The sequence below is a fragment of the Hesperophylax consimilis genome, chromosome 1, assembly GCF_061612785.1.
Source record: "Hesperophylax consimilis isolate HC1 chromosome 1, BYU_Hcon_1.0, whole genome shotgun sequence".
Classification (NCBI taxonomy): domain Eukaryota; kingdom Metazoa; phylum Arthropoda; class Insecta; order Trichoptera; family Limnephilidae; genus Hesperophylax; species Hesperophylax consimilis.
In genome coordinates, this window is record NC_142836.1 from 44,293,276 (window position 1) to 44,365,364 (window position 72,089).

Here is a 72,089-nt window from a genome sequence, read left to right on the forward strand (position 1 = left end):
ATTTTTCAGTTATTATAAATTAATATTTCAAAGCTCATGATGTAAAAATAACCTTGCGAACTGAAAACAGTTTCAGTGTCTTAAAAATTTGAGAAAAATAGACGAACGGAGAAAACTTACTGATATAAAATATTGCTAATTTATTAGGAATGATTACGAATAATTTTAATGTAAAAAAAATTTTGCTAGCATATGTTTGTGCTCACAAAACTCGAAAAGTAGTATACCGATATAGCTGAAAATTTCAAAGTTTGTTCTTATTAGCGCTGGTATTGTTTAGGTAGTGGTTTGATGGTAGAAGTCGGGGACACCCGTGGAATACTTAACACTACGTCTCTGCAGCGAAATGAGATACGGAGTGGAATTATGTCTATGTAATGTTGTTTTTTAACATGAAATAAAAAAAATACTTATCAACGACGAAGAAGTCGACTTCCACAAAAATCCTACACTTATCCTTAATTACATAAACAGACATTACACAAATATCGGAGCAAGCCTAGCCGAAAATATAAAACAAAAGTCGTCTAGTAACGATAATCAAGAACCTCAAAAAATTCCGACTCAGTGCAAACACAAAAATAGTGTCAGTCTTTTCAAATTACATAGAGTAACTCTGGAAGACACCAAAAAATTAATACATTCCCTAAAGAATAACACAACATCAGGTCCTGACGGAATAGACTCTAAAACAATAATAACACTAAGCGAACAACTACTTACTCCACTAACATACGTTATTAATCTTAGCCTGAAAGAAGGAATTTTTCCGAGCATCCTAAAAAAGGGTCTGGTTATTCCTATTCATAAATCAGGACCTAAAAATAATGTAAACAACTTCAGACCCATTACACTATTAAACACGTTGTCAAAAATTCTTGAAAAAGCAATAAAAGAACAGCTGCAACATTATCTGGAAAACATGCAAATACTCTCAGTTAACCAACACGGCTTTAGAAAAAATAGGAATACAGAAAACGCAATTGCCACTGTAACCGAGTTTATTACACATAATTTAGATGCCAAAAAAAAAGTAATTTCAATCTATTTGGACTTATCTAAAGCCTTCGATACAATTTCGCACAAACAACTTTTCAAGAAGCTAAAAAACATTGGCATTAACGGAGTAGAATTGGAATTAATGAAAAGTTTCATGTCTGACAGAACACAACAAGTCAAAATTGACAACAAGACAAGTGAACCACTTTTAATCACGTACGGAGTCCCACAGGGGAGTGTACTTGGCCCACTAATATTCCTCATATACATTAACGAATTATGTGACATTGAAATTGATGGTAAAATCGTGACCTTCGCTGACGATACAGTTCTTCTGTGTCAAGCAGCCACATGGAAAGATTTATTCACAACAGCTGAAAAAAGTTTGTCAATTGTCATAAAATGGCTAAACAGAAATACTCTTACCGTTAACACAGTCAAAACAAAATACATCACACATAGTATAACACAAAGAGGTCAACCTCCTTCTAACTTGAACTTGTTTTTGCATGACTGTAAACAAACATCATCCTATTGCCTATGCGAACACATCGAAAGGGTAAAACAAATAAAATACCTAGGAGTTATTATTGATACACACTTACAATGGACTGAACACATTAATTTTATCACTAATAAACTAAAACGAGTCTTGCACCTAATAAAATCCATCAAAAACATTTTTCCACTAACAATACTCAGATCAATATATTTTGCACTGTGTCAATCCATTGCCACTTATGGAATATTAGCTTGGGGAAGCGCTACAAACATAACAATTGACCCAATTCAAAAAGTTCAGAAGGCAATAATAAAACTCATACTGCAAGTACCATTCTACACAGACTCAAACAAAATTTTCAAAACTCTAGACGTCATGTCAATAAGACAACTTTACGCCAAAACTGCTCTCCTACATCTCATCCATAATAATCTTCATATTACAAATCAACCAAAAGCCATAATAAAAACCAGGTCATCAACAAATAAAACACTGAACATTCCGATAACACACACCACACACGGACAAAGACACTTTCAATACTACGCAACCAAACTTTTTAACAGTATGCCCATTACTTTGAAACAACTAATGACTACAAATAGATCTACAAACTTTCTCAAAAAACATATCGTAGCCTGGATAAAAAATCAAGATATTCACTTTATTCAAAAGATTATAATTCCAAACCAAACATAACCAAAATATGATAAATAAAATTAAATATTATACACGTTCTTTAAGAATTATCCAAAAATTACATACACGCACATATATATGTGTGTTTTCATGTTTCAATATGTCTGTGAAAAAAAAATATAATAATAACTTTCTACCACAACACATAAATACCTGTCACACTTAATCACAAACACGTAAACACCTCAGCACAGGTTCTCCTAGTGAGGTGTTCACGTAACATACAATATCAACCACACACAGTTTTACCTACATCAACCTATGTTCTTTATTTTTTATACCTATTTTTCTGTACTACAATATAAACCACTGTAAAAAATTGTAAAATGTGTATTCAAGAATAGACATAAATAAATAAATAAATAAATAAACAGTAACGTTGTAGTATACAGTAGTGAATGGTGGAAGAATTGCAGGGTCCACCAGTTCTTAATAAAATAACAATACTCATTTTTCTTCGTGCGGAACTCGTTAGTTTCTACCGAGACCTTTTACAGATTACGTTCTTAAATTTAAACCAATTTTTCATGCAACATAATATATATTATTGCAGGTGCCTACAGTAATCAACAATACGGTGGCAATAAAACGTCAGCATTATCACGTATTGCTCTATTCGAGTAATCAATCATAAGTTGTCAGATGTTTTGGTGTAGGGCCAGGCAACACAAGGGCCCTTGGCCCCATTACAAGTTGATAGCTTTGAGAATTACCGGAAAGCGTAACGGGTCCTGTATTGACTTCATGGCCGATGGCCACCTCGACCCGTCAGCATTGTGAAGCCAGAGTCCTCGCATGAAATGCCAACCTCTGGAATCACGAATCACAATGCTATTGGGTTTTCGTGACCAGCAGATTTCTTTTTGCTCATAAAATAAATGGGTAGTAGCACAGGCATCAAAGTAGAGTCCCCATCGCCCCTGCCTCTGGTATGTCTATACGTACAGGACTGCTTATTTTCGCGTGCGCAGCGCCAAACAGAAGGTGACCCTTACAAGCCCCTAACCCCAAACCCTTACAAGTCCTAACCCCTAACGAGTTATTATTCGGGGTCTATGCGTGCACTGAAACTAAAAACTACACAAATCAAATGTATATACCATCAATGAATTCTGTGACGTTTGTATTCAACTGCCCTCCTAATTAAATATTAACTAGCAAGTAAATTCGGGTAAAAGTATTACGCGATCAATTCAATCAAATATCGTAAGATATCGAATATGCATATTTCTATCGATTAGCATATTTTAGTTTCTAATTTACTTTAAAATTAGACATAGGATTACTTAAGAATGGCAAAATATACATGCAAATATGGACCCAAATTTTTCAACATCACTGTTAATGCCAAAATGAATATGTACATTTTTTTCATGCAATTATTTTCTTACATGTAATACTTTTTTTTGTATTATTTCACCCGCAATGCTGAGGACGTCCTTTATCTATGCCAAAATTATACGATAATACAGTTTTATGTCTTTTGGAACCGTTTCTTTGGGATGGATTTCTCTAAGATTATTTTTCCCCTCTTTTTTTGATAATATAAGTTTTCTTGTTCCTAAGAAATAACAAGAATATCGACCATATGCACAACCAATGCAAATATGCACTAACAACCAAAAGCCGCAAATATTAATTATACAAATATGCATCAATACTAAATAGATACATACCTACTCCAAAGATCAAGAATCACTGGTTAAAGTTTGTCGGGTGTACGTGCTGATAAACCCTTTTTATACAGGGTGCCCGGGGGGTAAATTGCGCTAACTTCGAGGGGTGATTCTACATGACAAGTAAAAAAGAAGAATAACGTTTTAAGGTAGTTTTTAGGCAAAATAATTGAATTGTTTGAGTGGGAAAATAAATATTCTTCTATGGAAAATATTTTTGTATGGGAAAAAAAGGAATTTCGAAAAAAGTTATTTACTTCCCGAAGTTAGCGCACTTTACCCCGGATACCCTGTTTATTTAACTCTCGAATTATGAGACTCCTACAAATTCAGCTAATTTTAAATTGATATTTTTAATACATCATTGCAAATGTACATATTACATTGTACGTAGGTATTATTACAGTAAACTTTTCTGTCAATTTATTTTTTTATTTAACTCCAATTATATTATTGTTACAATAAAAAAAATAATACATATTAACATTTCTTGATTTTGCATGATTTTTGCATGAACATTGCATGATTTTTTCCTTTTTAATTGTCACATTCACCTATTATAACTTTTGTTATATTGAGTTTATACTTAATCATATTTTTTAGCATTTAAATCAAAAAACGGAAACAAACACATTTTTTAATTTTTGTTTAATTTAGTAGATAGCTTTTAACCCTTGAAGTTTTATCAAAGGCGTTTTTATGAAGAACTTAAAAATATAATTTAAAACTACATCTATTCATAATGTTTATATTTTTACCCAATTCTAAATTAATGGTCGGTTATCAGTTGTGTAGGGTTTGAAACGCGTTTATTAGTAAGTCCCAAAATCTTACATCATATTGTTAAAACTTTTTATAAAATAACTATAACTATTTTTGTTTCTTAATTTATTAAAAATCTCATCAAATTATTAGTTTTCACCAAAGATATTAGAAGAACGAGATATGCTATGTTGACCGCCGGACCGTAGGCGGAGTACTACCTAATTAGGGTACTTTGAATACTATCGGGACGTGTACGCACAGAAATCTGTTCTATGTATTAGTGCGGATACCTTAGCGTAAGCGGAAGGTGTGCAGTAGTATTGGTGAACAAAACCGGCGACACTGAGCAAAACAATTCCACACAGTATGAACTGCTCATAGCACATCTCGTTGTTCTAATATCTTTGGTTTTCACGGTAAAAACGGGATTGTAAGCCGCAGGAAGACTAATAATTTGAATATATTTTCAATAAATCAGCATTAGTCATTTTACATCAATACTTTTTAAATGTCAATAAAATACCATGTATTTAATAAATAAAATTAAGATATGGCTAAGATATATATACTATTCGACCATGTTATATTTAGTTTATACTTTAATCATATTTTTTAGCATTTAAATCAAAAAGGGAAACAAAAACATTTTTTAAATTTTTATTTAATATAGACAGCATTTTATCTGTCAAAACAGTCAAAGGCGTTTTTATGAAGAACTTAAAAAGATAATTCAAAACTACATTTTCATAATGTTTATAATAATAATGATATCAATAATGATAATTCATATTGTTTATATTTTACCCAACAACCATTAGATTTACATTAATGGTCGGTTATCAGTTGTGTAGGGGTAGGGTTTGAAACGGGTTTATTAGTAAGGCCCAATAATTTGAAGATATTTATATTTATATTATGTTTCATGATTTACTTCCTTATTGCAAAACGTCTACATTTAGCACGTTGTCAGTTATCAGATATCACTTATCAGGTGTCACGTGTTATTTATGATTTCGGTACTTATCTATTCCCGGAGGTGGAGTGATGATTATTTGCTCGCCGATTATAAGTTAATCGGTTAATGTCAATCTCAAGATAATGTTATTTTCCGTCATGACAGTGTTGACCCTATTTCAGTTATTTCATCATGATGACTTTGGTACTTTGTTGATTGATGCAGTTGTTTTGTTGACTCCACTTGTTGGTGTAAACATAAACAATCAACGGTGGACCTAAAATCAAACAAAACATCAAAGTGTTAACATAATATTTATATTGTATTATTTGTCAATATTTTAAAACATTTAATACGTGTCTTCTGAGATAATGAAACAAATTCGAATTAAGAAAACTGTTCAAAATATTAGTAGCATATAGAATTTTATTAATGAACATTTTATTTAGGCATTTTTAACACCATGGGACTACAAACGGTTTTTTTGTGTTAACCACACAAGAGTCCCGAGTGATCCCAAACGTCTTGAACCAGTAAGATTATGGCGTACCCAATTGGGGTATCTTGTGGGGCTGAATTGGGGAGGGGAATGAGATGGGGAAAAAGAAGGTGGGGAAGTGCCTGGCTATTCAGATCTGGTCACCAAACACGGCCAAAGTCATTTTAGGCAACGTCTCAATTCTGGATGGTACTGACCGGAAAGATACTGAGAGTATCTTACACTCTGGTACGTGACGAAAATATACTATATATTATTTTAAACGAGTAAATTGTGAAATAACACTAATTACTACTATAATAATAATAACTAACGATACTTATTTCTGTCGTCTCTCTAATATGTCAATAAAAATACAATTATATTGTAAAGAAAAAAATAAAAATATATATTTGTTTCGAAACTCAATGATCCTGGGGCAAATATTTAATAAATACTTTCAGCTTCACAAATCCCATAATATAATATCCCGTGATTTTTCACGAGTCTGCGCTAGATGCATGTCATCATGTCAAAAATTTCTAGGTGACTTGGTGTTTCGCAATAATAGATTGTTGATCCCACTCGGAGAAAACTTACTGATATTATTAAAAATCTCTTCAAATTATTGGTATTCCGGTTAAAAACGGGACTGTAGGCCTTTACGAATGAATCGACAGGTTTTCTAATAAACTATCAGTAAAATCAGAAGTGTGTCCTTGAGGTGATTTTGCACAAAAACAGCGCTATACAAGTCATCCAAATATTATTATTATTATGTCGGAACAGGTGTTAAAAAATTTTATATTTTCGCATTTCGTCATTGTGTACTCTCAGGACAAACGCAGGTGCATGAACATGTGTTGCGATATATTATGTATGTACTCAAAGTTTATTAGGAAACGGCATGCTATCCCAATTCTAACATGATTTTAATAAATCAGCATTACTCATTTTTCTCCGTGCGATAACCAGAGTTCGCTCTTTTCTGCTTGTATAATATCCAAAAGCAATTATTATCCTTACTATAATGGCATTATTTACCTCATATTAAGGTAGTTAATACGTAAACACGTGAGATTCCAATGCTGTTAGTAATGCCACGACGCCGTGTTCCTCCCCGGTAGGTACCGGTGCCGAGCATGTGCCGACTGCCGCCAAGATAATCATAATAAAACGCTTCCGGAATGGCGATCAACTGGTCACGTGATCGACTGGGAAAACCTTGAACTTGAGCCATCTTCGGCTGACTTCGGTTTGTTTTGAAATCATTCGGCAATCTCCGTAATTAATTTACTGTGCGCGGTTCAACAGCGGGTAAAACAACAACTCGCAGGGATCGACAACAGTTTTATACAAAGTCACGTATGTACGACAAAGGAACAACAATTTCAATATAATTAAGAACTAAAGGAAAGACCTAAAATAAATAGGACCTATATCAGAAAATAAAGAGTTCTGATTAGGAAGAGTGGCTATAAATGTCTTCACTAAACAACGAATAAACTATTTAGTAACGGAGACCAAACAAATAAAGACAAAAATAAGCAGGTGTAAGAATAAAGGTTATTGTTGCTTGGCATTAAAACCTTGACATTTGAAACTAAAGATAAGATCGTAGATATTTAATATCGTAATGCGGGTGCCAAGGGGTGCATACACAAACATGCCACATGGTGCACATGCAACGATGCAACACGGTACAATTAATTTCCAAAAAAGGAAACTTTGCAAAGATCGTATACAATATACATTTCAAAAATGTATGCGTAATTAGTATAATTGACCTATAATTCTCTAGAAAAAAATAACATGGGCAAAGCATTCAGGACGCAGACTAGATTAGACCTTATTATCAAACCGTGAATTTTCCGAAATATGTGTAGTGCACGGGGAAAAATGAGTATTATTACTAATTTATCAAGAATCTCTTCAAAATATTGGTAATCCAGTTAAAAACGGGATTGCTGGCCCTTAACGAAAGAATTTATAGGTTTCCTGAAAATAGAAATATATTATCACCATATCGGAACACGTGTTCGTCAAGGCAAATGCAGGTGCACAAACACGTGATCCGATATTTCAGGAATTTACTAAAAGTTCATTTAATTTCAATTGGGTACCTACATCATTACTCAATCCCCTTCATTATCTCCGTTTTACTGTTGGTACCTACTTTCGCGCCACCCCAAAATAAAAATTTATGTTTTCATTAAACTGGTAGCTACGCACCACATATACCTACCGCACACAGTGCAATGCTTATGCTATGTATACATACGCGAGCCGAACTGCCGAACTGAACCTCAACTTATGGGAAAGGAACGAAGCAACCGCAAATGGCGCAGAACGCCGCTTGCAGTTGCTTCGTTCTTTTCCCATAATTCGTGTCTCGGTTTGCGTTTCGGTTTGCAAATGTATACGTACCATTACATTCCTACACGTACATTCGATTCTACTAAAGCCGGTAACTATGAAAGCTCGTATGCAACGGAAACAGTAAATTTATGCGTAATTAGGTGCCCATTCTCAAAACAATATAGGCGCTTCACGCTCGTAATCATGGGACGGATATGCCCACAGTACTATGTCCAACAGTCAACGTTATATATCCATAAACTACTGAATTACATACCATTCTACATAATAATATTGGTACCAGTACCTACCACTTCTAGCCAACGCAGGGGCGTGCCGTGGCAATATTAATTGGCAATCCGCTGTCCTCTTCAATGTAATTTCATTTATGGAGACATCGTTCGTCGTCCAAGCGGGAAGTCGTGCGGGTTTGTTTGCTTTGTTAGACCTCCGTCACCATACCCATAGTCTTATTAACCAAGCTTACAGATACTTTTTAGTATAAACCACCTCCCAAAGCTGAGCCTGGTACGAGGTGGCAGTTTGTGCTATTAGATTTATTTATTTATACTTTGTTTTTACAGACGATCTCACTTAAGGTTAAACGCAACGCTCGTTGTATTCTACGTGTTCACAGATGGCGTTAATTAATTAATTTTGTTTAAATACGCTTTTGCAAGGTATTGCTTTACAATATTAAGACAAATCGTTTTTTGCGCCCGTATATACGCAATATGAATATGAATCAATAGTTTTGTTCGTTTAAAGACTTAATTCTTTCGAGAAAGGCATACGAATACAATATTGGATTGAATCATCGGTAAAATATTGTATTTATGTGCCTTTCTCGAAAGAATTAAGTCTTTAAACGAACAAAACTATTGATTCATATTAATATTGCGTATATACGGGCGCAAACAAATGATTTGTCTTAATATTGTAAAGCAATACCTTGCAAAAGCGTATTTAAACAAAATTAATTAATTAACGCCATCTGTGAACACGTAGAATACAACGAGCGTTGCGTTTAACCTTAAGTGAGAACAATCCTTTTATAAAGGCTCAGTTAATACACATGGGCACAACAATTACAAAAATCTACTCAGACATCGGATACATTAATGTTCATTTATCTAAATAAAGATTAAAATATAAAACAAATAAAAATAAAAATACAAAATTATATGAAAAACATCTATTGTACAAAAAAGTAAGAGAAACAAATAGAGACGCAAGTAATACCTACATAATATAATCAATGTAACATATTTTTTAGAAACAGCATTATCGACGAAAATGTCTACTTCAGCACACTCTATTATATATATATGTGAATATAGGAGTGTGTTTATTATATAGTCGACATATTTGAGTAAGAGGGCTAAAAAAGATCATATTATTTTTTAATCTATTCAGGTGAAACATGCTATGGAGTCTTAAACAATGGGAATTGGGTACATTTATTTCAATATAGCGATATATGCAGTATCAAGATGGTCTTGAATTATTTTGTGTAAACATATTATATTAATCACACATTGAGTTTATTAACGCTGTAAAACTAATTCATATCAAAATACTTGCCTTATACTCGACCGATTTTTAGGCATATTCGCAAAAACTTTTGAGCGATCGCTTGTCAGGATGTACCAAATTTATAGAAAATGATTGATCTACTTAGGAGCCATATTTTCAGCATTTTTCTGAATACATAACGTATTAGTATAGTGAGGAAATCTATTATTTTTTTCTCAGATAAGTAAATTACGCATTTATAAACCAACCACCTTGCAAACTGTTGTTTTCACTAATATAAAATAAATAAATTATTTATTTTAATCTGTTCAAAATTGCTAAAATATTCTCTCGTAAGCCTCTTCGGGATCCGGGGCATCTAACATAAAAATATACTAATAATGGTCGATCGGAATAGATAATCTTTTTCTCATAATTGGGTCAATGAGATTTATTTTATTATACATCGTTTTTTGTTTGTTTTATCACATAATACTATAAAGTTCACATTATTTACAAGATAAAAATTATCTTTTTAAATTGTTTAATCCCAACTGCTCAAAACCGTCTGAAGCTTTTATGTTCCAAAAAAAGTTATTTTTGAAAATAATAGATATACATTTTGTAACGGACGTACTGCTCCAATATCAGCCGACGTCGCCCCATATTAAAATCTGCCATTTGCCTTAACTTTGCCTGTCTTTAAATTGAATAAACTGCCTGTAAATGTATGTAAAATTAACCTGTAAAACCCTAAATAATGTAGAAATTTGTAAAATTGCTATGTAAAATGTAAAATTGTTATGTAAATGTAAAATTGTTACAATAAACGAAACGTCGGAGCTTGGCTAGAGGTATACGGGCAGAGAAGTATTATTAGAGCTGGTAAAATCATATTTTAATTCGGGCACGATTGTTAGAACCATGCCAAAACGTAGTGGGAAGCCGTGCCGTGCGCCATGCGCCGTCATAGCGTCACAAATGACCGGTGGTACGCCGTCATTACGTCCCACGGGCACGGTTCTGAGGATCGTGCCCAAACAAAGAAAACCGAAACTACCGGCCGAGCGGCGGTAGACGGCCCGGGGTGGCGCCGCGATAGCGTCGCTACACGGCTCACGGATTCCAGGAATCAAAGAGAAAGTGGGTCCGTGTGAGCGTCCGCGCGCCCGCCGGTGGCCTATAAAACGTGCAACATGCCCTCAAAACGTGAGATAACCAGAAACCACCACCAGCTCAACACCTCTCTCTCTGCTCTGCCTTCTACCTCGCTCCGACTTCTGCTTCTACTCGCCTTCTTTCACTCTGACCCCCGCTTCACCCTGGACCACGGACTTGCCTACCCCTTCGGACCAGACCCGGAATCAGCATCAAGGACGCGAAAACAGCATTCGGACCAGCTACAACGGCATCAGAGACGGCCCCGTTCTACCCCTCCACGCCACTGAAGGAAGACATCTTACGCCTCCACAGATTGGGATCACCGGCCCTATCTACAGTCTTGTGTGTCACGATTACGTCTGATACACATTTGCTATGCCGAAACGTTAATTATATGAAATTCTCTTGATAGAAAAAATCGCTAAGTAAGCTCCGAAAATTATTTAAACACGTTTTGTTCTGTTATTTAAGCATTAAAAAAATCACAGTGTATCTTTAAATGCACCTAATGTATTTGTCTGGAGATTTTTGCTATATTTCAAACGAGTCGTGTTTTAATAAATATTTTCACTATATTCACTTAATTGTTATCGTTTTTTATACTAGCGCGCTCTTTCTAACATTCGTATTTACATATCTCCCTTTCAAACCATCTTTGAACGCTTACTACGGGGCCAGGAATATACCATCCAATAATGTGTTTATTCTGCGTTTGCCTTATCACCGGGAATATTAGTTATAAAGAAATAAAAGTCGCTTGGCAAACGAAGTCTAGACAGTCGATTTTAGCGCAAAAATTTTGTGAATAATTTTATAAAAAAGAGAAAAGTTAATCAAGGGGAACAGTCACAGATAATCTTAGCAATAAAATTATTATATTTTTTACTAGTTTACGCTTATATTTTTAAGTAATTAATAGTTTTATTTTCATTGTACTCAAGCTAAACTATAAGAGAAGTTTAATTTATCTGAAGCATATTTTTTAGTTTTCAATATTGTAAACCGATTCTTTGTAAAGATTAATCGAAAAAACAAGAACAAAATTCGGTGACTTGCTTCTAAAAGGGCCAATGTCAGTTATTCCGTGAAAATTTTTCTAAAACTTCTAAATTCTAAAATAACCTTTAGATTTCGAGAAAGGATTTTTTCGATTATCGGTGGCCAATATTACACTTGAAAATCGCTTTTTCTCACAGACATAGGAATTAATAGACGAGAAGATAATGGCGAGGGGTAAAATCAACTGTTGAAGAACGAAGGGAGTGAAGCTGACTGTGATTCGTCAATAAATCAATCTGACAGTAAATAGGCATCTCGCATTATAATATCACCATTTACTTCTTAAAAGTAAAATCTGCTTTTGAATTAATAGACATTTTTACATGGGAGCGCAAATTACTCGCCACGTTATGAACAAATTTGCGAAGTCCAAATTCGGCAAAAAAATTCGGTTCTATTTTCAGAGTCGAATATTTCGTTTAAGTATTTAGTTAAGACACTTTTATAAATGTTCATAATTTACTTCCCAGCAACCAACCAGCTTTGTGTTTCGCGTCCAGACGTTTCTCGATGTGATAGTAACAACTGATTCATAATATTATACGATGTGAATATGCTTAAAATAATGCTTATATATGGAATGTAATACGACAATTGGGTTTATTCTCTTTTTCACATCTATTTTTACAAGTTTTCATAGTACAAGTCAACATTTTGCCGTGTTATTTCGTAAAATGAACCGATGATGCCTCGACCATAGTTCGCACAAGAATGATGACGTCACGTTTTCAAATTTCACTTGAGGCCATACGCGAGCACAGCCAGCTCCAATGGAACCGGTATGGGGAGTGGGGATAATACGCTTTTAATCACTTAGGGCAGGTCTACTAATACTCATATGTCTATGCTTTGTCTTAAAATTAAAACAGTAAAATTTTAAAAATTAAAAACTGACATTATACCTTTTAGAAGCAAGCCACAAAATTGTAAATAGTCGAGTAACAAAAAGACCCCAATAGCAAAATAATTAATTGAATTGAAATATGAAAGGTTTTATTCATTAATCAGCACCTGTCACAGTAATTGTGGTGCGTATCTTCCTTTATCGGACAAGTCATCTTTACTATGCTTTTAACCGAATTTCTACAACGTTATAATACTTGCCTGTATCATCTGCCATCGCCACAAACGGGTTATATAATACTTACCTGTATCATCTGCCATCGCCACAAACGGGTTATATAATACTTACCTGTATCATCTGCCATCGCCACAAACGGGTTATATAATACTTACCTGTATCATCTGCCATCGCTACACACCGATTTCCAAACTCATCAATGCGAATGGTGAAATGAAAAAAATACATTTAGAGAAAAAGAACCTAATACGAGATAACTTATGGATGGGGATTTTTTGGCAATTAAAAGATTTTGCACAAGAAAAAAATATTAGATTCTTTACGTTATTATGATTTATTGTATTTATAACCATCTGAATATTGTACATTAAGCGACCCGTATTTTGAATTTGGGAGACGGGTTTGGGTACCGCCTCCTCGGGAACCATTAATTCGATAACCAACACCTCCGCCATAAGTCACCCCAAGTGGTTAGCTCCGTTTGGTAATTTAGCAGGGTTGCCCGGGTTCATCGGGTGAGGTGTGTTCAGGATGCCCTTTGACCTCTCCAACTGATTTCTCGACCCATCGCCTTGCGCCAAATTGGGAGGGATTCATATGTCCGTCACTCCTGGACACACTTTAGTTTTATTATTTAATATATATAAGTGGGTACAGTGGTGTTATATAAATTACATATAGGTACAAAATATATTTATAATCGCAATCTCACCAAAGAAGAAACTGGTTCTTGTGCTCTTACACTAATTAAAGGATTCTGTTACATACTAAATATTATTAGAAACGTCTAAATAAATTAGAGATGAATATAGACTGATAATAAATATCAAAGAGTAATAATAAATACCTAGATAAATATAAATAAAGGGAAAAACAGGCAATTATTTAGTTAATTATTCCTGACAAGTATAACTTCAGTTTTAGTTTCAGTTTGTTGATATCTTTTAATTTCTTTATTTCAATCGGAAGATTGCTGAAATACTTTATTCCTAAATAGGTATAGTTGTTTTGCATTAGTTTGGTATTTTGATGTTGTATTGATATCAAAGGGTTTCAAAGTTTTTGATGATATTATTTTTAAAACCTTTCCTTAAAAAATATCCTCCACACAGCATCCCAAAGGATGACGTAGGCCCTGAGGGAAATTATTTTCCTCAGGGCCTGCTGTGCGGGGTTAATGTAAAAAATAAATAAAAAAATTTAAATCCCAAATTTTGTTCCCTAATACGAGATATCTCATGTTAGGGTGTGAAAACTAATTTTAGAAATAGGAATGATTAGTCACCGGTGTTGAATAAGTGATGTTAATTAGTTCACGATTATAAATGCAATGTCATTATTTATTAACCGCTCAGTTTGTGAATACAATCCTTTAGAAGTAGGCAAAGGTTGATTTACGGGGGTGCATGGGGCACGGGCATGGGGGCACAAGGAGTACCCCAGACACAAGGAGTTTAATACGATCCCACTTCAGCAGGAAACATAAAAGAAAACTGTCGTTATTAAACGAGATTTTTTTTGCTATATTCATATTAATAAATAATAACCTTTATAATAAAATTACAAGTATATTTCTTACAGTTAATGTTGTATGTTTTTGTCAATTCGAAATATAAGAACGATTTTTGCCCGTCTAACCCTTTTTATGTGAATACCGCACAAGAGTCCTAACTGCCACCAATCGTCTGCAGCCAGTGGGACTATGGCATTCCCAATTAGGGTATGTTGTAATGCTGAAGGTAGTGCAGGGAGGAATTTCAAGCAACGTTTCAACTTGATACTATGAGTAACTTCGTGCCGCAAGGATACTATATATTATTTTATATGAATAAATTGTGAAAAAAACGAATTACTCGAATGTTATCTTGGGCACGCCGGGATTTGAACCCGCAACATTCGGCTTACTAGTCGAGAGCCTTACCACTCTACCACGGAGGCCGACCCTTGGGCCCCCCTAGAAAAAAAACATGGTTCAGCCCTTGGAAGTATGTACCTATAGACAATATCATAGAATTACTATAATAATACCCACCAAGAACCGTATTATATGCGTTTCCATATTTCTGCTTACTACGATGTTTATGACCATTATAATATTGCCAATTTTATTATTGGATAATTAAATTTATAGTTCATAAATAAATAAATATTTACTAAGGATACAAGCGTCGTTTCGTCATGCTAAAATTTAAAAAATCTCAAACTCGAATATGCGATTTATGAGCATTTGAAGCATTATATAAACAAATCAACAAACATTTGGAAGCTAATTATTATACTAGTGCAGACTAGTAGTGAATAATCACGGGATGGTCTGAATTCTTGAATCTCGAAAAATCAGTTACAATTTTTGAAATAATATAATATTGTATAATGGGTAGGTATTTAATCGCTTATCTGAATTCTCCACATAACTGATTGCAATTTTAAGAGCAAATTTATGAACCAGATTTCACGCCGGACTAACTAACTAACAGCACAAACAACCGAAATTATTGAGTATTTTATATACAAGCATAGTTCTTAGATCAAAATTTAAAAAAAATGGTTTCTTCTACTTACATGTTTATGTCTTACTTGATACTGTAAAAAATGTCCGTCGACTGTGCCGTCAAATGTATCAATTGATCTTTACGTCACCGTGTTAACAGGGAGGAACATTGTTTCCATTTTCCTTATATTTCTAAGAATTCCTGCTGGAATTTCTTAAACTAAAAATTATAATCATACATGACCGATACAAAAAATTGAGAACATTTTGGAGTATTCCTAATATAAGATGCTTAAAGGATACTTAACCCCTCAGGCAAATTCGTTCGCTTTTGGGAACAGCTCTCGAATAGAAATCGTTGTATCTTCCGTACTGTCATACTAGTATTAACGGTGTTAAAAAGATAATTCACCACGCTTTATATTCAAATCTAGATCACAGAATAATTAAAATTTATACCTCTATGAAACCAAAGATTCCGACGGCAATTTTAGAAAAGTTTATGAAACTTCATGATTTTTTTATTAATTGCTTTTATATGAAAGGAAAAAAGAGATGACAAAATGTTTTTATTACATTTGTCTAATAAAACATGTGTTTTTTTTCGTTATCAGTATATTAAGTTCTGTGTTTGGACGAAAAAACGTAAAGCGAGTCATTTATAACAAAATTATGATACATATTATTTCTTAATTGATGTGTTCATTTCTCATCGAAATTTAATACTGCACTATGTACCTATATGTAAAAAAATAAAATAAAAACTTTGTATGTAAATGGCACTTGTGCCGTAAATTATAAATAAATAATACAGTTTGAAAGCTTATTCCATCGCATTTCAAAAACAGTTAAAGTTTTCGGATAATTTCAGAATTCTTCCATTTATTTGATTTTATTGCAAAACGGAAATACTAAACCTTCTGAAGGAATTTTCCAGAGACCTGAGGGGTTAATAGTATAATGTAGCTCATGTTATAATAAATTAATAATGGCCACGCGTTGCTGGGGCTGCGTCTGTCTGTGCAGATAGAGAAACAATAGCGCGCGTTGCTTTTACGTCCAACAAATGGCGCTGTTTTTCAATAAATCATATTTTACCTGTCGTAGGTGACATCTATATAATATAGGTATATAAAAACATACGCGTATACAAATGCAACTGTTTCTGCTATCGTGGTACGAGAACACGCCGTCAGATGGAATGCAGGAAAACACTTCTTCTTCTTGACATATAAATTTATTAATTCACAATATAATTGCAGAGGATCTTATTTTCCTCTGCTAAAACTTAAACTGAAAGAAATAAAGGTCTAGTTTCCTCTATTCTTCAGTTTTCCCTAGGTTTACATAAACCTAGTAATTATCTCACGACTGACTGCCTAGGTACGCATGTACCTACCAGTTATAGCAACACTGCAATACTGTGTCCTGCGTAGGTACGTCTGTACCTACCAGTTATGTGAATACTCTAATACTGTCCTTTTTCTGGGAGGTATCTGTATTTAAACTAAATTCTGAAGGACATTTTACCAAAATAAAGATGTTCCACCCGCTCGTTGGCAAACAACATTCTTAACATAAAATAAAATGCACTTAACTATTCTTAATGATACAAACGTGACTTAAACAATAGAAATATTTTAAAGGAATTATTTTGAGGGAGATGAAACTTTATTTGGGGTTTTTATTACTATGGGACAGGGGTGGGAAAGGTATTGGCAAATATTTTTAGGCATAATGGTTTAACTAGGGTCATCATAAAATCGAAGGCGAACAGCTCTATTTGAAAGCTGCCGCCGCTTGCAGTAAAATGTCACCAATTCTTAAATCATAAATGATACAAACAAGGCAATATGTTTATAAAAATACCAGGCCAATGAATTGTTTTATTGTAGGGTCGAATGTGCAAATGTGGGAAACTGCACTTACTTTGAAAATACGAACTGTGGGAATGCGCCTGAAGGCTAAATTTTATTGAGCAATATGTAAACGTCGCATTCTGGAAGATACAGCAACGTTATGTCAATATTTCAAAGCAATCGGCGAAGAACTTTCGGAGATTTAAGATTTTGAACAAACGAACATTTATTTAAATAGATAGATTTTAAAAGATGAACAACAAAGGTACCCAAAATGGTTAAAAAACAAAAGTAGATTGGATCTTGCCTTTTTTCCAAAAACTCAACTCAAAGAATTGTTAAGCAAAAATCGGTTAACTGTTGAGCAAAAATATATCCACACAAATATAAATCTTTGCACAGCAAACTATTAGATTCCAATTTTGCTATGGGTCAGAAGGAGGAAGTGCTGCCAATCAAAAAATATCAATCTCATTAATATAATATTAGGAACCTGTCTCACATTAGGCGACTTTCCCCTAAATATTATACAAGTAATCAATACTCCGAGTGTGTTGTTTGGTTCAACGTTTTATCTCAAAACTATCTATCTATTTTATGATACGCTTTTCGAGTTTCGTCTATTTTCCTAATAATAGTAGCAGGTAATAATCTTATCAGGCTTTTATCATTATCATAAACAATTAACGTTTAAGTCTGAAAATAACAATACTATCATATACATAATTTCATAAAACAGTGGAGATAATAATACACTAAAGCAAGCCACAAAAATAGTAAATATATTTTATATGTTTAGCTGCAAGTGCCCCATTACTTTTATCTCAGTTATAATAACAAATATATATTATAGCATACGGATATGTTTTGGCAGATAAGAGAAGAAAACATACAACGAAATATTTGGGGCACATTCAAATAAATTGCCTCTGAGCGCTGATTCGCAATAATTTAAACTTACGCTATAATCTATAATTAAATGATATTTACATCCAAACGAACTTAAACTTGAATTAATATTTAAGCACACGAAGAGTTCATTTTTTTATATTGTACAGTCCTGTAGATCCAGGTGCTAATAATATGAATGCTTGTTTTTGAAAATTATAATAGATGTTTACTCTACGAGTTTCTACGGAGCCATTTATTTAAAATTCACATCATGGTCGCTTCACATTGAATCAAAGTGACATAATAGTTTATTCAACTTTAAAAGATATATGCGCTTCGTTCAGACTTCGAAGTCTGGTTGAATAAATATAAATCTTCTATGTGGTTACAAAAATGTTGTAAAATATCAAGGTCCAAATGGCGGAATTGTTCGAGGTGTTGTCCCAGAAAGAGAGAGAACATTGGGCTTTATTCGCAATTAGTTAATTAATTTACTGGACTATTTGCATTGCGCCGATTTTGCGATATATCACCTCAGGGGCGCTTTGCAGTTGATGCATGTATTACAAAAAATATAAATATTACAAAAATAAAGTGAAGTTAAGTTAAGTAAAATGAAGAGCAGGAACAGGTGACACGAAGATAGAAGATGGAGACTCTGCAGCAAGAACCCTAGGTGGTGAAGAAACTGGACTAGCTGCTGCAGCAAGAGAGTCTACCGCGTCCTCCAACAGTGCCAGCAGAAGTTCATCATCCGTCCAGGTATGTGTCTGCTGCTAATTAAGGGGCGCGACCGTTATCTTTTTATTTTTCTGTGTCTTGTTTTGTTTCATGCTTTGCTTAGATTTATTAGGATGGGTTGTTTCAGAGAATTCGAACAATTCATCAAATTTCAAAGTTAATTTTTTAAGTTAGTTCTGTGAAGGTTCTATTCGAGTTCTATAATTATTTCAGTTTTTTAAACAACTGGCCAATAATGATATAATAACAGAATCTTCTTCTTCAATGATATATAACATTGACGGGTCCAAATTGTCCAATTTTATTTTCATGTAAATACCTAAGGAACTATAAGAAATAATATTTTTTAAACAGTGGTTTAAACAAAGTTTATAATTTTCATTCAATCAAAATAATGCCACAAATTAAATTTAACATTTATGAAGTCTTCTAAGTTTTAAATTGGAATTTCGTCAGAAGTTGATTTCCTTTTGTATTTGGTGAATTACATAGATAAGAGAAAGTTATCGGAACTCTCTTGTTTATACATCTAAAATTTATCAAAGTTTTTTAGATAACCGTGAAATCCTGACGATGATTCGCTTTCATGCTTTTCAGTAGACAGGTACGATCTAGAAAACCTACACTTTTTATTGACAATAGTTCGACGTATATTAAACACTATTGGTAACAAATGCAAGTGTTACGGGTGTTTACAATGTCTCTTTACAATGCAATATTTCTAACGCCAGTTCAAGAGCGAACAATGAAATACACACATACTTTAGTAATAATAAAAGGTTTTATTATTTGCTAATTGTTGTCCTACAATCCCCACTTTAAAATTTTGATGTACAAGTTATTGAAAGAATACAAAATAATTCTTTCGTTTTCAAATGGGTACCTATTCCAGCATTTTTTTTGAAAATTCTACACTATTTTATGAAATGAATATGCTTAAATTGTCGTACAGAAGGATTTTCACTGACTTTGGTATTTCTATATAAAATTCTAAATGATGCATTTGATTGTCCATAATTGCGTGTATTGAAAAGCTTTCGGATTCCACAACGGAATTCCAGAAGTCGGGATTTATTTCAGCGCAGAAATTCTGGAACAATATGTATTCCTCAATGTACAGAATACTTATGAAGGGATATAATTATATCGACTCAGTGAACATCTTCAATTTATCACTTAACAAATACAAAAGATTGCTACTGAAGCAGTTTAGTTATGTATGATAAAAACTTTAAATATTTACTATTCATGTGTAAAAGGTAAATAAATAAATAAATTAACTCTAATATCCAATAATGTTCCATTTTAAAATAGAAGTACCAGAGTTTAAAAAAAATTGTTTTTGCGGGCTGGTTAAAAAAAATAATACACCAACCAGCTTCATCACAACCGCTTCTTCACCGGTAATATAATTTCCCTAGATAATCAGATACCGTTCGCATTACACCGCTAATCTTGTTTATACAAAATATCGCTCAATGTGACCGAGGGGAATAAAATTAGTCACTGAAAGGAATCATTTGATTATTCTGTGTTTACATTTTCGATTCACTTGTTATGAACAGACCGAGCAGATTAGTAATAAGTCGATAATTATTTTATTAATGGGTACATAATTTAATTATTGACATTAGATTATCTGTTATTCACTCCTATAAGCACATTGACTCTATTTTGGCTGGTATAAATTTAATCGATAACAATAAATAATTCCCTTTGGAATGAATTACTTAATTGGAAGTACACTTGTACTTTAGAATTTTGATGGAATGGAATTTTTTATTGGCATAAACCTGTTGTGAAGTATTTGTCACACACTTTCATCAAATGTTGTTTATTTTATGATTTTTTATTAGGTTTATGTAATTTTTTTCAGCATTCAGAAGCCAGAGAGGTTTTTTAAAATAATATGTTATCATTTAAGTACATGATTATAGCTCTTTATTTTTGATGCAACGATATTTTTACTATTTTTTTTATTATTGAAAAAGGCAACTGAGGTAACTTCGTCGTTTATTGTTTGTGTAGACAGCTTATTATTCACACTGTCTTCCTGCATTGATGATTTTTTCCCCAGGACCTCCTTTCTGGATCTAATGGAAAAAAAATGAAACCAGAAAAGTTTGTGAATAATTAAAAAAAACTCAACAATTTAATTAAATATCCTGTTTTCTACTGAACCCCAATTATCCCATATGTCATCATAAAGAAGAAAAGAAACAACACTCAATCAATTCATTTATTCCTGCTCATCATAAATTGCAATATGGGTTTATTGGGTTGCCATGTACACCGTTCGATTAAACTCCAACCTACTTCCCATCCTCAGAGCACTTCATCCAAGTCCTAATAAATCAGTACCCCATGGTGTTCCGGTCACACCGGGACAGGAATTCTCCTGCCAGGAGAATGCAAGAGTTAGAAATATGATTTTAAAATACAAAATCTTTACGGTTCTTACAAAAATCTCTGAACTCGGTAAAAGTCAATGAACGCTACTGCAATATTTAGAGCCACGGATAGGTTTTATGAGTTCGTTATGCCACTTTTTGTGCGTTATGCGTAAACAAGCCTTATCGTGAAAAAGTTTCTCATGTAATTAAAAGACGTAAATATTATTCCATTTTCACTTAAAACCAATAGTTTAGAAATCAGATAACATTCTTATGTTTCATTGCGGATTCGTTTACTCATTACGTCATGGCTTTATTACAATCATTGTTCATTACTGGATAAAGGAAAACTGCACATTATCAATGAATATGATTAATTTATTTGTTTTTCTTATACAACAGAGAAGTAAAATTTAATGGAAATAATATTTTATTCAGTGTTCAGCGCTTAATTAATAGTTATTAGTAGACAACGATCGGATTATATGAATTTACATTTGAGAACTTATTATACAATACACAATTTCTACCGATGTAAAGCAAGTTTTTCGTCGTTAAATCGTTAAGTTTTTAAGTTCCAAAAAAAGAAGTTATTTTTTAAGATAATATCTATACATTTTTTTATGTCGAAACGTCAATTATGTGAAATTCCCTCGACAGAAAAAATATCGCAAAGTGATCTCCGAAAATTATTAAAAACACGTTTTGTTCTGTTATTTAATATGTTATAGGCATGAAAAAATCACAGTGTATCTTTAAATGCAACTAAAGCATTTGTCGAGAGATTTTTTTCTCTCTTTCAAACGAGTCGTATTTTATTAAATATTTTTACCTTATTCGCTTAGCGCACTCTCTCTAACATTCGTATTTACATATCTTCCTTTCAAACCATCTTTGGACGCTTACTACGGAGCCTTAAGGCAAAATACTACAAAATCATGTGTTTTTGGTTGGAAAATTTGATGGCTTGGAAATATTTTTGATGTTTCAGTTAAATATTGCGAGAAGAAGACCATTAAAATAATCAAACATTTATTTGATAAAGTATCAGTCCTATAAAAAAGCTTTAAAGTTTAAAATCTCGTATTTACGAATTCCATTTTCGGTTATGGTTTTATTTTATAATGTGGCAAATTAACATCTTTAGAAAATTATCGTAAAACATTTAAATATTGGTGTATAAACTTCGCAAAATAAAATAAAACACGCTATTTGGCGATGTTTTTTTCCCGCATAAATCAAAACTGGCTAGTTTTAAGCGGGAATTGAAACCTTATAGCTATCTACATAAGGGGTGTTATTGTCAGCGGCCCGATTCTAAATGTTAAGGCGATGCACTACGTCGTGTAATATTTTAAATTGAGCCGCTATCAATAACAACCCTTACATAGATGGCAATAAGGTTTAAATTTCCGATTAACACCATCCGCCTGTTTTGATTTATGCAAGAAAAAAACATGGCCAAAAAGTGCCTTTTATTTTATTTTGTGGATGTTCAGGCATAAATATTAATTTTTTTCCGATCATTTTATAAATAACTTAATTTTCCACATTATCCAGTAAAATCATAACCGAAAATGGGTTCGTAAGTAGGAGATTTTGAACTTTAAAGCAGTTTTCATAGGCCTATACATTATTTTTTGCTGGGCTTATAAAAAGACTTATATAAAAAAAATACTCGATTATTTCAAAGGACAAGATGTATTCTACTCGCAGTATTTAATTAAAGCATCTGAAATTTTCAAACCAAAAACACATGATTTTGCATTACTACGTATGGCATCGCCTTAACGACGTTTTTTTGTTGATAAGTTTTCATCATTAGTGCATACTTTAACCAACATTTCGTACCTAATATTATTCTTTGAGAATATTTTTATTTATTTATATACAATTATTTATTTAATATCCATTGAGCCACATTATCCTGGTAACTTTGCGGACATGACCTTGGTAGATTTTTCACAAAAACGGCGCTACACATTTTGTCCAATCCAAATAATATTATTATGGGAACGCCCGATATTAGATCGAATATTTCGACGGTCCCGAAAAACAATTAAATAGGGGTTGATGCAACACATCAATCTGTATTTATGGATCTCAAAAACGGTAAAAATTCAAAAACGATACTTTAAACACCTCTAGGTACTGCAAAACTACAAATTTGGGATAGTCGATTTATTCATTTACTCTTGTTTATGCCCATGGGGCTTTTACATTGGGTACATAAGATGGATACAATTTTTTACACAGGGGATAGTAATAAACAATGGTTGCATATGGTTTACAATATAATTGCATACAATTAAAAAAAATATTATTTAGATAATCTAAAATTTTCAGAAATGAATTGTATAATGTCGATATCATTTGTATATTCTTTTGAAAGTATGTATAACTTTGTGGTTATCCATCATAAATATATTAAACAATGTTACTTTGTTTGAACCACTGCATTTTGTTTATATATTTTGTTCTTGTTCCGAAACCGGTCGGCGAACATTAAAGGAATATAGTGATCTAAACAATGTAACATTGTTTAATTTATTTGTATATTCCTTTGCTAAACTATGTAGGCAAGGAATTGGCGAGTTCGCTTCATAATTTGTTTGTGAAAATTGATATGCAAATGGTCCTAATGCCTTGTGAGTCGAACAGATACTCTAATATCGACTAGACTGTAATTATCAATTAATTTTTCTTATAATACTCTAATATTAATTAATATAATTAGGGTAGTCTTTATTAAGAGTGACATCAGAAAATATACAATTAACAGAAACTCTAGATGGATATAAAAAAGTTAGAGATACAAGTACATTCAAAACATATAGGTAGACTAGGTTAGATTAGTATTGATTGAAATATATGATAGTATAGATACATGATATAATATATTACAATAGCTAAAATGTTTGCATTTATTTTCAGGTTTTGGTTGAAAGTAGTTAAGTGCCAATGCTCCAGGCAGTTCATTTTATATACATATTTATTTGACTTTTTACGTAAGTATGAGTAGACTTACATTTTATTGGTCATTATTTAAAAGATATGATATTAAAGCCTTTTTGTACCTAGCTTCTGTGCAGTTAAACAGATCTGCTACATCTGCGTACCTATTACTAATTTCATGTAATCTAGGTACAAGCGAGTGTTTGAAATGTTCAGTCTTAGAATTGTTACAATTAAAGAGGGTTTTAGAACGAGTAGCTCTTATGGGTACATGAAATTCAATGAGGTTAATTAAATCAAGGCTGTCTACACTACCATTTACAATTTTCTACATAAATATTAAGTCGGATATAATTCTTCGATCTGAGAGTTTTAATAAATTTAATTTTTTCACTAAGTAATTATAGTTTATACTTTCAATGGGAATACCGAGTTTAAAGTTAATGTGTCTTAGGAATTTGTGTTGAATTTTTTCTATTGAATCTTATTATTATTGTTTCTGATATAGTTTCTTTGATATGCAACCTATTTTTTTCAAAGGCAAGTTAGGTACACACGTGTCAACGTTTGGCGATGAGTCACCAACATGAATCGAGTGGTTCGCTTTTACTATTAGTCCAGTCAAGTTAAACATGAAAAGGGGGTTGTGCTTGCAAAAGGTCCAGTCATTTTGAATTTTTTATATGTTGTTAGGACCTAAACCAGTATTAAAAAAAAAATTTTGCAACTTCGAAAGTGCTGTGCGAGCGGCGGTGGACCTAAAAAACCAGGAAATTTTCGGATTTTTTTCAGTTTTTGCTCAATATCTCAGTAAAGGAAGGGTCTGACCGGTGTAGTCGGTATGCATACTTTTAAAGTAGACTAAATTTGCTATAATTTGAGACCAAAGCAAGCTATATTAAGCCATTGGTTTTCAAGATACAGTTCTTCGAAAATAGGCAATTTTTTCCAAAAAGTGAAATTTTTTCGAAATGGTCACTTATTTTGTAAAACAATTTCTAAAATACGCAGCCCACGTCAAATATTGTATACAATAAAGTTGTTTTAAATTTAATAAGCTTTAATTTGAGACTACATTGATAGCTGTAGACTAAACAGTTCTCTCAAAAATGGCAGAAAACCAAAAACAGTCATAAGTGGATTTTGGGTGAAATGCAAATAAACTGTTCTCACGTCTTTTTTGTTGTTTGTTTTTGGGGTGTTATGCCGTGTTGCGCTAACTCCTTCTTTAGCCGACGTTTCGGACAGCGTTGCAGTGTCCATCATCAGGGCAGATCCGGTAGATCCGAAGATGTGTAGCGCAACACGGCATAACACCCCAAATACAAACAACAAAAATGCTTTTGGCCGTGAAAATCTAAAAACTTACCTGTTCTCACGTCTTTTTATGGTTTTATTTATCAAACAGTTAACACATTTTTGATGAAAAAAGAAAAGATATTACATCTATCGGGAATTACGTCATCTTCAAACATTGTTTTATATACCTACATACTAAAATGCTTGTACAAACATCATGGTACCTACTATAAGGACAAATTACATGTACACAAAAAATAAAACTAATATAAATCATGTAGGTATTGTGTCTTGGTTGCCAAATCATGTCTTTCTTTTTATCTTAGCTGGGAGAGGCGCCCAGTCTGTAGTCGGGTCATCTTCATCGTCCGAGCATTTCAGCTCCACATCCGGGACGTTGATGCAAAATTTGCCACCGCATGACTGACAGAGGACTGAGCAGTGGAGCCCAGCCTTTCTATACGAGCAGCTCCCAGAGTATCCTTTCATGCATTTACATGAAATTTGAGGATGGGGGTGAGTCCTTGAGAAGACAGCTTCCACCCCCATTCAGTGGGATTCAAGTTGACTCCCCGCCATTTCTGCACTTGGAGGTAGCACCTTGCTGCCTTGCTGCGGGCGAGGTTTATGTTTGTTGAAGTGACAAACGTCTTATACATCAGGAAATCCAAAGTATCCCTCGCGATGTCACCCCCATATAGAACCACGAAGCACTTGATGCCTGCTTCACTCACGGCTTGTGGGGTAGAGTCTGGCCGAAGGAAGACCTCCACTTGCTCAGCAAGTGGTTCACTCTTGCTCAGAAGTGTGCTGATTTTGGTCTTTCCTTGGCCAAACGGTGCTGAGGTGGTATCGCACCCGGCCAAGGCGTCTCTTATTGTTTTCATTGCCCAATACATGCTATTGAGCAATTTGAATTACTGTGGATTCATCTAACGTCAATTCGTAGCTGGAATGAGCTGCGTAGCGCCGGAGTCGTTCCGCTGTTTTGGTGTTTTTTTGGTAGCATCTTCGGGGTAGCCGTCAAAAACGATGGAGACATTCTTCCCAAAGTGGTTTCGGACGTAGGTGGTATAACGCGCCAAAAGTGCTCGAACCGTGCTCTTCCGCTGCCGCACGACTTTGTGCAAGAGGTAGCCACCATCCAAAATGACGTGAGTGCTGGCATCTATCGGCGTGTGGCTGGAAAGAGGAGTGAAGGCAGAGTACAGAGTAGATTTTGTGCCCTTGCGCATCCCTTGTTCATTGAACAGAGACATCGGGAACGGGGCCAACTCATACTTGAAGTCACCCTGTAAATCCTGTTCAGATTTCTTTGCAATACACACTCGCTGAAAAATTGTGAGCGGATCCACAGCCACTCTTCTGTTTTTGTCCGGCAGTTTAACGGTTGAGGTGATCGATGCCAGCGTGGTAACTTTATTTTTCCGTTTTATTACTACCTTGTCGTACATTTTCCCCACGATTTTCATCACTCCTTCCGTTCCAACTCTCTGGGCTGTGTGGCAATTAATTTCAGGACCTTCCAGTAAACCACTACTGATAGAAATTAAACTGTCAGTTTTGGGAAATGGAGGGTGGAGAGCAAACCAGTTTTTTAGTTTTTCCACATCACTATTATCTCGGATGATTCGAGAAGGTCTCATGTCTACATGCTGCTCTCCAGTAGGACATGATAAGCTGCAAAAACTTTTCAGTTCTTCAAAAATGTTCAACATAAACACCATTCCTGTTGTCCACCTTGCCAGAACACTTTCGGAGATTCCTCTTCCTTGGGTCAACCCATTGTAGGTTTTCATGGATCGCATCAGCTTCTGCTCAATATTTAGGTCTGACCACAACCCAGACCAAAACTTGACAGACCGGCGAATGGTGAAGGATCCTTTTGTGAACATGTCGTATTCACTTTTATCCATCCGATCTTGTAGAGCCATCATATCCTTAAGGTAGAGGTGCGCGCTCTTAGCATACAAAAAATGTCCAGCTGCGTGGAAAAAAGGGAGCATCTTGTGGACAGTGTACAAATGAAGGTTCCAATCACCAGCACGCTCTGCCTGGATGAATAGTTTTATCAAAGTGGTCATACGAAAGTTGGACCATTCGCTTCAATTTTCTCCAAGGCACTTTTAAATTTTGCCTTTAGTATTTGGTAGGTATCAATTTCTTCTGCTGATATAGTGAGAGACCTTTCAGTGTCTCGCAACAATTTTTCATAACCCTAGTATAAACCCACGATGATTAATGGATTTACTTCACAGCACAATAAAACCATAAAAAGACGCGAGAACAGTTTATTTGCATTTCACCCAAAATCCACTTATGACTGTTTTTGGTTATCAGCCATTGTTGAGAGAACTGTTTAGTCTACAGCTATCAATGTGGTCTCAAATGAAAGCTTATTAAATTTAAAACAACTTTATTGCACACAATATTTGACGTGGGATGCGTAGTTTAGAAATTATTTTACAAAATAAGTGACCATTTCGAAAAAATTTCACTTTTTGGAAAAAATTGCCTATTTTCGAAGAACTGTATCTTGAAAACCAATGGCTTTATATAGCTTGCTTTGATTTCAAATTATAGCAAATTTAGTCTACTTTAAAAGTATGCATACCGACTACACCGGTCAGACCCTTCCTTTACTGAGATATTGAGCAAAAACTGAAAAAAATCCGAAAATTTCATGGTTTTTTAGGTCCACCGCCGCTCGCACAGCACTTTCGAAGTTGCAAAATTTTTTTTTTAATACTGGTTTAGGTCCTAACAACATATAAAAAATTCAGAATGACTGGACCTTTTGCAAGCACGGATGTACATCTTGACTGGACTATATTGGGCGCTGTAAATACAGCAAGTCACGAGTTTCAATTTTATTGTAGCAAAAGAAAATTGTATGACTAACCGGTTCGCATTCTCGACATTAAATTTATTGTAATAAATTCGTTTCCGCGGAATAATGCGCTTTAAAGTAACAATAACACCTGTCCGCTGTGGCGCGAGGTGGCAGTATTTAAGTACTAGGTAGGCAGGTAGGTACCAACACATCATGCATATTCTATAGACTTAATGATGTTTGGCTGATGTAATTACTGCAAACATATCCAACTGTAACTGTAAGCGTGGCTGCCACAACAACTGCTGTCTGATTTATGGAATTCATTCGGTTTATGTTGTTTCAGCCTTCAATAGACATGATTCACACCGCTTTGTGAAAGAAAACACGAGAGGAGTTCTTGCTTTAGCGAATAGCGACACACTCGAGACATCTTATCAAGTCTATTAGATTAGGAACATTATGTCGATACATTACATCAAGAGCTCTCCAAGACCAGATTCTAAAGTGATTCCTATAAAAAAATTCAGCATGCCTACAGTTTATCTGTGCACCATGTAGGTGGATAAACATGAGATGGAAATCGATCTGTCGGAACGATTTGTTAGCCAAATGAACCGTAATCCTTTTCAGTGTCAAGCAGCTTAATCAAGTATTTCGAAGCTTCAGTTGAGAGTTGTTTATTAAGTATAATGTTATCTATCAGATGACATTCTTCATTTTTAATGAGCTGGCAGCATTCTGCTGCTGCGCTCATATCTGATATCACAATAATTGAGTTGTTTTAAATTCAAAATAAGTTAATACTTAAAAGTTGTATTTTTGACACAATCTTCTCTTCAAACATGTTTGTCAGCCTTCGCGGAAGGGGGTATAATCCGGTAGGTACACTAATGTATGTATATGGAATTTATGCATGTAGTCAGGTTTCGGTCAATATTAATATTGTTGGTTTTTAAGGTTTATGTAAGAAAGGTTTTTGGTGGTACGCCTGCTTGTTGAATGCGTAAGAGCGAGATGACTGATAGGGGTATAAAAGATGACGGATGCATCTGCTCGAGCTCTTTACCAAACCGACAGCTCAGAGATAAGACGTAGACAATCCGCACTTAATTGTTAATAAATTATTATATTGGAACACGCGTTCTATTATTGTGTTCCCACCAAGTCTGTAAATAACAATCTAACAGTCATTTAACAGTGGCGCAGCCTACGGAAATCGTAAAACATCGATTAAAAGAATCAACGCGCGAGATTTCGCACGAAAAATATACGCGATATTGTCGAAAAAGTTCGGATTGCAACATATTATTCGGGTCGGTAAAAAAGGCCGGACCGAAATTATTCTTCACTGAAAGGAGTGAAGAAGACGAATCCACTGGAGCCAGCCAGCTTCTCGGAAGGGGGAAGCACGGAAGGGTCCAGGGCGTCAAGCGGCAGCATCTCCAAGGGTCAAAGGATCGGAGGGGTCCGGGCCACAAGAGTGGTCTGGGGGCAGCCATCAGCAGCACCAGGGTCAAGGATCGGTGTTGCCAGGTCTCAGAGCGGTCTGGGAAGAGCCATCCAGCAACAAGGGTCAAGGAGCGGTTTCCTGAGAGGGTCCAAGGAGCAGATTGGAGAGCGGAGAAATCTTTGGGAAGTTTTTTTCTGTTTTTCTTTTCTTGTCTTGTGGGTACCTTCTGGGTAGAGGAAGCATGGAGTCAGGATTGGGGTCCTTCAGTTTGCGTGACGGTAACTGGGAGAACTTCAAGGTCCGTCTCGAGCAGTACCTCCTTGTGAATGATGAAAAGTACGCATCGGATGTTAAAAAAAGAGCTATTTTTCTAAATGCTTTGCAAGATGATTGTTTTTCTTTACTGGTAAATTTGTGTATTCCAAAAAAAGTAACAGAGGTTGATTTAAAAGTTTTAATATCTAAGCTCAATGAATATTGTTGTACGACAAAATGTTTCTTTGAAGAAAGGTCACAGTTCTATTCAGCTAAACAAAGGAATGACGAATCAGTTCGCGATTTTGCTGTTCGTTTAAAATCTCTTTCTAGCAATTGCAAATTCGGGAATAGTTTATCAGAGAAATTAAGAGATTTCTTTGTATTAGGTTGTAAACCCGGTAAGATTAGAGAAAAATTATTTCTCGATAGTGAATCATATACTTTCGAAAAATGTGTGCAAGTAGCAGAGTGTATTGAACTTGTAGCATCAACCCAATCTCAATCAGCTGATAACAGAGTTTTAGCTAATTTAACAGTCGGCGGAGGTCGTGTCTCACCTAATACGCATGGGAAAAAGAGAGATGAATATAGTTTCAAGCGAAGCAGTAGCTGTAATCGGGCTCGTTCGCCGATTCATCATGTTACAAAGCGTAATTGTACGGTTTGTGGTTATAATAATCACACGGCGGTAGAATGTAGATTCAAAAATTATGTATGTAAAATTTGTGGTACTAAAGGTCATTTAGCAAAACGGTGTAAACAGGTGACAACACGTAAAAACGTGAATATTTTGTTATCGGATGGAATGGTTGGTGATGTACTAAGTATTGAGCCATATTATATAGAAGTTTCACTCGACGGAATAAATAATAAATTCATGGTAGATTCTGGAGCATCTTGTAGCGTAATTCCGGAAGAATGTTATCTCAATAAATTCAGCAGTATTGAGTTATTGCACGAAAACGTGAGCTTACGGAGTTTTGACAATACGCTCATTGGTGTGGTAGGTACTTTCACACCGATGCTAGAGTATAATGGTCTACAACACCGACTTAAAATTATTGTCGTGCGTAGTTCGTCACTTTCGATTTTAGGACGTGATTTCATGAATCTCTTTAACGTGGGGATAACGGGGATCGTTAATTGTGTTAAACAAAATACATTAAAAGAGCGATTAGTGAAAAAATTTCCAGAAGTTTTTACGGATAAAATAGGAAAGTTTAACAAGTACGAAGTGAATTTAACCTTAAAAGATTGTGCTGTACCGATATTTCGTAATCACAGAATAATGCCGTTTGCTTTGAAGGATAAAGTTGAAAAAGAATTAAGTAATTTACTTTCTAACGGTATTATAGAACAAGTTCAGTATAGTGATTTCGCGAGTCCAATCGTACCTGTGATTAAGAAAGATGGTAGCATTAGATTATGTGGTGATTATAAATCTACAGTGAATAATCAGTTATTAATTGACAAGTATCCGTTACCTAGAATTGAGGAATTATTAACCAAAGTGAATGGAGGCAAGGTTTTTGCTAAAATTGATTTAAAATCCGCATATAATCAGTTTGTTTTGAAAAAGGAGTGTAGACGTTTCACAACAATAAATACCCACTTGGGATTGTTTCAATATAAACGTTTAGTGTTTGGGTTAGCACCAGCGCCAGCAGTTTTTGCTAAAGCAATGGCAAATTGTTTATCAGGATTACGGAACATGACGTTCTACTTGGATGATATTATTGTTATAGGAAAAGATGAAGTCGACTTAGAAAAAAACGTGTGTCTCGTTTTAGATAGGTTAAAAAGTTGTAATTTAACGGTGAATAGTGAAAAGTGTGAATTCAATTTAAAAGTTATTGAATTTTTAGGTTATAAAATAAGTGAGCAAGGAATTCAACCGTGTCAGCGGAATAAAGAAGCCATTTTAAACGCGTCAGCGCCTAGTGATTTAAATAAATTGAGAAGTTTGTTAGGTATGGTTAGTTATTATCGTAATTTTATTCCAAACATGGCAGATATATTGTCACCATTATACGATTTACTTAAAAAAGATGTTAAGTTTCAATGGGATACAGAACAAGAAAACAGTTTTGCGATAATAAAAAAAATATTAACTTCGGATAGGATTTTAACGCATTTCGACGAGAATATTCCTGTGAAACTTGTCACGGATGGAAGTTTGAATGGGATCGGAGCAACGTTAATCCATGTATTTAAAAACGGCGTAGAAAGACCAATAGGGTTCGCAAGCAGAACTTTAAATAAAGCGGAAAAAAATTATTCGATTTTGGATATTGAAGCAACAGCTATAATTTTTGGGATTAAGAAGTTTTATCAATATTTGTATGGCAGAGAATTTATTTTAGCTGTAGATAACCAGCCTTTGGTCAGAATTTTCGGTCAGAATAGAGAAATTCCTAAGATTGCGGCGTCAAGATTACAGCGTTATGCAGTTATGTTAGGATCGTTCAATTTTACGATTGAATACGTAAAGTCGAAAAATAATTGTTCAGACTTTCTGAGCAGGTGTCCAATTGAAAAGGTTAGCTGTGAAGATAATATAGAGTCTGGTTACATTAATTATTTTGAAAATAACGGGTTTAATTTGTCTTTAGACGTGATAAGAAGTGAGACCGAAAAGGACGAAATTTTAAGTCAAGTAAAACAATTTCTTATCGAGGGTTGGCCAGCATCAGTAAAAAAGGCACAAAATGTTAATTTTATTAGAGTTTTTTGGGAAAAAAGGTTGGAATTGTCATTGATAAATGGGTGTATTTTATATCAACATAGAGTTGTTATTCCTGAGTCTTTAAGACAAGAAGTTTTAAAGATGTTACACAGATCTCATTTAGGGGTTTTTAAGACTAAAGGCATTGCGAAAAGCTTTGTCTGGTGGCCAAAAATTAATCTAGATTTGGAGAAAATAACAGAAAATTGTAGAGATTGTTTAGAAATTAAACCAGAATCACAAAAGAGTTCATTAGCAGTATGGCCTTATGAACCTGAAGTATGGTTCAGGGTGCATATTGATCATGGTAGCTTACATAATAAAAACTTTTTAATTGTGATAGACTCTTCTTCGAAGTGGATCGAGTGTCTGGAAGTGAACAGTCTGTCTTCAAAAGAAAATGTTGAAGTACTTCATAGATTATTTTCACAATTTGGTTTTCCAGCAACTTTAGTTAGTGATAATGGTACGTGTTTTTGTTCTGAGGATTTTGAAAATTTTTGTAAGAAAAATGGTATGAAACATATTACTAGTCCAGTTAACCACCCGAGTAGCAATGGGCAAGCTGAGAATGCTGTTAAAACCTGTAAAAATTTTCTTAAAAAAAAATTGTAAAAATAATAGATTTCCTTCAGATTATAAAGAAAAGTTAGGTAACTTTTTAACTGACTATAGAAATACCGTTCATGCAACAACAGGGTGTGAACCATCTGTATTATTAATGGGAAGAAAAATTAGAACAGTATTTGACTCTCTGATTCCTAGGAAGGTTGAGGAAAGAACGAATACTTCAAGTTCTACTCGTCAACAAAAAGTAATAAGAAAGGTTATTCAGAGTCAAGTCAATCAGAAAAGACAATATAAGGGTAGAAATAAGTCAGATTTGAATATAGGTCAGAAAGTGATGACTAGAGATTTCAGAGCTCAGGGTAATAGGTTATGGGTCCCTGGGGTTATTGTTGAAAAAAAAGGTAGAAAAATATATATCATAAAAATTAACAAGTCTAATATGGTGTGGAAAAGACATTTAGACCAGATAAAGAAATTACATGTTTCATGGCAGGAGGGAGATAAGCCGGAAGTCGGTACGTCTGACACTAGGGAACTGTCGACGGATGAAGTTAATCTCTCAGGTATGTTACGTAATAGAAGTGACTCTAATACTGTTTCTCCATGTTTCAGGTCTAACCCATGGCAGGGAAGACTTCGGCCAAGATGAGGACCTCGCAGTCCAGGAGGAGGAGTGGACGGGCGACGAGACAAGAGAAGGGAAGCAGAAAGAAACGCGGCATATGATAGTTAATTTTATAAAAAAAAATGTTGTGTTAATTGTTTAGTAAATGAAATATATAAAATAAAATTGTAAATGAAATATGTAGTAATAGGGTATGATATATATAGATAGGGGCATTCGATTTTAGTAGGGGAGGATGTAAGAAAGGTTTTTGGTGGTACGCCTGCTTGTTGAATGCGTAAGAGCGAGATGACTGATAGGGGTATAAAAGATGACGGATGCATCTGCTCGAGCTCTTTACCAAACCGACAGCTCAGAGATAAGACGTAGACAATCCGCACTTAATTGTTAATAAATTATTATATTGGAACACGCGTTCTATTATTGTGTTCCCACCAAGTCTGTAAATAACAATCTAACAGTTATTTAACAGTTTATTTGTGCAAGAACAAGATCAAATTAAAGATATCGACATATATTTGAATTTTATATTTGCGAGCACAGTGTGATGTGATGTGCGTCAGTGCACAAAAGCCGCTGCTTTTAGCGCAGCCTTCAATATGCACAACTTTTTGGAACATTCTTTATGCAAAATAACTGGCTTATGAATGAATGGAGGTGAATTAACTAAGCTCTTAGAACTGAAAGAAATCGTATACATGATCCATAGATTGCAATAATCCAACTAAGACGCGATCTTTTGATTCCGTTCCAACTTGGAAAAACGAAAGTTGTTAGTCATTCATAACCATAACTTTAGACCTCGTGAAATAATTAACTCGGGTTTTAGTGTCGAAAAGTACATGTGGACTGCAAAAATATATTAAAATTAATATTTCAACTCGACATTGTCAAATTAACCTTATTTTTGTTCAAGAGGTTTATACCTACAAATAATTGTTGTATGCATTTACTATTTACTTGCTGTTATAATATGTCAAATGGATATGGTTAAATGTATTATTACTGTTACTATTGTGAACTTACAATCTTCAGAATATTTTTCTTAAGAACTATGTATGTAAAAGCCCAATGGGCGTATAAATAAAAAATAAAAAATAATAATAATAGTATTTTTAACTTTTACGTAGCCATCTAACGTTTGGGAATGTCAATTCATAGAGAGACGCGCCAGTGTTGCCAGCGTACGTTAATTTGCATTATCAATATCGGTATGGGTACCAATAAGGAAACCGTAGGAAATCGGTATATAATCATCGGTAGTAGCATAAACGCCTATCGATCCTATTTTGTAAAGTTTGATAAGTAATCGATGACTGTGCTAGACCCATCTAGTTGATTCTGAACCAATGATAAGTGCATATTTAAACTAAGTCATACCTCTCAGTTCCAACAAGATGCGTCCTTCAGCAATTCTCTGTTCGGCCTTATATTTATATCTCATTGTATTAGCATTTAAGGGTAAGTATACATTTGCGAACCGAAACGCGAACCATATCACGAATTACGGGAAAGGAACGAATCAACTGCAAGCGGCGTTTCGCGCCATTTGCAGTTGCTTCGTTTATTTCTCATAAGTTGCGGTTCAGTTTGGCAGTTCGGCTCGCGGATGTATACGTAGCATAATATTGTTCGATCTTTCGAGCCATGAGGTGGCGGCGCGATCAATACAGTAACCAGTTAGATCTAGTTCAGAATACGCCGACACCAACACGCAATCTTTATAAATAAAACCATATTTTACTTGTACAAACAATATGTTTTCTAATTTCAAGGAAATTGTCGGCAAAAAATATATAAATCATCTTTCAAGATGAGATTCGGCAACCGATCCGAGGCACGATTCTGAAAATATATAATGTTTTACTACTTTAACATAGGTAACCTATTATTACAAGGAGAAAAATGTGTATTGCTAATTTATTGAGAATCTCTTCAAATATTTAGTCATCTGGTTAAAAACGGGAGTGCAGGCCCTTAACAAAGGAATTAATAGGTTTCCTGATAAAATTTGAGTAAAATAATAATATATAATCACGATGTCGGAATATGTGTTTATTTATTTATTAACGCCCTTTTTCGGGGCTTTTACATGAGAATATTAAGAAATATACATTATTTATTGTACATAACTGAATTGCTTCATTAACAATATTTTATATTTGTTTAAACATAAATTGAAGATATCTACTGACTTGGTATAATCGTTTCCCTCCATTAGTAATCTGGGCAATGAGGAATATATATGGTAGTTAGTCCCAGAATTTCTACACTGAAATAAATCCTGACTTCTATTTTTACGTTGTGGAATCCGAAAGCTTATCAATTCTAGCAATACAGGACTATCAACTAAATCATTTAGAATTTTATATAGAAATACCAGGTCAGTGAAAATTCTTCTGTGTTCATAAAAATCCTAATATTATAGCATTTCGTCATTACATATATTTTCAAGGCACGTGCAGGTTCATTAACACGTATCCGATATGTTAGAAATTTACTATAAGTTTATCAGGAAACGGCCTGCAATCCCGTTTTTCACCAAATTAACAATAACTAATTCTTGATAAATTATTAGTACTCATTTTTCTCCGTGTACTCACAGATTACAAAAGTGTTTATAAAACAGGTAGTCCGGGGGTAAAGCGCGCTAACTTCGGGGGGGTTGATTATGATTACCCATGAAAGTACAAAAGATAAAAACTTTTTTCGAAATTCCAATGTTTTAAGGTAGTTTTTAGGTAAAAAAATTAAAATATTTTTGAGGGAAAATAAATATTCTTCCATGGAAAAATAATATTGGAACTTCGAAAAACACATACACAGCTTGATAATAGATTCCGATTCTTCTGCCGATTTGGGTTTGCTCCTCCCCAACCAACGCCCTCTAACCACTTTAGTACACGACTCACCCTGATGAAGAGAACATAGTTCTCGAAACGTGTAAATTTTGAATCTAATAAAGTTGTGTAAACAAATTATTTGTCCTTAAAATATAAAACATTGGTTCTATTCGTAGACGAGCCAATCAGGGAATCGGGAACAAACCAAACTGCGCGGAGTGCGGGAGGCGGCGTGATCTATCTGCTATCGGCGACGCATTGTAATATCACCATTGAAAAACCTCCGGTGCTCAATTTACGACTGGTTTCATAGTTTATTAAACCTCCTGGTGCCAAAAATATGGTCTCGTGGTTTGCCTCCAGCTCCTCGATAGCCAGATTTCATATTAGGGCAAGTCTATTGATTTGGATGTCTGTGGTTGTATCTTTATTCTACTTTCCGATAAGAGCTCTTATTTTGAATAGCCCGCTATTTCGGTAGATGTTACTTTTGAACCTGTGATTTTTTGAGATTTGACAAGTAGAAACTACGCCATTAATAAAAATGGAACGATGCACGCTTCAACAACGCATTGAAATTATTAAAATTCACTTGAGTGAATCAAATGCAAATCATCTTGAGTGATGAGGCCCATTTCCACCTCGGTGGCTTCGTCAACAAGCGAAATTGTCGCATCTGGGGCTCGGAAAACCCAAGAGTTATTGTTGAAAAGCCTCTCTATCCTCAACGTGTGACTGTTTGGTGCGGTTTATGGTCCGACGGAGTCATTGGACCTTACTTTTTAGAAAATGAGGCTGGAGCAACAGTTACGGTGAATGGATTGCGCTATCGAGAGATGATTAATGATTTATTATGGCCGGAATTGGATTGTATTGATCTGGACAACGTTTACTTTCAACAAGAAGGCGCTACGTGCCACACAAGCAACGAAACCATTGTCTTTTACGATTGAATATCAAAATAACACCTCTTATATTAAAACCCTGTACAATATAATTTTTGCGGTGTTCTAATTATTATTAACAGTAAAATCTCCTTTGCCTTTTAATTATTTGCATTTAAGTGAACGGTACGACCCTGTTCACATTCAGAGGTTAGTGTGTCCGTGACCGTGGCAATAATGGCGGCTTTTTAGTTAGGTAAGTATTTTTTATTGTAAAGACTTGTTAGTAGTTATCTTTGGTAACAATGGCAACCTTCGTGATAGCTGCTAGCTGCTATTGACCAGAACAGTCTGAGTGAAGCTTCCCTAAATACTAAAGAACGTAGGTACCTACCTAACTGAAAACGAAGGGGAAGTCATTTAAAAACAGTTTTCAATTATCAGACATGCTAATTTCGGTTGTCTGTGATGATGTGCGTGGTGTGAAATATCCCTTCGTAATGTAACGCGTAAAATGATCCAATTACTATTATTCAAAATTTGAACTAATTATGGAAACCAAGCCATAAAGTATGTAAACTTCTATATTAAAAATTTGTATTAATTTTGTTTAAATTTTTGGCAAATCTAAATCTGAATCACTAAATATTTTTTAAGTTACTAACGGTGTTCATTTGAAAGATAAATTTCTGATCGTCTTTAATGTTATTTCTTTGATAGGCAATGATCCTGAGGGTAATACATTTTATAAAGACTTTCAACTTTCAAATTCTGCAAATATTTTAATGCCCAGTTACACCATAATAATATGTTTTAAACATGTAAAGAACATAATCGTACAGGTTAATGAGATATTTGTGAAGGCATACAAAACGAACTGGTACTAGGTAATGTAATGACTAATAAGACTCATAAAAGCACTTTCCCTAAGCATCTCTACAAAGACTACAAATAATATGTCTAAAGCCCGGTATATCAGTTGGTCCGAATCATCACTGTAAACGACCTTCTTCGCTCAAATCTGAGCGGGCTAAACCGACCGCTCACCTGAAGCCGCAAAGTAGTTTTTTAGACGCCGAGGCGTTAGCAGTGGCACATGTCAAATTTGAAATTTACGTAAATAATTGTATTACTTGTATTATACGAGGCATTTTAAAAGTTCAAATGTGAGAACTGTTTGTTTTCAGCGTTTAGTTCGTAATAATTTCCTGAATAGTTCACTGACTCCAGTAAAACAAATACTATTTACAATTGGTAGGTACCTCGCATATAACATAATTTTAATTGAAATGGGGAACTTTATTAAAAATCAACTTATCATCAAAATTAAAATAATATTGGTGATGTCTAATGTCTATGCTTACGTCCGAACCGAAGAAGCCGTGGAGAGAACATTAACGCGAATTTGTATGAATGGCATTGAAGCCAAATCTATGGAAATTCACTAACAGCGTGACAGCCATCTTGTATGACTAACTTTTGAACTAATTTGTATGCAAAGTGGTGCATAATGAACCATTATCATTAATTTTTTGAGTTGTGAATGCATTTTTTTTACGGTATGTAATCTTTATTTTATTTTATTTATTTGGGAAAATCAACAGATTATTTACACATATAAGAATAAACTAAATAATAAAGATAAAATCCAATAACAGATTTGCACTTAAAATTATAATAATAATAAAAAATATTTAAAAAAAACTAAGGGTTCTGTACCCGTGGCCTGAGAGATTTACAAAAAATTCAATATTGTAAATAATAAATAAAAAATAAGAGAAGATGTATGTAACGGACGTACTGCTCCGGGCTCGGCCGCGGTCGCCCCACATTGAAATTATCTAAAATAAAATTCGAAATTAAAAAATATATAAAAAATTCATGTAAAATATACTTAAATGTTCATGTAAAACGTAATGTAAAATGTAATGTAAAATGTAAAGACAATAAATGAAACGTCGGAGCTTGGCTAGAGGAACACAGGCAGAGATATACTGTGAGAGCTGGGGATAAGATCATTAGATATCATAATAGCGTTTTTAATTCAGGCACGATTATGAACGCGAGGGAACGTTCGGCCACGGCCCGAAGCGAAGGGCCGTGCGCCGTAATGGCGTGCGAGATGATTTGCCGTCATAACGTTCCACAGGCACAATTCTGAGAATCGTGCCTGAACAAAGAAAGGCCGTGGTCGCGTTCGACCACGGGCCCGAAACTACCGGCCGAGCGGCGGTAGACGGCCCGGCGGGGCGCCGCGATAGCGTCGCAACACGGCTCACGGATTCCAGGAATCAAAGAGAAAGTGGGCCCGTGTGAGCGTCGCGCGCCCGCCGGCGGCCTATAAAACGGGAAGCAGTCCCTTAAAAAGGCAGATAGCCAGATTGAATGGAAAGATGAAGTTACATATCTCGGCCTGACCATGGACTCCCGCCTCAACTGGAAATCTCACCAAGCAAAAATGCACGCGCGCACGCGACAAGCGATCGGCATGATGAAGCCAATTTTCAATAGACGGAGTCCGCTACTTCCCAAAACCAAACTCCTCATCTACTACTCGCTCATTCGTCCGGTACTCTCTTATGCGATTCCCGTATGGAGCAGCATCTCACACACAGACCACAAGAATCTACAGACACTTCAAAATCTCTGCATTAAAATCACATACAACACGAGACTCAGAACAAACTTGAAGAGATTACACGAACGAGAACAAATTCCAACTCTATACGAATTCACACACAGACTGACTGAACGCTTTTACAAATCACTCACACTTAGTAAAAATCAACTAATACGAGACATAGGACAATACAATGCTCCGAGCGACCTGACATTCAGATACACACATAGACTACCAAAACACATCCTCATGGACCATGACCACATATGGCACATACCAGAACTAGACGCGGACGAATAGCGAGCAGTAGGTATTTCCTAAACTCCCGACCTTCTTCCCAAATATATAATGTTTATATATCTATTTATATATTTATATAATATTTTATAATTTGTATGTATATGTATGTTTATTTTCTATCTTCCCATAAGTATATATTAACATAAAAACAGACACACACACACACATCTCAAAAATGCAGGACATCATATACCGATGTTACTGAAGGCCGCAAACGTTTCAAGTTGACGTTCGGCCGCTCCTTCCTGGGTAAGGTTTTCTGCGATTTTCCTTACTCCCAACGGCAAATGCGGAAGGACTCCAACAAAAGGGCGCAGCCAAAATTTCCTCCCCATTCCCAACACAACACAAACAGACACGTATGTAGTATATGGCCGCTGTAGGTCGCCGCTGGTGCTGATGCTGGATGATGATACATGCAATTTTAGTAGGGTTTTTAGGTAACAAATTTTTTCCCTACCGAGAAAATACAAGGCCTCTAAGTCTATAAAAGCCAGGTAATATTTGAATAAACCCATATGAGGTAAAAATTGTGAGGCGCATATGACGCCGTTCTATTTGTATAAAGAACATTAACTTTAAATTCAGTAAATTTAAATGATTCACCACTTCATGGAATATAAGAATCTAGAAAATGAAAAAAAAAATAAAAAATAGCCAGCAACCTCCACCAGCTCTACAACTCTCTCTGCTCTGCCTTCTACCTCGCTCCGACTTCTGACTCTACTCGCCTTCTCTTCTACTGCCCCTCGCCTCACCCCGGACCTTTCTGCCTCTACGACCAGACCCGGACTCTACGACAAGGACGAGTATCAGCATCGGACCAGCTACAACGGCTACAGAGACGCCCCGCTCTACCCCCCGACGCCACTGAAGGACGACGCCTTCTGCCTCCACGGATTGGGATCACCGGCCCATTTACAGTCTTGTGTGTCACACGATTACGTCTGATACAGATGTAAGAACACAAATAAATAAAAATTTAAAGTTAACTGATATACTAATAACCAGCTAAATTTCAAAAATTTAAAGTTAACTGATATACTAATAACCAGCTAAAATTCAAAACATAATGTATTGTAAAATTTCAAGACAGCAGCAATCAATAAAAGCACTACACAACAGCAATAATAACAATATAATAAATATATACCTACAACTAAATTGAACACTTGAGTATAAATTGGAAGGCAAGTAACTGGAAAGGATTCAAAGCAACAACATGATAACTTCCAGTAGAATATTTAAAATTATTTAATGTTAGCATTTGTAAGGATTTATGATTTTTAGCGTATTTTATGAGACAAGGAATGGGATACGTCTTTTAAAAAATTAATTGGGTTTTGGAATTTTCCATAAATCTTCCCCCTCACGTCGCGGCTCAAAATTGTTTTCGAATTGCTCCGTCCAGGGCTTTTTAGGCCCATGGTAAACGCGTTGTGTGCTAAGCCACGCTAAGGTCGACAATCCAACCAAGCCGAGCTTTAAATCAACTGTTATACCGAGCCTAAATACCTTCTACCGACTCATTTTTTATTCATCCACTAAAAAGCTCCCAATACTTGCGTAATAAATAATAAATAATGAGTGTGTTGTTATGAGTTATGACCCAGATTTATTATATAATAACAACATCCGGACCGGCCGACTTCGGCAGGAGAGGGGAGAAGGAGCCAGGGATACGCGTGAATCCTGAAGGTCAACAAACCACTTCAAAGACTGACGAGTACAATGTTTACTGTTTGTGATCCGCTTATAAATTCACTAACGAGGAGCGCGCCAACTGGGAATGTTATTATTATTACATTAAATAGTTATAGAAACAAACTAGGAATATAATATACATACTAGGTACGTAAGCTTCATGATTGCGATGTTTCAGCTCAACTACGACGGAATAGAAGAAAACACGTGGTAGACCAATGCCGTCTACAAGAAAAGGCCGGCCTACTGGCAGCGCCACGAGCATCAATAGCGTAAAGTGCCATATATTTATTTTATTATTATACCTAAGAGAGAATAATGAGGTCTTTTTCTATTTTAAAAATTTTCGATTTCTATTTAAAAATCTTCTTTTTCTGTTCAAAAAACTTGAATAGACTTCTCCACATTTTTTCTCCGGTTCTATGGAGTTTATTGACTTGTTATAAAATAATTTTAGCACATTAGAAAGGATTGTATTCACTATTTTCAGAAATTTTGTGTGCAATGATTTGCCTACTTCTGCGTCTCCTTCTTTCTACAACAAAGGTCTTTGGAATATCAAGGTTTACTTGTGTAGTTGCTTGCATATGTAAGTAGGTGTAGAAAAATCACTCCAATCATTGATGTTTCCTAAATCAATTTCAGATAGATATATTTATAAATTCATAAGAATAGGTACGATTTGTGTGTATTCCGAATTCTTGTAAGTGAAATATATCAAAAGGACCAAAGGTTCGTCTAGTTGTATTTATGCAAGTTCTACTTTGGTGCAAGTAATGTAAACACGAATAATTAAATTAACATCCACTCTGTCAGAAAAGATTTTTTAACAATATCGGCCATCATCTAATCATTGTCAGGGCCTTTTTATACAGGCGGGCACCAAGAAAAGTTAGCTATAAATATATTCTATGTAGATAAGTCGGAAGATACCTAACCTCTTCAAAATCTACGCAGTTGTAATGTAACTCGGTGTTGGGCTTTCTGAGACAGGGATTAGCTTATTTTGAGGCTTACTGAATACCAAATAAAAAAATCTAATAAGGACGATTGCGATTCCCATCTTTCTCCTTTGCGTTATCGACTATAACGAATGTGACGCAATAGTATCTACAAGGTAGGGATATGATAGAACCGTGGCATAATACCCTTCTATTTATGCCTGCTGAATATGAATTGTAACAACTTACATGTTACCTATATACACTACACAGGACCTAGTCGAGGCCTCTGGCTCCATCAGGCACGCTTTTCCCTTTACAATTCTAGGACGGAAGTTTTTGTTTTATTGATGCATTAGAGTATTTTTTAAATGTGATTTGGTAATGTGAGCCTCACTGGGTGCTTTTCCCAAAACCTTTAGTTTAAATTGAATTAAACCTAAAAAGCGTAATACCTTTGAACGATGATATCGTGTCTCACCCAGCATGCCGCTTGAAGTCCCGAAAACCTATATGGATGAAATGAGAGAGGCTCCTCAGATTACCTTTCACTCCAGAAGGTAGATGGAATTTTGAGCCGACGTGGGAAATGCCCAATTCAAGCACGACCCCATCGAGATACAGGTTGGATTCTCACTGCCTCGTAAACTATGGTCCACCATCATTAAGATAAGGTTCTCTCACACCCGCTGTACCCACACGATGCATAGGTGGGGCCTTAAAAAGTTGGCGATGTTTGAATGTGGTGCGGTGCAGACTACTGAACCTTTGATCAATGGATCCCCGCTGCATTCATTCCCCGGCGGGATTGGTGAGTTCCACAGGGCGATGCCTGAGGACCCAGACTGGCTCACTGACCGAGATGTTCCCCTCTGACCCCCCTACCATACGAAAGTAGAAGAACCATAAAATAATAAACGTTTGTAATAATGAAATATAAATCATCATCTACGCCGTTAGAAACAAATCTGCCAGCCACGTATGGGTCGGCGGGCTGTGGGTGCAAATGAATGCCACATGAAATATTCGCCGATATGAAATTTCGCAAATTAGTAAATAATTTATGCGTCACTCTATTGTAATAAAAAATGAAGGTCGCCAACAATCTTTATAGACCAAGATAAAGGTGTTATGTATCCACATATTTGGAAAACATAATTGTTTGTTAGCACGATCTACCTGCAAACAAACATTAGGTACCTACCTGATATTTGGATAATATAATTTATAAAAAGTGGTTTGTAGTTTATGTGAACAAGTTTCTTACACAATTAAAAGCCGGTTAATATTTATATTCTGTCAACAAACTACCGTCGCAGGGGTTTACGTTATTCTTGTGTTATTGATTGATTCCTTTTGTATGTGAATTTTCTTCTTTTTTCATTGAGTTAGTCTATTCAAAATTCAAACCTATTTCTCACAATCAGTAAAATAAATGCTAGCATCCCACAGGGATCGCGGAACAGTTTTGTCTTCAATATTGTTTTTATTTATTTGTGTGACTTTCTGTTTTGTGCACCGATGCGTTGATAACGCGTACGGATAAAAATTATTGATAAAAAATATTGCTAATTTATTATATCTATTAATTCATTCGTTAAGGGCCTGTGGATGACACTTCTCTAGGGCAAAAAGAATTCGTCTTTGGCTAACAAATTACCTCATAAATGTATTGTTTCATATGCCCAGTTGTGCCAGCTTACGACTAAAAGGGATCAAAATGATCTAGTCTAAATCCAAACTCCTTCCTAATAAATACTATTTTAGATAATAGGTGTAGAGAACCTAACCTAAATAATACAGTTTATAAAAAGTATTTTTTCTTTTAATAGAAAATAAACTAAATTCACACGTGTTTTTTAAGGTTATTGCGAGAAAACTATGGACAAAATTACTATAAAATTTCTCAAAATTAAAGATATAATTGCAATATTTTACATCATAATTTTGAAAAACAAATAACTATTTTCGTACGAACTTCAAGATTTTAAATTAGTATTACGAATCCGTAGATATTTGTTTTTATCGTCTCCTGTAAAGTTTTCATTTTGTGGCTTGAAGAGTTTTATCAAAAAATTAAACAGGATATTGATCCCGGTGAGGGGCCAAAAACAGACTAATAAAAATATTGTTTCGAAAATTGTGAAAATTGCAACAAAACTCTTTATTTACAACTTACCTACTAATGATCATATGCACTCAGTCCAGAATCATCGGGAAATATTTCAAATGGGTAATTGCATCTTGATTCCTGATCTGACAATTTTTTTTTTGTGAACACCATTGCAAAAAGCACTTTAAAAATCTCAGTTTAAAAGATTTTCTAATTTAACCTTTGAAAGTTAATCTACGTCCGTGGGACGTGGACAGTTTTAAAATATTGCTGTCTCAGTCAATTCAGTCGTCGGCCGGAGCAAACCTGAGACGGCTGTGTCGCAACGGTAAGTAGGTACTCTAAGTAAGATATAACTATGATATACATTCGCGAGACGTGTGATTATCTACTGTGAAACTATTGCGAGACACGTATTTTGTGCAATAAATGTATATAAATTTATTATTTTAGTAATATACAAAGACTGATGTGCATTTAGCAACAGTGAAAATTGCAAAAAAAAAAGTAAAAAACAAAAACTAATGACAGGTTGTTTCATAGAATTTGAACAATGAAATTTTAAAGCTATTTTTCAAGTTTTGTGAAGGTTCTATTCAAGTTCTGTTATTATATAGTTATTAGCTAGATGTTTCACAAAAGTTAAATAATAGCAGAATTTGAAAATTAACTAAAATTTGATGAATTGTTCAAATTATCAAAAACAACCCGTCCTAGTAGTTTTATAAAACGTCCTATTATAGAAGATTTTTTTATGTTTGGAGGTAAAATTTTCTATTTAATAAATATAATTACAAAATACAATAACAGCGTTTATACAAAAATACATTAACTAATGCGTAAAACCTAAAATGTACTAAAAAGAACATATATATTTCACATTATGTACTAATGTCGTTGCATACGTATCTGGACGAATGATTATCTTTAACGCCATTCGAAATGTGATTATCTTTTTAGGGTTAACATGTTTCTGTCAAGACGTAACGAGAAAAGGTGTCACATAAATAATAAATGTACATACCTGATGGTTATGAGTAATGACATTTAACGTCTTTACCTTATTTTTCCAAGGATTATTGACTCTTCTCACGAAACTGGAAAAACACGATAAAGGCACCTAAGAGTTATAATTACCATGTCAATAGTTGTAGGTAGAAATAACGTCCTATCGTCCAAGCAAATAGAGGTAATAGAGCTATAAATAGGTATGGTATATGTCTAAACTTTTATAAATAGCCAACCACTTATATAGTCCAGTCAAGATGTACATCCGTGCTTGCAAAAGGTCCAGTCATTCTGAATTTTTTATATGTTGTTAGGACTTAAACCAGTATTAAAAAAAAAAATTTGCAACTTCGAAAGTGCTGTGCGAGCGGCGGTGGACCTAAAAAACCAGGAAATTTTCGGATTTTTTTCAGTTTTTGCCCAATATCTCAGTAAAGGAAGGGTCTGACCGGTGTAATTGTCAAATATACTTTTAAAGTAGACTAAATTTGCTATAATTTGAGACCAAAACAAGCTATATAAAGCCATTGGTTTTCAATATACAGTTCTTCAAAAATAGGCAATTTTTTCCAAAAAGTGAAATTTTTTCGAAATGGTCACTTATTTTGTAAAATAATTTCTAAAATACGCATCTCACGTCAAATATTTTATGAAATAAAGTTGTTGTAAATTTAATAAGCTTTTATTTGAGACTAGATTGATATCTGTATACTAAACGGTTCTCTCAAAAATGGCAGATAACCAAAAACAGTCATAAGTGGGTTTTGGGTGAAATGCAAATAAACTGTTCTCGCGTCTTTTTTATGGTTTTATTGTGCTGTGAAGTAAATCCATTAATCATTGTGGGTTTATCCTAGGGTTATAATATAATTACGACTATTTCAAATTTCAAGTACCCATTAGTACCTATACCCATGGGTACCCATATGGATGGGCACGCATATTCACGAGCTGTTCGAGCCCACATTTTGGCAAACCTCACACTGGCCAGCATTGTTTTTTATGAGGTTGACATAACTCCTGAGGAGCGAGACGAGACTGAAAAATTGCTGCGAGACACTGAAAGGTCTCTCACTTTATCAGCAGAAGAAATTGATACATACCAAATACTAAAGGCAAAATTTAAAAGTGCCTTGGAGAAAATTAAAGCGAATGGTCCAACATCACAGTTGTGGGTCCAATACTTTCACCACTTTGATAAAACTATTCATCCAGGCAGAGCGTGCTGGTGATTGGAACCTTCATTTGTACACTGTCCACAAGATGCTCCCTTTTTTCCACGCAGCTGGACATTTTTTGTATGCTAAGAGCGCGCACCTCTATCTTCAGGATATGATGGTTCTATAAGATCGGATGGATAAAATTGAATACGAAATGTTCACAAAAGAATCCTTCACCATTCGCCGGTCAGACAAGTTTTGGTCTGGGTTGTGGTCAGACCTAACAATTGAGCAGAAGCTGATGGGATCCACGAAAACCAACGGTGGGTTGACCCAAGGAAGAGGAATCTCCGAAAGTGTTCTGGCAAGGTGGACAGCAGGAATGGTGTTTATGTTGAACATTTGTGAAGAACTGGAAAGTTTTTGCGGCTTATCATGTCATACTGGAGAGCAGCATGTAGACATGAGACCTTCTCGAATCATCCGAGATAATAGTGATGTGGAAAAACTAAAAAACTGGTTTGCTCTCCACCCTCCATTTCCCAATACTGACAGTTTAATTTCTATCAGTAGTGGTTTACTGGCAGGTCCTGAAACTAATTGCCACACAGCCCAGAGAGTTAAAACGGAAGGAGTAATGAAAATTGTGGGGAAAATGTACGACAAGGTAGTAATAAAACGGAAAAATAAAGTTACCACGTTGGCATCGATCACCTCAACCGTTAAACTGCCGGACAAAAACAGAAGAGTGGCTGTGGATCCACTCACAATTTTTCAGCGAGTGTGTATTACAAAGAAATCTGAACAGGATTCACAGGATGACTTCAAGTATGAGTTGGCCCCGTTCCCGATGTCTCTGTTCAATGAACAAGGGATGCGCAAGGGCACAAAATCTACTCTGTACTCTGCCTTCACTCCTCTTTCCAGCCACACGCCGATAAATGCCAGCACTCACGTCATTTTGGATGTTGGCTACCTCTTGCACAAGGTCGTGTGGCAGCGGAAAAGCATGGTTCGAGCACTTTTGGCGCGTTATACCACCTACGTCCGAAACTACTTTGGGAAGAACGTCTCCATCATTTTTGACGGCTACCCCAAAGATGCTACCAAAAAAAAACACCAAAACAGCGGAACGACTCCGGCGCTACGCAGCTCATTCCAACTACAAATTGACTTTCGATGAATCCACAGTAATTCAAATTGCTCAAGAGCATGTTTTGGGCAATGAAAACAATAAGAGACGCCTTATAACTCTTCTCTGTGACGCCTTTCAGAAGGAGGGAGTAGAAGTGGCTGTTGCCGAAGAAGATGCTGATCGAGAGATCGTCATGATGGCGTTATCAAAAAGAGCAGATGCCGATCGGGTCGTCATAGTGGGAGATGATGTCGACCTGCTCGTTCTTCTTAATGGTTTAGGCGCTAAAGAGACAAACGTCTATCTTCAGAAGAGCACGAAGGGTGAAGCTGGTTGCTGTCACTACTCTACGACCTCCTACAACAACCAGGACTCCCGACAATTACCAGGAACGGTACTATTTACCCACGCGTTTGCCGGGTGCGATACCACCTCAGCACCGTTTGGCCAAGGAAAGTCCAAAATCAGCACACTTCTGAGCAAGAGTGAACCACTTGCTGAGCAAGTGGAGGTCTTCCTTTGGCCAGACTCTACCCCACAAGCCGTGAGTGAAGCAGGCATCAAGTGCTTCGTGGCTCTATATGGGGGTGACATCGCGAGGGATACTTTGGATTTCCTGAGGTATAAGACGTTTGTCACTTCAACAAACATAAACCTCGCCCGTTTGCCACCGACGGAAGATGCTGCAGGCCACCATGCAGCAAGGTGCTACCTCCAAGTGCAGAAGTGGTGGGGAGTCAACTTGAATCCCACTGAATGGGGGTAGAAGCTGTCTTCTCAAAGACTCACCCCCATCCCCACCACGATGGATCCCGCACCTCCTGCCCTTTTGCGAAAAATTTCGTGTAAATGCAATAAAGGATGCTCTGGGAGCTGCTCGTGTAGAAAGGCTGGGCTCCACTGCTCAGTCCTCTGTCAGTCATGCGGTGGCAAATTTTGCATTAACGTCCTGGATGTGGAGCTGAAATGCTCGAACGATGAAGATGACCCGACTACAAACTGGGCGCCTCTCCCAGCTAAGATAAAAAGAAAGACGTGATTTGGCAACCAAGACACAATACCTACATGATTTATATTAGTTTTATTTTTTGTGTACATGTAATTTGTCCTTATAGTAGGTACCATGATGTTTGTACAAGCATTTTGGTATGTAGGTATATAAAACAATGTTTGTAGATGACGTAATTCCCGATAGATGTAATATCTTTTCTTTTTTTCATCAAAATCTGTTAACTGTTTGATAAATAAAACCATAAAAAGAGGTGAGAACAGTTTATTTGCATTTCACCCAAAATCCACTTATGACTGTTTTTGGTTATCTGCCATTTTTGAGAGAACCGTTTAGTATGCAGATATAAATTTAGTTTCAAATGAAAGTTAATTAAATTTACAACAACTTTATTTCCTATAATATTTGACGTGGGATGCGTATTTTAGAAGTTATTTTACAAAATAAGTGACCATTTCGAAAAAATTTCACTTTTTGGAAAAAATTGCCTATTTTTGAATAACTGTATCTTGAAAAATAATGGCTGTGTATGGCTTGCTTTGGTCTCAAATTATATCAAATTTAGTCTACTTTAAAAGTATATTTGACAATTACACCGGTCAGACCCTTCCTTTACTGAGATATTGGGCAAAAACTGAAAAAAATTCGAAAATTTCCTGGTTTTTTAGGTCCACCGCCGCTTGCACAGCACTTTCGAAGTTGCAAATTTTTTTTTTTAATACTGGTTTAGGTCTTAACAACATATAAAAAATTCAGAATGACTGGACCTTTTGCAAGCACAACCCCCTTTTCATGTTTAACTTGACTGGACTATATAAGGGAATTACGTTTTACACAGCTGATGTACCTACCGATAAATATAAAATATTATTTTATGAAGAAGTTTCGTGCTGGGTAACAAAATACGTAACTCAGTACAATATAAATTAGTTTCAAAGAAGGCATCTACCGACTACTGACTTGTGTGCATGGGGCATTAAGGTGTGTATTCTAGCTTCAAGAATCCGTTCCACACGATTCTGGGTAGGGCTTTTGACTTTGGGTCCTAGAATTAGAAAGTAGATAAACCTAAATGTCAAAAACCAAGCCTTCGAATAATAATATCGTATCAAATCAGCGAAGAGCATAAAACAATTCCTGTACGTGTCGGGCGAGTGGGTGCACTTCGTTGCTTGCCTTGGATCCTTATAAGTTTTTTCGAAAGGTCGGGGTTCGATATCTTCAAAATCCGAATCTCTTTCCTTCTCTTACCCATCACAGAATAGAGAGGGTTTTTAATGATACCGAAAGATTTGCAGTTAACATGAATATTATTTGATTTTTTAGGGAAAATAAACAATTTATAATAAAAATATAAGTATTATGTATTTCATTATAGATCCACTAAACATCCTCGATCCTCGTAATCATACGAAAATATTTTTTAAAATAAACAGAATTATGAAACTTTGCTGACTGCGAAATTTAAAAAATATATATTTTTTAGATAATTAATATTACATATATATCGTATTATATACCGTATCTAAATTGATATCTAATTATATTATATACCTTATATAAATTTCTCTAATAAACGATAAACAGTGTTAATCTCAAGTTACCTAGCAGGTTAGTATGGTACTGTATATTATCTGCCGGTACAAAATATAAATAAATAAGAATAAAAAGATATGTGCATTTGTAGAAATGAATTACATATTTGTACCCCTTGGGATGATTTTGCACAAAAACCGCGCTATAAAAATCATCCAAATATTATTATTATTGTTATCCTACTTACCTATACGCGGTGTCCGGAAACTCGTAGTACAACAGAAAACTGGAGAATCTACATCGATTTTGTGGATTAACTTTTTTTTAATTTTTAAGGTCTAATTAAAAAAGGGGATATTAGAAAAACTGTTTTATCTTTTAAAAGGCGTCGTAGCCTAGATTTGCCCCCAAATCATTTTTTAACTTGTTTAATCGTACCCCGACCAACCGCTTGGAAGGTAACTGTTCTGACCATTACACCACCAATTATGTTAAGAACCCCGACCAACAGCTTAGAAGGCAACTGTGCTGACCATTACACCACCAATTATGTTAATAACTCCGACCAACAGCTTGGAAGGCAACTGTGCTGACCATTACACCACCAATTATGTTAATAACCCCGACCAACAGCTTGGAAGGCAACTGTGCTGACCATTACACCACCAATTATGTTAATAACCCCGACCAACAGCTTAGAAGGCAACTGTGCTGACCATTACACCACCAATTATGTTAATAACCCCGACCAACAGCTTGGAAGGCAACTGTGCTGACCATTACACCACCAATTATGTTAATAACCCCGACCAACAGCTTGGAAGGCAACTGTGCTGACCATTACACCACCAATTATGTTAATAACCCCGACCAACAGCTTAGAAGGCAACTGTGCTGACCATCACACCACCAATTATGTTAATAACCCCGACCAACAGCTTGGAAGGCAACTGTGCTGACCATTACACCACCAATTATGTTAATAACCCCGACCAACAGCTTGGAAGGCAACTGTGCTGACCATTACACCACCAATTATGTTAATAACCCCGACCAACAGCTTGGAAGGCAACTGTGCTGACCATTACACCACCAATTATGTTAAGAACGGCGGAAATAATTCATTATATTAATAATATCATTACACGTATAGGATGCATTTTCAGGATGTTGCGCTCGTAGTCACGTCACGACCGAAATTATATTGTTTAATAATTATTTACTGTTTTGAAAAGGCTTTTGTTCTAACTTTGATTTCGCTATTAAATTTTGAAAACAATAATTTCAATAGAAACCAACCGGCTAAACTGATAAGGTACCCTTGAGTCGATTATATTGGTATGTTTTTTTCACGCTTAGCATATTATCAACATTGTTTAACCTTCAGAAAAGCAATTGCAGCAAAATATATTAACTGAAAACGTTTTTTATAAATAAAAAATGTCAGCTTTGATTAAAAAGATTGGTAGTTTTGGAGCTGCAAATCATTTGTCAGATATTTATCGAAACTGTAATGAACGTGTCGAATATCACGAACTACAAAACTATCAAATAATGCATAAACTTCGCTAAAGGTCAAACTTATGTTATTCAAATCGTAATAATTATCGGTTTCACAAAGAATCAGCATTTTGTGGAAAATTTCTCTGAAAATTTCAAAGGCCTTCAGGTTGTAAGTATAATAATTGTGATTTAATGGACTTTTCGTGTTTGTTAATTTTCAAACGCAGTTTTCATTGTAGGTACCTACCTATATTTTGTTCTCTAAAAAGGGCTTACCAGTGTTGGGATTTATAACTAGGTTAACAAGAAAATTAAACAATATTAAGTGTATCAAACTGTTATAACTTCCTTTCTTAGAAGTCAACTTGAATTCAAATCTCCCGTCTGGAACCCACATTACAATATTCATGTACAGGCTCTTGAAAGAATACAAAGTAAATTCTTACGTTTTCCAAGTTTTAAAATTTGTATTTCAGCATTTTTTTAACTTCAACACTCTTTTAAATAAAATGAATATGCTAAAATGGTCAGGCAGGTGGATTTTCACAGACTTGGTATTTCTATATAACATTCTAAATCAGAGGTTCCCAAACTTTTTTGACCCGTAGACCACTTGCCAATTTTTTTTTCCGTAGACCCCCTTCTGCCGAATATTGAATTTTCCTAAAACTATTAACGTCCTATGTGAGGTGATTTTTCACAAAAACGGCGCTATACAAATTATCCAATTATTATTATTATTATTATGTGATAATCATTTATTTTTTTAGTAAAAATATTCCCTTTCCTTGCCTGCACAACAACCGGGTGGCGGTATAGTTTCTCTGTCTTTACATTGTGCAGAAAGGGCACCCTTGTGAGGTATTACACCAAATGAAAATGAAGTAGGATAAGTAAGATAAGCAACGGGAATTTTTTTCTATAGCTAGCCCTACAGAACTGCCCCTGCTGTTCTTTGTCAGTGCTTACTCCGGTCAGTTCTTTTTGTCACACGATATCCGATTCTTCAACGCTGCATTTCCATAGTCAAAATATCCTCAAACTTAGTTTTGAAGTCTGTGTGAAGTACATTTAAATGTTGAACGTCATTATTACGCTGGTCGTTTTTCAAAAGCAAATTGAGGAACTAGGAAAATTCGCAGCTTCCAATGTGCAAAGTTTTGCTTGAATATATCAATTCTGAAAATGAACGTAGAATCTATTTATATACTGAGGTATATAAATAGATTCTACGTTCATTAACAACTTTACGAAATATAAAAATTCAAATATCAAATAAGTAATTTCTCAGTCTATTATATTTGTGTTAGGTCCATTGTGTCATTTACGGAACTCCTAAATGTAGACTTGAGGTAAATGTGGGTCCGCCCGTATGTACCCCCATTTGAATCTCGTGGACCCCCAAATTTTTTTCTCGCTAACATAGACCTCCAGCAAGCCGATATCGATCCCTGGGGGTCCATATGTACCACTTTGGGAACCTCTGTTCTAAATTATGCATTTGATAATTTAGAATTCAATCTATAGAGCACAGATGTCAATTTGGGAATGCTGTCCTTGTTCTACCGGTATTTCAATGGGAGATGCTCTGAGGAACTAGAATCATTGATCCCTTCGGCTACGGTGCATAGTCGGGAAATACGCCAAACGCGTGCCCATCATTTGTACATGGTTGTAATTTCTCACGTGAGAATGGGTAGTTTCCACGACTCGTTCTTGAATTGAAAAGCTCGGCTTTGGAACGATTTGCCGGCCTCCGTATTTCCTCCCTCCTACAACATGGGTCTCTTAAAAACCCGGATTCACTCCTTCCTGTCTTAAAAAATACCCTCCACACAGCATCCTCAAAGAGGTTTTTACTCGAGGTCTACTTGTGCAGAGAACAATGTAATAGCTTTCAATAAAGCCAGGATACGGTAGATTAACGATTGATAATTGTGTCAAATCCATTGGGGTATATCCCCTAAATACGAGTTATTCGCAATTAATGAGGTATTAACTTACATCAAGAAACATTTATTACATATTTACCCTTAGTTAAAAGAAAGTACCTTTTTGTGTATGTAAAATATTGTTTATATATTTTGTATACGTTAAAAATATAATATATTAATATTTTTTTGATAAACAACAAAAGGTAAAAAAAATACTCTCAGTGTTCAGATCAGACTTTTGTGTGGTAGTATCGTTTTTACGGTTGTTATATATATACTGTTAAATAACTTTATAACTGTCGACGCCAACACATTTTCGCAAATGTCCTTCAATGGTGATGTCAACGAATGTTTTCCAGTTGCGGCCGAGCACTCGATTATGTATGATAAAAAGTCGCATTAAAATTCAAATCTTCTTAGACCGTCCTTGTGGACTATGGACTATGAACTACGAACCACGGAAAGTGTGGCTTGACGTTGCGATTCCTTTTATGTTGTTGCCAATTTCTACTTACTGCCTTCGTCAAAAATCTCTAACAATTTACATACAAATACCTTTAAGTGTTTTTTTAATGAAGCCAATCAGACATATTTTTTGGTTTTGGCTTATGCGAAAAGTATGCTTATTTAAACAATAATTGTTATTATTAGTCATCATCATATACACACGTTAACCATTTTGGTTGATCCATATTAATTTCGAACAAACAAAAACAGCAGCAATAAAATGAATAATTTAATTCTTTGAATTGAATGGGCTTAAATTCTTCACTTGTATGCACAAAGCATGTGTCTGGTTTATAGTAAACAGAATACATGTTATTTTGTGCGAGCAATTCAATTGCAAATTGTTGAGGTCACCTCGTAGCAAATATTATTAATTAACTCACTCCGAATTTAATCATTAAGAAGTGGAAAATTTTCAAACACTTGGAAAACATCTATTGTGATACTGATTGAGCAAGTTTAATACAAGAGTGTTTGAGGAATTTAGACCAATAAATATCTAACCAAAATATGAACAGATACTTGAAATTGTAATAAAAAGACAAATATTTTTCCAAAAGTAATTGGAACAATATAAAACATTATGTGCCGAGCAATCCGGATTCCAGGGTAATAACTCATGCGAAGCAGCAATAAATATAGTGATTGATGCATGGAAGAAAAATCGCACTTGCAGCTTAAATTTCAAAAGCCTTTGAAACGATAAAAGGGAAAACTATTAGAAAAATTAGAGGACGTAATTCTTTCTGACGATATCTATGTTCCAAACGTATTAAAATAATATCTCTAAGAAAGAAAAAAGGTTGAAAGCTCAGTATCAGAACCTAGGTGTTCCGCAAGGGTCGATATTAGGCCCAATTTTATTAATATTTTACATAAATGATATAATGAAAAACATAAACCATTGCAAATTAGACTTTTCTTAGACGATACATTAATCTATATTTCGTTTGAAGTGTACACAGATGCAATAAATAAAATAAATGAGAACCTATAAAATTTTGCAAAATAGCTGAAAATGGTTAAAACTGGACAGGAATAAAAAATAAATTTATGTTGAATTAGGCAATAAAACGCATAACATAGGAAGATTTATGATGAGAATATTGACAATGTTAATTAAATGAATTATCTAGGTGTATTATTGGATTAAAAACTAACTTTTGCAGTAAATTTAGAATATATGCTTAAAAATGTATAAAAAAAGGAAATTTACTTGGGAGATACTAAATGAAAACATTAGAGAGCTCAGTGTTAAAACCACAGTTTCACGTTTAGATTACTGATTTACGATATTATCAGTGAAGGAAACCTAATTAAATTCGAAATAATTCAAAAGAGAGCTATGATATGTAAATAGGTATACCAAGGACATGAAAATAGGCAATAAATGATCAAATAAGAGAAGGGATTGGGATGGATCAAATAAGAGATTGGATTCCAACATAAAAGACGTCCATCCACGCGGGATTGCAGAATTAAAAAAATACTAAATTTAAAACAAAATTTTATTTGCACGTGTTTGCGAGTTGCGAATTACATGATACGCCAGAGCCAGAATGCCCAGAAGTCAGTAATGTCCATTCACGTAGTATGGGCGACAGGACTCTCCGTCTATGTTTCTACCATCTGTTCAAATCAAAGTATTTTTAAAAATAATTATTATGTTTCGTTTTCAACGCATTTTTAATAATATAAGTAGTACCAAAGATGATTGCTCTGAAATAACTATGGAGAGTCCTGTCAAGGACAGTTATGTTTTATGTTTTTTTACTATTTTTTTTAAGTCTGCTTATAGTACTCATAATGTTCTTTTCATTTTTTTATTATTTTTTTTCAGTTAATTAAATTTTTGTACTATAAGTAATGAAATGTCCTCTTAAATGACTTCCTATGTTACCATAGGAAGATTTATTATGAGAATGTTTTGTTTTATAATATACTATATATCACAGATAATTGATACCAAAATAAATATATTTATGAATTGACGTTGGCACTATTAACTAATCCTTAATAAAAATCCCGCAAATACCGCGGGATTTCTAAATTTTACCTCGCAATCCCGCGGGATTGCGAGGTGTTCCGGGATTTGTAAACCCTTGTAGTTGTAAATTGTAACCACGCCCACGGTGAAAAGGTTATTAGATTGACCGAGAGACTTGTTATTCGTGCATATTACAAAACCAGGAGAGAGAATCGCTCGACAAGACAATGGTTCTCCACAAAATGTTTTTATTATTTTACAACCGTATGACGGTGTTTACACCCAGAAGTAATATTTTACTGCTTTTGTATGCTAAGTTTCATGTTTCAATACGCGATACGTGGCTTTATTCAGCGATATAAACACGCGTGAACAAAGACAATCGAGGCACAAGGAACTAACTGTGACTTGTGAAATGAATCACTGATGAGAATGATGAAAGAGTCACAACGAGTGACGAAGAACTACGGAAGTATGTTTGCATACATACACGTACATTATTAGAATAGTCGAACCATTTTTCTTTATACTTATGTATGTATTTATACGAAACGCTGACGTTTTCAGACTTTTTATTTAATTATTGAATTACAGAAAACCTGCTTACGCTTTATAATAATTTATTGTCTCATAATATCATCATTTTACAAAAAAAATTATTTAGTTGATTCTGTAATAACTGACGCTGACGTATTAGTCATTTTGATGAAGTATAATGTATAGCCATTGATATCAAATAAGATTCTGATACACGAATTGTTCTTTATATTTTTTAAGGAAGACTATTAAATTCGCCTTCAGCATTTTAGTGTTGGAGCATCATTACAGAGATCTATTTGAAACAAATTAAAGATGATCTCAAACAATAAAGGATTGAAATCTGTTTCCATTTCTGTTGCCCCTTAATATTTTCATTTCACTCTGAGAGCGTCAGAAACTTTAGTTTTTTTTAATACACAAGATTTTTTTTAAATCCAGAAAAATCAAAGAAACTGGTTAAATTTAAGGTGTTGCAATATTGTGTTCCGTGATAACTCAACACCATGAAATTTCAATATACCTTTAAAAAGTCATATAAAGTCATTAAAAGCGATAAAAAAACAAACCTATAAACCTAACCTACGTAACCTAATTAACTTAGTTTTTTTTTCAATACTTTCCACGTCTTTATATAGCTTTTTAAAGGTGTTTTGAATTGTCATTGCGTTGAGTTGTGCGATTACGAAATAAAACCAAATTTTAAAAAATATATTTTACTTGGTTGAAATTTAGATTTACGTTATGTATTGAACATTCACATTTGTCACTTTTTATTTAGAAATATACAAAGTATGTTTATTTTATAGTATTTTTGTCTAATCTGCGACTTTATATACACAGTTTTTCTTGATATGCCTACGTGTACGATGGAACGTATAAAACATAATATATGTTACTTAATTTTTTAAATTTTATTTATCACCTTGCTTTGTATAAACAACTTTATTCGAGTTCAAAGCCATCTAGTTTTGAACACCATGCCTGCATCAGTACTCAAAAGGGTCCGTCAGGCAGTAGAACAACTAGAGCTAGTGTGTTTGAGAAACTAGTGCCTTTATTAGCAGAAGGCCGATCCTACGCGTGCGCAATGGGAGCAGTCGGCGATGATAATACCCTTGAGATTTTTCATAAAAAAAGGCGCTGCACAAAAATACAAATCTTCCGAATATTATTGATTTCAGTGATCACCTACCTAGGCGTCTATTGGATTTTTACAGGACTGGCCCCAATACCTCTAAAAAGTTTTGCGTACAATTTATTAAATAATTATATTATGTTTCAACCTGTATACGAATGATTAAATCCTTAGGCTGGAATAATGCCGAGCGTACCGTCGGTCGACGGACGACGTAGCGCTGACGAGATGGACCGATAGTCCTCGTACGCATCGTACGCAACGGGTTGCGATTCACGTGGCACTTCAGCTTTTCATTCATTCCCCTTCATTATTATCGTAAGCGACCGACAAAAGCCTTAGAAAGATCAAATTACAACCTACCTTGCACAGAGAAAATAGAGTATTCCTTATTTATTAAAATCCTGTTAAAAAACGGGAATGCAGACCATTTCTTAATAAACTTTTAGTACATTCATAATACTTCGGAACACGTGTTCACGTACCTGCATTTGTCCTGATTATATACAACGACGAAACACGTGTTCCGACGTAGCGATACCACATTCGTGTTATAGAGAAAGTTAATTAGGAAACCTATCAATTCATTCGTTAAAGGTCTGCAATCCCGTTTTAAACGGATTACGAACAATTTAAAGAGATTCTTAATAAATTATCAATATTTTGTACCAGTTACTTTTCTCCGTGTTGGATGACGCGCAAGAAAATTTTTCACTTACAAAAATGAAATCAATTACGAGGAACTTTTCTTATCAGCAATCAATAAATTATTAATCTTTCAATCTACAAAAAATATCATAAATACAAGAATCCGAAATGTATATTTTCTGTTATGTTACAACATTCAAAATCAAAAGTTACATAATTATTAAGTCAGGCCTTGGGTTACCTACAATCTACTTCTTATCTTGAAATTCTGGTTAGCAGGTAACAAAATAACTGAAGGGCAATGAACTCTCAAAAAACTCAAAAAAGGTCACTTTCCTTGTCTCTAGAATTGAGATATTTATGGTAGATTTTTCATTGGTTGTTTAACAAAAAAAAAAAAAAAATACTAATGTAAATGTTCGTTTGTTTAAAATGTTGAATCTCTTGAAATTTCTTCACCGATTGCTTTGAAATTTGGATACAACGTTGCATTCGCGTGTTTTAATATGGATACAGTGACGGATAAAAACGTGTCTTTTTGAATGCGCCATCTGTGGGACGGGAAAGCAACACGCGCTATTGTTTCTCTATTTGCATAGACAGACTGAGCCATAGCAACGCGTGATGGGGTACAGTTAGTTATACATACGGAAACATATGAAACTGTTTACTGCGGTTTAAAGCCAATGAATCCACCTAGATTTGGCCTTTTTATTAGGTTACATATATATTTTTTTAGGTTCTATAAATTTGGCACATTACCACAACCGATCGCTCAAAACGTTTTTGCAATCTTGCCATAAAGTGACAAAAAACGCTCAATATGTGGTAGTCCCATTTTTTGTTTGATAGGATGTTGAAACGTGTTACTTTTAGTTCTGGTTCTTGTGACAGCCTTACAGTATCCATCATGAAGATAAATTTATGTGGGGGCCTGAAACGCATCACACGGCATCCCCAAGGATGACATAGGCCCTGAGAGAAATATTTTCCTCAGGTTCTCCTGTGTGCCTACATGAAATTAGTAGCTGCACTATGGGTTATGGGATATTGTTCTATGCAACACCACAGTAATGAGCACTATACTATCAAGGTCGTAGAATCTAAATAAATATTCAAGAACAGGTCTCCAGTATTCAAATAAAAATAAAAATAAATCGTTTTTATCATTTTTTAATTCTACCTACGCACGGCGCGGTGTCCTGAAACTCTTAGTGACAATGACGACAAACGGCTTTAATTTCCATCCTGTAATGAAAACCACAACTGAATTCCCAAGGCCCACACATATATTATCCTGAGAATGAGAGCTTGCTCCTTTTGCTGAACTATTTGTTTATTCAATAACTAAAACAGTAATAATTTAAAAAGTTCATTCATTTCAAAGTTAAAAATCTGTGAAAATTCTATTCAGGTTCTGTTATTATTCCATCATGGGCCTGTTGTTTCACAGCTATTGGTTAATACGAGAACTTTCAGAGAATTTGAATATTAACTTTAAAATGTGATGAATTGTTCAAATTATGTGAATCAACACGTCCTTACGACGCGAAGAGTTGTTTCACAGAATTTGAATATTTCATAAAATTTCAATATTAAGTTTCAAGAGTATAGGCCAGTTGCTTCACAGAATTAAAATAATAACATAACTTTAATAGAACTTTCACGGAACTTGATATTTAACTTTGAAATTTTAAGCATTTTTCAAATTCTTTGAAACAACCCGTCCTTTTTTAGTGTTCTATTCACCAACACGGAAAAGAGGGACTTTACGTTTGACCACTCTCCTAACTACTAACAACTAACACCCATCCTTATCTTGTGGATTGAGTGATCACGATCAGTGCTCAGTTTTCAGTGCTAGCCAAGTGTTCGGCTTGGTTCAACTCACAGCCCAGTTCAGTACTTGAAATTGTAAATTAGTGACGGGCCGAGCGCTGACTCATTGGATTATTAGAGCATGCTAAAATGAAGTTTACAATAACAACGTTATTATTCTTCAAAAATAACGTTTATATATGCTCATTAATTATTTATTATTTTATTTTACGATTCTAACTTTACGAAATAAAAGTAATGTAACAAATTATTCGTTTTATTTTTTATCAATAAAAAAATATGTTACATACCTTTAATGATATTCACAGGTATACATAGCTTAAAAAGCTTTTTTAAAAATGGTGAGAAAAAAACATAATTACAACAAAGCATGTGTACACGGTGTCCGTAAACTCGTAGCACATTTGGAGTCGATCTTGTAGTTAACTTTTTTTATTAGAGCTTTCGTTTTCGAGTAAAACCATTTTGAAGTTGGAATTTTTTAGATAAAATTTGGTCGCTAGTAGATTATGGTCATGTGTTTAAAGTTAAACAAAATATGCGTTATGATCTACGCGGGTATAGATGGCGTTTATGTCGTTCTTTATATATATAGTCTTTATATAATTCACAAAAAAACTAAATCTTTTAAAATAATTTGTATACCGCAGTGGTCACACTGGTCACCCGCCGGCGAGTCTGCGCAGCGCATCTTGGCACAAAATTATCCGCATTCTAATGCACGATGCCGGTTAATTTTTCGCCTGACCCTTGAGGTAGCAGTGTAAGTTCGGTCAGAACCCGTCGACCAATCAAGCGTTTTAATCGTTTTTAAATGACGATTGATTAATTCTACGGGTGACCGGATAAATCATCAAAATGATAATTCATCACATCTTTAAAAAGTTATATAAAGTTATGGAAAGTGATGAAACAAAAACTTTTTTTAACTGAGTTATGTAGGTTAGGTTAGGTTAGGTTAAAAAAATAATTTTTCATCGTTTTTAATGACTTTATATCACTTTTTAAATATGTGTTGAATAATCACTGTGTTGAGTTATCATGGAACCATTTTTCACTCAAGTTCCTTATTGTGATTTTTCTAGTCTTCCAATCTTCTTCCCTTCTTCAAATAACGTTTTTTTGTGGAATCCATTAAAGAAATTCTGAATATTCACGCCTACAGCAGTTTTCTTCTGGTAAGTATTTCTTAGTAGGACGGTAAGTATTTTAATAATTCCGGATCCAAGTAAACGTACCGATAAGTTGAAATACTCCAAATAAAATTCAACGCACATATTTTACCCACAACATAAGATATTATGTACCTAACTAAATATTTGATAATAATGGGCGTAATGCGTAATTTGGTGTGGAAAGGTCAAAACATTTTACAATAAATCGATAAATGTTTTGTATGCCTTTGTTTACCCAATGTATTAACCCGTGTATTACTAAACCGGTGTTGATTGAACACGCGTAATGCTAAACAGGTGCATAAAATAGAAAATATCCGGCAAACCATTTTTAAGGTTCACAGTTTAAGTTATGCTTTCGTTTTGAATTCGAATCCATGTTTAATTATTATGATCAGAAGAATGGTCGAAATACTATTACATATTTCAAAAGAAGAACATGTTTCTTTGTTGCACATCGTTTGACATCACTGACGTCAAAAAATGTATCCATGAAGAACATTGACATTGGAAGTCCATACATGACTGCCGACTGCCGACTGCCGACTGAATGAAGGGCAAAGGATCTCCGACGAAAGTAGGGTGTTGTGATCTTGTTTGTTCAGCTCCACGAACCTTATCCAGATGGTTTTACAGGACTGGTGTAGCAGGAGATATTGTCGCCACATTAAAAATAATCTATAAACAAACCTATATTATGGCTTAGTATATCAGTTTTTTTAGTAATAGATCACCAGGCTTATCTTGCCAGGGCTCCTACCGGAGAGTAACTTAACGAATGTAAATATCTCTCAAGCCGAGCATAAAAACCAACTGAAATACCGACCCTATCTTTAATAATATATGCAGGTACTCGCAATTATAATCGAACTCGTGGTAATATATTAACTAAGTTATCATGTGTGTGCGCATGAAAAAAACTTACTGATATTAAATATTGGTCAATTTTTTTTTAAATCTAGTCAAATTAATCGTTTATCAAAAAACAGGACTGTAGGCCTATAACGAATGATTTGACAAAATTCATAACAAACTATCAGTAAAGCTCGAATATGCTATAAGGAAGTCGGAACACGTTGTATTTATTTGGCACCTGCGTGAACACGTGTTCAGATATATTCTGAATTACTAATATAATAATAGGAAATGGTAATACAGTCACATTTTTAAAAGTATCTTGATAAAAAAAAGCCGTACTCATTTTTCTCCGTGGCCACTGCAAACCGAGCCGAACAAAATAGTGAATTGACCAGAATTAACCTGTTTCTATTAGCAATGTCAAAGGTCACTTTCTTATAGCAACTGAAACAGGCGACGATACACGATACCAGTACTTACGCATTTATCACCAAACACCAGACGGAATCATTGTCCATAGCTACTATAAAGCTATATGTATCGCATATTACGAATAAATAAAGTGCAAACTGCCTACTACCTACACTTACACAGTTCACCAAAACCACCTTGCGTTCACTGTATAATCTTATCTCTTTCTGTTTACGAGTATATCAGAACTCGACAGGGACGGACGGCCCAGACAATTAGTCTCTATACTCGTATACATTACCAGTAATATTCATACATACAGTGTGCATTTGCAGGTAACGTGTAAACACGCCCAATGATTAATATGCATGTATCTGCGTATTTACATAATATGCATAATGAGTATTTGTGCCTTTTTTTCGGGAGGCGCTAGGAGACAAACCTCAGGCCGGGCACACCTTTTATGTCATCAAACGTTGCGAACCACTTGGTGTGACCTGTGGCAGTTATTTGTTGCTATAATGTTGGTTATTCAACAAATGGTGCCCCCATTGCATAGACATATGACTATTTCATAAGTCTATGCCCCATTGTCATTTCTAGGAACATCGAGGAAGAGTTACGGCCCTTGAATATCTTTCACTTCGAGCCGTTCGCCCGAAACCGAACAAAAAACATCGAGCGAGTGGGTACACGCGTTAAGACATGTTCGAATTATGGCAAAACCATCGAGCATGAACGAGCGTCGGTACGTAGCTTTAGCTCAGATCCAGAAAAACCATTTATTGTTATATTTTACTCAACGCAAGGAATACAACGCATACAATATTTAAAATATCCCAGGCTGGTCGATAAAGGAAAATACTATTTTACCCCTTTAAAGTCAGACACGAGTGACACTTTTGAAAGGTTAAAATATTATTATCTATGTAAACATCTCCGCCAGACAAACTATTTTATCTCAACTCCGAAAAAAATAACAAAGATAAACGTGGTCATATTTGTTTTGCACCTAAACAGGGTTAGCCGATTTTCCGCGTGGTTATGTCAGGTTAGGACAATTCTACTTCATCAATGTTCCAGGCTTATCTCCTTTGCTGCGTGGTTAGATTAGATGATATCAATTCTACTTCATCAATGTTTTGAGCCTTCCCGCTTTGTTATTATTTGGTTATTTTAGGACAATTCTACTTCATCTATGTTCTAGGCGGTAACACTTTTCAAAATTGTTGAATTGCCACTGTTCTGAGTTGCCATATTACCGTTGCTGTGTAGAAAGGATAGGTTTCGTCAATTCTGCTCCATCAATGTTCCAGGCTTACCCGCTTTTCGTAGTGATTGTAGGTTTAGCCAGTTTGACCTCATCAATGTTCCGCATTGCCACTGAAGTTTTCCGCGCCGGACCTGCGTGAGTTTTGTTTTCCACACTGCCAAATTCAGTTCCTACGCAGTCCAGCCTAACCGAGACAGAATAAATAATACTTTCCAAGGTTAATATGGTGCCATCGCTCTACACTCCACTCCACTCCACTCCACAGTTCCGCATGACTCCCGCTAAACTGGCTAAACACACTCTCGTGGATTTTATACGAAGGGGAAATGGGTGTACGATGCGGGCGCGCTATATTATTATTTTATATAAAGCAACTTTGTATAAGTTACCCGTAGAAAAACATCATTAACAACCCCTACAACAGTGTACATCGAAGCTGGATCGATATTCCCAATGTCACATGACAGACTATTTGTTGCTTGACAATTTTACCGTCCCAACCATCGACGGTCCCATCCTTCTCCCATCTGAATGCATTTGCAAATTGTTTCCGCAGTAATTATACTACAAATATGCTCACCAATATTAAAAATAACTTCTGTTAATACAAACAAAACAACGCTAGTTATTTACGAGAACGGAGGGTACTCATGTTATCATACTATACTTACTTATAACATTTTCAGATTCAATCGTAACCATCTGAGGCAATCCTTGTATTTCACATTCAAAAGTAAACATGTGGGGGAAATTTTTAATATGTGATTCAAAAGAAATCGTCTTATACAATCCTTATATTTCAGATTCAAAAGTAATTATCTGAGTGAATCCTCTTGTTCCGGATTCAAGAGTAATCGTTGTGTTTCACATTCAAAAATAAGCATCTGAGGATTTGAGGGAAACCTTACTTACAGGATTCAAAAGTACCCGTCTGAGGGAATCCTTGTGTTCCAGATTCAAGAGTAATCATCTGAGGAAATCATCGTGTTTCACATTCAAAAGTAAGCATCTGAGTGAAATCTTACTTGACGGATTCAAACGTGACCATCTGAGGGATTCGTTTCACATTAAAAAGTAAACATTTGAGTGAAACTTACTTTTCTGCTTCAAAGGGATAATCATCTTAGACAATCCTTATAATTTAGATTCACACGTAATCATCTGGAAGGAATCCTTATGTTTCCGATTCAAAAGCCAACATCTGCGAGAAACTGAAAAAAAATCCTTACAATCGGAACTGAGGTAATGCAGAGCATAATAATTTTGTCAATTCTAATAATGAACCGAGGGCTGCACTAACAAAACACAAAAAAAGATACCACAAATACAAGGGAAGGTTATCTGGTCGTTGACGTCATAAAACTACATAATATGATAATATAATTTCTCAAATGTCAAATAAATTAATGGGTTGGTAAAATAATATAAATAATAAAGCTTTGTTTACTGTGGTTGTGTGACGTAGGTTATTTCAACTATAATAATATTATGTTAAAAAGCAGATTATTGTAAAATGAACACGATGATAAGACTTTCGTTTTTTTTTTAAGTGTTTTAATTATTCAAGAAAATATTATTCATACAAAACAATATTGTATTCATCAGCAAAAAATCTCCGTAAGGAATCGGCAAGAATCGGAGACCCTGCACAGAAAAGTGAAGATCACTACGGTTTGCGGCGCAGCCATTGTGAGACTTTTCTACGCAGGGTCCCCGGTTTTTGTCGTTTCGTTACTGTTACCGAGTCAGCGTGACGGCGGACTTAGTATGAAGAAAATACTAACCGATTTATGACCGATCTTGTGGCTGAGAAGTAAGATCATAGACCCTGGTTCTAGAAGACGCGGATTCAAACCCATGTTAGAATTAACGGTCTTTGTGAAATATTGAAAATAATTACATAGTCAATTTGGACATTGTTCTATTTAAACATCACGTCACATTTTCTTGGAGTGTTGGAGAATCGCGGTGGGTCATCACCGGGCTGAGGACGTGGATTTCATTTTTAAAAAAATCTAGATTTTTTTTCCGAGATCGATGAAATTTTGCACACTTGAATGATAGCTGTGTTGGCCGGGAGTGTTACCATATGGAGTGTTAAATAATTGAAAATTGCAATTCGACTAAAAATTTTATTGAAGACTCTCATATTGGTGAAATTCAGATGTTTTAATTAATTTATTAGGACATTGTTACAAGCGCAGACCTGTGAGATATCACGAAAAAAACCGAAAATATTGATAAAACCAATTTTGAAAAAATAAATTAGGTAGGTACCTACTTGTCACTTGTCTGAATTTTTCACACAATCAGTTCCAATTTTGAAAATGAGACTGAAATTGAAAACAAATCCGAGTTCCAGAGTTTATTGAACCAAAGTTACACAGGACAGACACCAAATTGATGATATCCAACTTTTTGTAAAATGTTTTATTGCCCGGGTATGAAATTTACCCCTCTTCCCTCCAACGAGCAATAAATGAACTACGGCAGGCGATGTTGTACGCCGATGGATATTTTTGATTATTCCTGTTTTATATTAAATTGGCCGTTGAAACAGCGTTCACCAGTTCACCATCACCAAGGAGCGTGAACCGCGTGTGACCGTGCGCTGAACATAAATTGACTGATCCCGAAATAAATACACACATTCGTAAGTATATTCGTTTGGAAAAATACTCGTAGCCAACAAACGTATCCAGAATACAAGAATACATATCTGATCTGAAATGAAGAATAATGCTTACAAAATTAATGCAATAATTATTGTATAATTAAGATCCATGTTTGAAGAAACTCCCATCATCGCCCTGTACTGGTTCGAAACGTTGCTTGAGATGGTTTTATCCATGATTCAATCCAATATTGTATTTGTATGCCTTTCTTGAAAGAATTGAGTTTTATATTGAACAAAACTATTTATTCATATTCATATTGCGTATTTGCAGACGCAAACAAATAATTCATTTTAATATATTAAAGCATAACTTGCAAAGAGTTTCATAAAATAACTACATTAGCACCGTCTATGAAGTGTAGATTATAACGTACGTTAAACTTTAAAAAACATTGATGGGCGTATTTTTAAAGAATACTAGGCCAAAACGCACCCATAGTAAATTAACGCTGTATCGTTTCAGAAGTTTATACTCTTCACTCTGCATTTAAAATAGGTTCTTAGGTTGGGTTTTTTATCACCTTATATTATACAATCTCTTTGGCCTTAATAAGTGAATCATTGTGACAAAAAAGTTTATTTACAAATTAACATCTAATCTGTACCTAACCTACTAAAAAAAGTTCCTGGTTATAAGTTATAACTGATGATATACTAGCGCGATTTCAACGAACTGCCAAAACATATATATACAGACCTTTTCGATATATTTAAAACCTCTCCACCCTACATCAAAGTAAAAATAATTAGTTGTTTATGTAACTGATATGTTTCTGCATTGTGTTTGCAAATATTTGACATGTGTCTGTATTACGCTTGTAAAAGTATTTATTGTACTGATGATGTTTGTAAATTTTTGACACGTATTATGTTTTTAAGATGACAAGTATTTATTGTACTGATTGACATTTCTGTAAGATGTTTTGTAAATATTCGACGGGTATTATATTTGTAAAACCCTTATGGGCGTCAAATAAATAATTTAAAAAAATATTTAATGCCAAGCTTAGTGCTAAATCACTATTTTGATTAATCTTTATAAAGAATTGGTGTACATTATGAATATCAAAAAATATGCTTTAGATAAATTGAAGGTTTTACTATCGTTTCGCTTGAGTAGAATACAAATAAAAAAATAAATTACTCAATAAATAATATAAAACTACTAAAAAATTTTTTTTTTCGATAGAAATGTATGCACGCTTCAAGGAAGCAACATCTAAAAAATACAGAATAATAGATAAGATTATCTGTTAAAAAATTAATAAAAACCAGTTTTGTGCTTGAAATCGAACGTTTCTAGACTCCGTTTGTCAAGCGATTTTAATGCCTATTACCTACAGCCTACAGCATACCAAGAATATCCAAAATTTTGGCTTGTGGCTCCTTTTAAAACAAATAATTAAAATAAATAACTTAAATAAATAATAAAAACAAATGGTTAAAATAAATAATTTAAAAAAATGAAAAATATAAATAATTAAAATAATATACTTTCCAACACTGCTACGTGGAATTTAAATCTGAATGTATACGCGATTAGTAGGCGTCTCTGCGTTCTAACACTGTATACTTTCAAAATACGTGCCCATGGGGCTTTTACATTCCAAAATATGGTTAGATTGAGTTCAATTTGGGAGGTGTGTATAGGGAGGGGTAGCACCTCCTTGGGATCTATTCAATGGATAACCATAGGTCACTCCAAGTGTTACATATGGTGACTTAGACTTGTGCCTGGGTTCATGGGGTGAGGTTTGTCCAGGTCTTGGTGGCAGGTGCGTCAAGCCAACCTGCTGCGTGTCAGGCCGTTTCAATAAAAAACTATATAGTTCCATGCGATATTTATATACATTCCAATATAAAAAAAACTGTAGATAATTTATATATATTCGGATATCAGAACTATATTTTTGATTATTTGGCGAAGTCTTTGGTCTTTGCATCCTGTATCGAAACTAAAATTAGTTCCCCGAACCCAAAGTTTCTCAAACATGAACTAAATTTTATTTTAATTTAAATTTAATTTTCATTTCATCTCTTTCGTGACTCACTAAAATGAATTTCGTCTGTAATACTTGACTGTGGGAAAAGAATAAATTAGATTAGAATTTTAAATCGTTTTCGTGCATTATTATATTATAAAGAATTATGTAATTTATTAATGAGAAATTTGGTAACCCGGAAAGAATGCATGTATACCTACGCTAGAGAAAAAAATTAAGAAAGGGTCCCTTAGATTCTTTGGATATGTGGAATGGTTGAACAGTGAAAGGAGTCATAAATCAAATACTTGAGTCGGTTCATGACAAAATTTTTATTCAAAAATACGAGTCCGAATTTTAAAAAGTATGCATGAATTTGAATGAAGCAAGGAGTTAGTGCCATGACAGAGCTGTGTGTGTGATAGCGGTCTATCCTGTTTGCCTAGCCCTGCGATAAATTGCGTGATCATTAGTTAGTTAATTACAAATTGCAAATTTGGGAAAAAAGTTGAAAAGATGTTCAACTGCCAATCGGTTTTTAAATAGTTTTTTTCAAGGAAAACTGTATTGAAAAGCTTGACACTAACAACATTTCAAATTTAGCCACATTTCATTTATTTGTAGCTTAAAGCTTCCAAACGAAAACGCTAAGTTTTCGAGCACCGACCGTAATATACATATAATATTAGTAGCTGACGTGTACCTGGCATTGCTCAGAGACTTTTAAATAGTTTGGGGTAAAGTATTGAGGTTGTGAATTCGTACGTGACAACGGGGTTCATTTTTAAGGTTGAAATAATATTATTGTATTGTAATAAGTATTTGTTTCGCTTGATCGTGCCGTGTCTTCCTCGGGGGTCCTCTCTACATTTTGAACCATTCACTTGCAAGTCATAAATTCTCCCTACAACTCTTTCTTCGTTCATAACGTACGTCTCATGTTACCGCAAATAATTGTTTGATTCACGTTTTCCTCGGGCGTTCCCGACTTTTTCTACCATTCACTTCATGTAGTATCATGAAATCCACATATAAAACTACATTATGTCGACTTTAATTCAACTCCGTATCTCATTCTAGTGCAGGGATATTGCGTCTGATAAAATGAAGTCCCTGGCATTTTACTTTCGTCTTCCGGAGGTCGCAACCCACAGTCTGAGAAACGCTGCCCTAACCTAATATACTCAATAAAACTCTTCGAAAATGATCAAATGAAAATGTTATGTTTTAGCCAGCTTTTTAAAAAACGCGTACGTGGTTTATGCCAGTAACATTAAAAATTCTCTGCGTCGAATTTTACGAAATACGAAAATAGTTTTACGAACGCCGTGGAACACAAATAGATATTTATGAAATGGACCGCTTTAGCTGTTCCTACGCGCCTTAGTGTAAATAAAGGTTAACTTTTCCTTTAATTTTCCGTCCGAATTAGTCTTTATCTTTACTCTGTTTCTAAGGAGAATATAACACGTGGCTTTTCCTCCATGTGCTTGCTGGCAGTTGCTTCTCGCTAGTCGGCTCCGGGAACACGCTATTCTATATTTAGTTTCTTCGGTCAAGTGAAGAGTGGAGATTTCCTTCTTCCTTGGTCTCTTTTTATTTGATTTGATTATGCTGATGTGCTGGATGGTCTCACAAATTCAAAAAATTAAATTTCTATTAGAAAATACAACCTAATGGAATTTTAATCCTATAACTAAGCAAAGATCATTCCGTCTGGATATTTCGCTATAAATGAGAGACGTGTGTGGAAAACCTTGTATGCAACATAAAACGGTCGTACAAAATTAGCATTGTAGACAGTCAACAACTGACAATCATCGTCTGCGGTGCAATTGCCTGCACTAGCACAGACAGTAGGTGTGGATACTAAACAACCATTTATACACGAAGCAAAATGAGTATTGAAAAATTTATTAAAAATCTCTTCAAATTATTTATAATCCGGGATTGCCTTTAACGAATAAATTGATAGGCTTCCTGATAAGCTTTCAGTAAATTACGAATGTATTATCACGAAACTTGT